This window comes from Sander lucioperca, chromosome 18 (assembly GCF_008315115.2).
Source record: "Sander lucioperca isolate FBNREF2018 chromosome 18, SLUC_FBN_1.2, whole genome shotgun sequence".
Taxonomy (NCBI): Eukaryota; Metazoa; Chordata; class Actinopteri; order Perciformes; family Percidae; genus Sander; species Sander lucioperca.
Window position 1 is genome coordinate 11,098,962 of NC_050190.1, and position 72,089 is coordinate 11,171,050.

The 72,089-nt window shown below is 41.6% G+C and overlaps 1 long non-coding RNA gene across 1 annotated transcript; it reads left to right on the top strand.

Moving 5' to 3' along the window:
- The first annotated feature begins 9,674 nt into the window (after positions 1–9,674).
- On the top strand, positions 9,675–59,447 carry LOC116035908. Its single transcript, XR_004101485.1, has 3 exons — positions 9,675–9,760; positions 57,967–58,043; positions 58,326–59,447. It is a non-coding gene; the product is annotated as an uncharacterized LOC116035908 (long non-coding RNA).
- The last annotated feature ends 12,642 nt before the right edge of the window (positions 59,448–72,089 follow it).

Here is a 72,089-nt window from a genome sequence, read left to right on the forward strand (position 1 = left end):
TTATATAGCTGGCAGCATATTACGCGTGAGGTGCAAATGGCCTTAGCCAAATGTGGATGACATCAAAATGATATGTATTGCAGCACAGAACGTAATGTGTTTATATGTGCAAATGTGCATGTCCATTCTCAGAGTTTTTCATTATATTCTGAGTGGTGAAGGTTGGATGGCTTTCTGTTTGTTTTCTGTTAGTCTGTTGCGTTGTTTTTCAATTCACATCACAAGACGTGCTATTTACCACTCTCTTCTTGGCATGCTATTGATTACCTGCTGAGGATTTCAAACGTGAAAATACACACTCTACAATTGTTATTTTATAAATGTTGAGCGGCATGTCAATCTTCTGCGAGGTTAAACAATATACATGCATGAAATCTATATAAGCAGTCTGTTTCACACAAAGAATCAAGTATTACAAGGCCTTCACTAACGTCTGTTGAGGAATATGGATGAACCCTAGACAAAGTGATTTGCTTGAACACAAGCATGTGGCTTCCTGTGAGCTACCTTCCATCGATCAGAGCAACACATAACAGCCTCTCCTTTCAGACTGCCGCAGAGCACATTCAACAGAACATTTTTGTCCTATGACCTCTAACCCCCCAGAGATCTGATGGCATTTCATTGATGGCCTGACCCTCGCGAGGCGAGTGAGAATAGAGGGATGGTGAGAAAGAGGGAGGAAGCAGAAAAGGAGGAGGGGAAGGAGGGTGATAGCCATGGTTGCTCAGTGACTTTGGAGGAGATTAGACGATTGAGTTCACCTTTAATGACGGTGGAGATAGTCTTTCAGTAGGGGGAAATGCCAGAGCTCAGCAGTTTGTTTTGTGTAGCTTTAAGAGCTTCCTGTGTCAGGTTCAGGTTGCCTGTCTCTCTCCCCAGCAGCGGCCCATTGTCTCCGAGCTACAAAAGGCAGCACAGTGTTGGGTGATCGACAGAGCGGCTCAGCCCGGTTCCTCTGCCACAGCAAACCTAACCTCCGCAGGGGATTCTTCTGTGCGACTTCAAGGAATCTCATGACAACACATTTGTGTGGGTGTGTCCCATTGCAAAATGAATCGCCATCACACAGGCACACACTTAGAACACACACTCATGCATAAATAGGAAAGGAGTTTAGCTCAAAGTGGATTGGATATGTTTTATTCTGTCAAGCCACATGAATTTTTTTTTTGGGATTGTGGGAACTCATACTCATGCCACACTCAACACACTATCTGTGGGTTGTTTATGCTTGTAGTAGTGGTAGTTGTAATGAAGTAGAGAACAGGTTAATACCTTACCTTATGTTTTTGGTTTGGTTTGTCCGTTTGTTTGTCCGTTTGTTTGTTTGTTTGTTTGTTTGTCTGTCAGCAGGATCACGTAAAAACTACTGGCCCGATTTTCATGAAACTTGGTAAAAGGGTGTAGCATGGGCCAAGGAAGAACTCACTCAATTTTGGAGTGGATCCGAATCACAGACGAATACTTCACATTCGTTAGCATTTTGAGAAAGGGCAATTGTGCTGCGTTCATGTGGTGTCGGAATAATCAGAAATAATTAGTTTCTGACTGGGAAAATTCACACTGCCTTAACGTTGTGCGATAGGGCATGCCTTGGCGGAGGTCTGTGCTTTCCGAGTGCCCTTCTAGTTTTTTGTAGTTTGCTTCTTAGAAATGGAACAATGTTTGTGTTTTTACTCCACCACACAGATAAAGTGTAGACATACTATATAAATGATTTAATAATATAAAAAGATGTATACGTGCACACACAAATACTAACATAGACTTGTACACATAGTTTATGCACATACACAGATGCACACACATACAATACACCAGTAACACTACACCTAGCATAATTGGGGCCAGGAGTCATCAACGTTTTTTTTGTCAGTGAGATGTCATCATCATCTTCCTACCGCTACTCGTAATAATAATGTGTTAATACCTAACACATCCTTGATCCAAATATGTCAATGATACAATGAAACAGATTCACTGTGTGCTGTAAAGTACATTGTTTATTTTTCAGGGCTTCAGTGTAGTTCGATTTTTGGCAAAGCTCACCCAATTTATGTTTTCAACTGTGATAGATTTTCTTTTGCTCAGAGAGGTCAGAGAGAGGATGAGGCATCGCCTTGTGGCAGCAGAGGGAAAAAGGTGTCTGCACACATGCTGTCCGTCTCTAAAGAGGCGTGGTTGATCCAGACAAAGGCCAAACAATCCCAAAGGCCTTTTGCTTTGCTGCCAAATTAAATTAAAACAAATTCACTCTGCTGCAAATGAAAAAAGGAAGCGCTCCAGTGAGTAAGGTTCAGATAGGGTCGAAGTCCTGCTGCTGACCAAAAGTGAGACAGCCCCCCCCCACTCTCTCTCTATGTTCAAACTGAGCAACACACAGACGCATAGATGTACACAAGCCTTTTCCTCCTTCTGCTTCACCCTCTCTCTCTCTTGCTCTTTTTCTCTCGCTCCCCCTGGTTCTGAACCTGACATTCCTGCTGGCTCTGTCTCTTTGAAGTGGCTTGTTGGTGTGGGCTCTCATTACAGGGGCCGGGCCTGGCGAAAGCCGATCTGTCTGGCTGAGGAGAACGGCCCTGGCCCAGGGGTTAATCAGCAGACCCAGTACACTGCCCACTCTGTCCACACAGCCACACACACACATACATAGAAATGCAAACACTGCCCACTCTGTCCCCACAGCGCAGCTGTAACAAGACCAGCCCGATTTGGAGGTTAAGAAAGACAGCCACAGCCCAACCGCTTTGAAGTTGACTGGCAGCCACCAGGATTTGGACTCTTAAAAAGAGAGCTGGCTGAAGTTCAAAAATATACAGGGTCATGCGGCGTAGAGGAGGGTGTGAGTGTGTGATTGTGTGCTTTGGGGCAGGGGACGGGAAGCTGACTAATCTCTTTTTTAACCCTCTGCTGAATTTGAGCTCAGGTTGTGAACACCAGTATAGCTCTATTCGAAAACATATATCTGAATGTTAATAGTGCAAATAACAACCCAAACCTCAGAAGAAGCTGAAGAGCACTTATGTTAGGAGCCATATACATTTTGAGTAAATAGGCATTTTAAATAAACATTAACCCTTTATTATGAAATAATGAAACCATTAGTTGGGTGCATTTAGCATAGCCATCATGCATGTTCATATTTAGATTGGTTTTTATCTTGACTTAATGCATCAGTGGTGTTATTGTGAGGGAGTCATTCCACAAAATAATCAGTTGGCAATAAACCCTGATAAAGCACAGCAAACAGCGACTAGACCATCCAATCAAAAAAATGGGTAAATTAACATATTTTCATTCCTTTTAAAACACTCATTATAAAGTCAAGTGCATCATTACTATAATAAAAGCGAGGACACACTGGAATCAATATGCACACCTGATTGTAATTTTCAGGTTTTTCATCAAACTGTATTACTGGTTTCTGATTATATAAAGCGCAACTTCTAGGGAAGGCAGCCTTAGACATGGCTTCTTAATGATGTAAAGGGAATCATTCCAGTTCCCATTTACTACAATCTCCATGAGCTAAGCATTCAAATAGGTAGCTAATGTTACATTTTCTGGCCTCTAAAAGCCATTGAAAACATTTGATACTGCCAGCAGTTTTGCTTTGTTTCCAAGAAACATGCCTTCAGACTTAGCCAAGTTGATGTCAGTGTAAAACAATCCATAATAAAAGAGGCTAAAAAGAACCCAAACCTAATCTAAATCACTTCACTTTAAAAGCCTATTTGTGTTCTACTATCCACAGATTCAGGGTGAATATATGGGATCCCTGACAAGCCTGTTCTGTACAATCCACTTATCTCTCTTGTAGCATCTGGGCATGGATATGATGGAGTGGACACCATCCAACATGGCACCATGACAAAGTCAACAATATAGTGTGCTCCACACAAGGACAATTGGCTTTGGTCGTTTCTCTCTCTCTCTCTCTCTCTCTCTCTCTCTCCACTAGGTCCATTAACTGTGGGAGCAGTGATGACCCTAATGCCACCGTAAACACAGACAATGACAAGTCGAGAGCACACAACCACAGGCAAGCAAATTTGACAGAAAAACCTGTTCTGTACATTTGCTCGTTCTGGTCATTTGTTGCAGGCGGAGATGATTGTTTTTCAGTCATGAAGATCAACGTTTGAAAGGAAAAGCCAGACTTCATTTTTTTTTTTTTGTTTGATAGAATTTGGAAAAATATTTGTGACAGAATTAGTCCAGACCTATTGAAAACTACAGACCAATTTGATAAATGATCTGCAGGTGTTGATAGCTTTCATAACCACCGCCAGTCATCTTGTGTGTAAGTGCATTACCAGACTTGACCCCAGACGCACATTACATTTTTCAGTATGTTCCGCTCTTTGTTTATCCAGTGTGTGTGTGTGTGTGTATGTGTTTGTTTGTGTGTGTGTGTGTGTGTGTGTGTGTGTGTGTGTGTGTGTGTGTGTGTGTGTGTGTGTGTGTGTGTGTGTGTGTATGTGTGCACAGTGTAATTGTGTAATGCCCAGAGACACATTATGTCCCAGAGTTGGATGTTTGGCGAGTGTTAAGATCATCAGTGTTCTGTCCTAGTCCTCAGGGGACCGTCTTCATTTGTGTCTTTTGTTTATCAAGATGTTTGAATATTAAAATGGGCCATTTTTCCTGGTCATAATGAAGCAGCATTGCATATCCACACATCTGCACATTTCCATACTGCTCTATGATTCTGACTCTTTCCTCTTTCTGTCTTAATTTCCTGCTCGATGCATGCCATGAGAACTACCATTTGCATATGCGTAAAAGGTCTTCAGTCTGGGGAACCTGTCCCCTTCTCCCTCTGAATTCAGATATTTGTTTGTTTACTCTTCATTTGCATTGGGTGTAAACAACATTAATGTGATGGTCTGTTGCTGTCGCGCTGGTTTAAATTTACATGTGTCGGATGACAAGTACCCGAAAACAAAGATGCTAATCGCTCCCACTAATCAGTATTCTTGCTCTTCAGTTTTGGCTGATGTCACCATTGGTATCTTTACAGCCCTGCTATTGCACTGTGAGCCTCTCATACGCCTCATCAACTATCCACCGCAGTCCCTGACAGGTGCTGGTGACGGTCGTGTTTATACTTTCGATCCCTCTGGCACAAAACTTTAATATTCATGTTAGCCGATAAAGGGAATTACTTCTTCATTGCTCAGAGGAACATTGATACATCTGGCAGATAGAGAAAGGCACTAGTTTGAGTTTCAGGTCATGTTTTTTTATTTATTTTCTTGCCTGGGCTGAACTTTCTCTGGGAGCAAAGTCTATTAGTAGCAGTAATTTCTTATCTCACTTGGCACACATTTGTTCCTCCACAAGCTCAAATGTATCTTACAATACGTATGACCTGTGGGGGATTTCAGAAATACAAGCTAATGCCACAAAAACACACACACTAGGCAGTTCATGGTGATGTGGATTCAATGGGGCCGTGCAAAAATAGTAGGTATGGCGTGCCACCTAATTTAACAAAGCTTTCTATTTATAATTTCCTCAAATCTAATTAACATACTGGGAAGATTAACAGTACACCCATTGTCAAAAATCTTCATACCACTTGCATTCCTTAGAGTGTCTGGTAAACTAATGCAGACAGACGTGCCATTTCCTTGATGTTGATTCCCTGACACTATATATAAACTAAATATTTCTGCATCATCCAAAAAAATAAAAGTTTGACATGAAGTGGTATCATGAATCTGCCTGTGCGACTGTCTGACTTGGACCTGCAGGGCCTTTTCTACTGACACTGGCATCTCTAGGTAAAGAATGACCCTCATTTCTGTGGACACGGCACTGTGTCCGCTCCCCCAGATCTGGGCGCCCATTCCATTTCATGGTGCATCGCCCCTGCGCGTGATTATGCCACGCTTTCAGGTGCAAAGGAGGAAATGTTTCGTGAAACTGATGTCCCTGTCAGCGCTCTGCGGCTCTCCCTTCTTTTGCAGAGCATGTCACTTCACTGATTGGTGAATTACCATACCAATGTGAAATGTGGCACCGCCCCTGTTCCTAGCTCACTGGCCCTGGCAGCAAATGAGCTGCATACGTTACAGAAGCGACGCTCTCCTGGCCTCATTTGCATTGGCTGAATGGAAATCAAACGGTTTAATGTTGAGGCAAAGCTGGTAAATAGTGGCGGTGTCAACACATTAAACACACACGCACGTATACCCACCACTAACTGCCATATGCCCAAAGGTTGACTGTGATGGAAGAGGATATATTTGCTACCACATAAATTAAGGAAGTGATGCTAGGGCATTTTGTTGTCTGTTGCTCCTTAAAAACCCAAAAATGATGACATCATTTTATTTCTGAGAATGTGCCTCCTTGATCTACAAGGAGAGAAGTTGTATGGCTGCCAAAGGGAATATGCATGGAAAGGAAAAGCAGATGATTTGATTTGGATATGTGTAGTAATTAATTAGTCATTAGTTGATTCTTTGGGCATAAGATGACAAAATCTAAATCAAAATCTTCTCAGCAGTTCTGTTAAATTAACACTAAAACTCTTGCCCACAGTTCCTCAGTCCAGATTTATTTTTAAACCCCAAATCCCAAAAGTATTACCTAAACATAAAGCCAATACTAAGCTGATGTTTGTGCAATTATTTGGAGCTTCTTTATACACTCATAGTCCCTCATTTATGTGTGATGTCATCACTGGCAAACATTTTTAATGTGATACAATCAGTTGCTGTTTGAGGATGTTTCATTCTAGTTATTTCAAGAGGACGGCTTTAATTGATTGACTCAAAACACAGACAGTGAGGAGTAAGCATGTGTATATTTGTGTGTGTGTGTGTGTGTGTGTGTGTGTGTGTGGTGGTGTTGTGTATTTGAGTATGTGTGCAGTTATGTGAGGCATGGTGGCTGAATATGTGCGTACTGTTTGTGTGTGCACTCTGTGGTGAATGTGTGTGTGTCTTGGCAGGACAGTGTGGAGCACTGGGATTCTCCTCTGGGTCTGTGTTGGTCTATTCTCGAACAGAGACGCTGGCTCAGTAGACTGGAATCCTTCAGGGCACCAGGGACATCTGATTCCCCCACTGCCTAAGCACTGAACTAAATGCTCCTGCATTATTCATGTGTATATCACTTTATTGCTGTGCAAGGTTTTCACTCAAAGTTTCTGCCGCACCATTTACTGTACCTAACCCCTAAACCTAAACATTAACTGACAAACTTTCCCCTTTCTCTCTCTGTCTCTCCCTTTTCCATGATGATGATAAGATATTGTCTGAACAAGTGGTTCCCAAATGGTTCAGCCTGGGTCCACACCTCCTAAATCACGGTCCACAAATTGGTTAACTTTACACCCATGCAATTTCATTTTCCAAACTTAACTAAAACAAAATAAATTCAGTGCAACTGGCCTTAAAATCCAATGAAATAATGACGTGTTACAACAAGAAAGTGCAATTAGGGCTTAAAAATAAATTACATTAAAAGTATTGTTGCAATTAGAACAAATCTAGACTGGGTTTTTCAACAGGGTAACATATTCATAAGCCAAATAATACTGTGAACAGGGCAATAAGACTGTAAATAATAAAGTAATAATAAAGATTAATTCGTCAGTCATTTTCAAAACCAGGTTCCAGGTGTAACACAAGGCTACTATCTGTATTTGTCTCTTTGCACAAAAATGTCTGTATTCAGATTTACAATTCACATGGGCAGATGACAAAACATACAACATACTGTAACATAATACTTGAACCATATACCTAAATTAATCAAAATTAAGTCAAAATGTTTTATTTTATCTAAAAAAGTAAGTCTAAACTGAGTTTAAATATGGTTATGGTCCAGGTGGAAATTAATAATGGAAATAGAATGGTAAGTTTCAATATTGGAAAAACACAAGTCCGAATTAGCTGTTTTTTTTCTTAAAATACTGGAGGTTGTGTGAATGACGGTATCAAGCCCCGATTTAAATAAAGTATGACAAAAATGAGAGAGCTGTTGCTAAAAAACAACAAAAAAAAAAACGTGCCATTGAGAAAATAAATGTGCCAATATAGCTCATTGGGCCATATTACATAATTTCAAACATGGTTTGAGAACATTATATACAAAAATCTGAAAAGCTCTCTCTGTCATTTTGTATATATCTTTTAACACAGTCCCTAACTCAAGTTTGTCATTTCCTAGGTGCCAAGGTTCAATTAGCACAATTAGAATTGTATTTATAGACAAAAAATAAGCAAATAGTCAGATTAATAAATGGTCTATCCTGACATTTCTGGTGAGAGCTATATGCAGTCAATCCCTGTGCTCTCGCGAGAACTCTGGATTTCCAGGGTATTTAATTGTATTGGTTGTAATCAAGGGGGTAAGCTTCGCTTCAGAGCTCGAATCTCCTATGGCGCCATTTTGATGCTACAAAGCAATCACCCCCCGTTAGCATTCCATTGACTGCCATTCATTTTGGCGTCACTTTGACAGCGAATAACTTTACATTTAAAGATTTTATTTGTCCGTTTATTTCTAAAGAAACACGACAATGTATAAAAGGCTCCATTACCTTGTACCTCACGTTATGGCTCCGTAGCAGACGTTTTTGTAAAAATAGGCTAACGATTGTGTCATAACTACGCGACTTACTGTCGCATAGTAGAGGAATTACCGTATAGTACAGGAGAAGCTCGCAGGAAGTTTAGACTTACATTAGCTGTTTAAGTTTAATTACTAATGTTAACTAGCATTTTAGTTAGCAATAATTAGCCTGTGTCCATGTTATCTCCTTACATATACCTACACTCTCCGTCTCTGCAAGATTGGGAATGATTGAGATTTCTCTTGGCACAGCTACCAGAAGACTTCCAACTTTCAGACACGTTGCTCACGTCACATTTACGTCGTCTCTCTCAGTTGGAGGCTGCGCAGTAACGCTCAGCGCTCACCGGAAAAGTGCTTCTAAAGGCCTTCACTGGTCTCCGTCCAGAGCAACAGGATCTGTTGGTCCATTCTTATATACAGTCTATGGTTGTAATAAACTTTCAGCCCAATCACCTGTCATTGTAAAGGTAGAGGGGCGTGTTGTAGAGGTTACACCGCAGGTTGACGTCCCCGGCTAGCGAAAATGATATTACGTGAATATGTCCATAACCTCGAGTAACGCAGTTACCACCAGGTGGAGGACAAATTGCAATCTGCAGAAGGTAAATTAATGTTAAAGTTACCAATTAAACTTTTTTTTTGAAAACGTTGTGATGCTAATCACAAATAGCGCGTTGGCATGCTGGCGACTTTAGCATGGCTCTAAATATAGTAACTGTTAGCAGCCTATGTTACAATATGTTGTGAGTGTGTATTCACGTTAGTGTTGTTAGCTAAGCTAAAACTAAAACGAACTGAGAGGGTAACGTTATGTGAGCTTTCGTTTAATTAAAGTGACTGAGAATATGGATATTTGTCATTAGACAGAGAGGACCATGGAACTCTCCTTGCTTGGACCGACCAGTGTGATGTCTCCTGCTACAGCTTCATTCCGACCTGTTGCAGCAAGTCAGAGCACCGTTTTCGACGCTCGATGGTGTTTTTTGCCTTCCAGGCAGCTAACCCTAACCTTAACCCTAAACATAACCATTGCCGCGCTGCCTGGGAGGAGACGTTGGGGGCAAAAAACACCAAAGACCGTTTTCGACTGTTGCAGCGTCCAACCTGAAATCCACTGACAGCCTATTCCTTACCATTGCTTCTGGTGACATTCCATGGATTTGTGAGTACTAACTTACATTACATGTGTGAAGGGGTTAAATTGGGATTTGTTATGTGGGGGGGCTCTCTCTAGGGTATGCCCCCCGGGAATTTCTTTTGAAAAATAAACCATTAAATGGCACTTTCTGGAGTTTTGTGCAAAGAAATGGAGAAATCGAGTCTTACATGATATGTGCAAAACTGCAAGGTTAAGAGCCTATACTTTGCATTGTTGTAGTATCAACAGGTATTGGGGCATTTAGCATTTACATTACTGTTAATAAGTCATCACTTGATTACACATTGTATTACCTTGTTATGATATAAGTGATCCATACAATGTGCCAAACATAATGTGCCACATGAAGAGACAGTGCAGCATATGACAGTAGCAACAGCTGAGAAGATTTGGGTCTGTGGTGGCCAGATCTCACACACGTACACACGCACACACGCACACGCACACACGTACACACACACACACACACACACACACACACACACACACACACACACACACACACACACACACACACACCTCAGAGCCCTGCCCTGAGGAGATGCGACGGCGAGGACTGGTTCAACGGCTTATAGGTGTTATATACTGAACGCATCCAAGCTGGCGCGCGCCATCGTGACGTCAAAATGATGTCATATCCTGCCGGCGCGTCCGATTTATAGCGCGCGCCAAGCTGTCGCGCACGGCTCTTTTTTTTTCAGCGGCGCGCGACAAAGCGGAAACGGGAGGCCGGGTTAAGATGAGTTATTTTATGGCGAATGAAAGGCTTGATCCGACGAAGTAGGTCATCCAATCAAATCGAAGCATTGACGGCAATGCTGCAGCCAGTTCTGCAGTAGTTTACCTTTTTCTTCTTCTTCTAGTCCGTAGAAAGAGCAACGTCGGTAGTCTTTGCTCATTAGCGCCACCGCTGTTCAGGAGAAGACTGCAACTAGTGTCGCGACCACCAGCGCAGGTATAAATGGTCATGGCGATCTCATGACGTCACATTTGGATGCGCCACGCGGGCTGCGGTTACTGTAAAACAGCCTTTAGCGGCCGTTGGAGCTTCCGAGCACCGGGCTTCCACCGCTGCGAAAGGGGTTTTTAGCTTTAGGAGAAGGAATTTTATCTGTTAATCCTACCGAGGTAGACACTAAAGGCGTTATGTAGTTGACCCGCAGTGGTGAATTGTCTGCAGTGCTGCGCGGGTTGTTGCCGTGTTCCGATTGTTCTCATCTCAGCTCCGCCGAGACAACATAGACATGCCATTTCAAAAATCTTTCATTTATTGTCAGAAATATCATGTTTTCAAAAGCATCACTTTCATCAAATTGTATGTGACATATTTCCAGTAGGCAACTGACTGCAAGCAGGCACATCCGGACACAAACGAGCAGGCTTATGTGCCGGGGCTGAGCCCCGGAGAGCCCCGGCCCAATTTAACCACTGCGTGTGTGTTTTAGTTTGGTGGCTTAACGTTACACTAGCAAAGAACCGGGGCATTTGTTTTATGCCACCATGCATCGCAGGTTTTTTTTCATATGATTTCTAAATGCACTTATGATCATTAGGGCTTTGACTTTTTCCCAAAAATCATATTCGAAGTTCGTTTGTTTATGAATATTAATATTCGAATATTTATTAATAATATTTTGACCATTAAATGCCTTCAGTAAGGCTTATATTGGTATCAAACTTCGTATATGTTCTGTCCACCAGAGGGCAGTGTATCAGTCAGTAGGCGTGCAATGATGTTGTTAGAAGAAAAACACACTGCCACCACTGTTTTTTTTTTTTTTTAAATTAAAAGTCAGACCCTGGATTAAACACAAACAATATGTTTTCAACAGGAAGGTCGGATATTTCACCGTAGCCTACGTAAGTGGTCTGATGTTCATACTTTTACGCTGGTGTGTGCCTCGAGCCGCGTGTGTGTGTGTGTGTGTGTGTGTGTGTGTGTGTGTGTGTGTGTGTGGAGTGTGTGTTAGAGTGAGAGAGTGACGGTGATTACCGGTAGCTTCAGAGCGAGTAGCGACTCTATAGTCATAGTGAGAGAAACAAAGTGTCTCCTCTGTTCTTTCTGACCACGGTGGGAAATCTGGAGCAGGAAAAGTTAACCCTCTCCTTGATTTTACGTTGTTTATGGAGAAAGAGAACCAGGAAATGAGTCGGGGGGGAAATGCGCTACCAAGCCACGGCCGAGCGCCGTGCGTCGCCGTGACGTGTTTACATTTTGAAATGCGTGAAAAAGCCTCGGAATCTGAATTGAAAACAAGGTTTACAAGCAAACACATTAACAAAAAAATAATGCCCGTAACAGGTTCGAAATTCGAATATTAAGGGCTGCCTAATATTCGTTCGAATATCAATATTTTTTATAATATTCGAATTATATTCGAATATCGAAGTTCGGCGTCAAAGCCCTAATGATCATCAATACTTGATGGACATGGGAGATTCTGCTGCCACTGGCAAGAGTGAGTTCATTATAGCAGTTTGATTTGACTGAGTTATGACTCTAAGAAGAAGTGGTGTGACTTTATGGTAAATTGTGACAATTAGGTGACAGGAGGAAAACAAATCTGTATACCGCTACAAAAATGTGGATGCGTTTTTTATCAGAGCCCATGATCTGCTCATATCCAAATGATGTGTTGTAGTTGTTGACATCCCTACACACTGAAATGTATTTCCTAGCTTGCCCTCACCTTAAGTAAAAGTATAGTCTGTGTTAGTGCTGGCTGGTATACCGGATGAACTGGTACACTGGTTGTAATTGTCTGTATGATAGGAATTTTTCATATCCTGCCATACCAGTGCATAGCTGAAACAGTTGCTGTAACTCTTCAATAAACACAGGGCGAAACACCTTGGCAAAATCGGTGTTGGCGCTCGAGCCCTATGTAAGTAAGTAAGTCAAGTTAATTTGTATAGCGCTTATCACAGACAGAGTCACAGTGCTTCACAGGCAAAATAAATACATACATTAAAACAGATCAATAGTAATAAAAAGCACAATAAATCGTAGTAAAACACAAAAGCTTAAATACAAAATAATACAGTCAGCAATGTGGCTAAATGAACGCTTTTTAAAGATCTGAACAGATGCAGTCACTCTTAAAACGTGGCAAAGCGTTCCACAGTCTAGAAGCGATTGTTTCAAAAGCACTGTCAACAAAAGGTGTGTGTATGTGTGTAAGGATGTGTGAACTGTTAAAAGATGCAATCGGCTCGCCGATACATCGCAGTTATCACAATTTGGCATGGTGTGTGTGTATGTGTGTGTGTGTGTGTGTGTGTGTGTGTTTACGTGGTCGCAGCTATCGTGAATTTTCGCTTGTTCTTTGTTTTATCTCTGCAAATCAGTGGACCAACAACATGCAGCGGTTGTTTCTGTCTCACACATGGTATTATATCATCTCTCGTGTCACTTCTCGCCTGTGTTTTAATGACAAAACGTACTTTGGAGACCAAACATACTCATCGGGAATTCCTCCTGGTGAAAGATCTTGCAGTGTGTGACCCCCTGTCGCCAGTCAGTTGTGTAGCACGAACAGTACAGCGATCTGATGACTTTGAAAGTCGTATAGTGTGAACTTAGCCTTCGGGTCCAGTACAACTTGCAAGGGTTTTTTTCATGACCAGCAAAGGCAGCTGAAGAAGCTACTTTTTGTGAGCCTTGCTAATAAGACTACTTGTACTGTGAAGCTTGTATGCACTTGATAACACTTCCAGTTTTTCTGCAGTGGAGAACGGTACTTCAAAATAATGCTGTGCCAGAAATGTGCTACACAAGGCAGTTAGGACCAACTGACAGGAGCCCTGATTGATATGGGTTGGATTGCAGTATGTTGAATGGATATAGGGACCTGTGTGGAGAGTAATTAGAGTGAATGCTCTTCCTGTTTGAGCCTTACAATATAAGGCCATTCCATAGATCAGGAGATCTACTTAATCCGCTCTTCGGTTCCCCCTGGTGCAAAACAATGAGCGTGGAGATTTTCCAGTCCTGGCAACAGATAAACATCCAGGGAAGCAGAGAAAGAGCAGAGCTGACTGGAGAGCCGGGCTGTTGCCGTGGAGCAGTGTTGAAGATAATGTGGTATGACATGCCGTTTTGATCTGGACTGCTTTAACACAAGACGCTTTAAGCCATACACAGGGAAAATGCAAGTCTGTGCTAATTGAGAGAGAGAGAGAGAGAGAGAGAGAGAGAGAGAGAGAGAGAGAGAGACCAGCAAACATCTACACCTTCTGACCTGCATTACCGCCAAGCTGCTGGCGTTCTCCCTGGTCAACACTGGCCTGCCCTCATTGTGTTGTTGCTCCAATCTGACATGTTTGGTCGCAGTTCAGCTTTGATATGACAACACTCATTTAGTCATCCTGATCCACTCTCCTGTATGTTTCATTTTGTTCCCTCAGTCCTCAGACTCCTCGCTTTCATTTTGATCTGAGTGGGAAAAGAAGGAAAGTCCCAATGGGGACGTTTCTGAGTCATCTAAGTTGTCTGAAGAATTGCTGTACATGGCTAGCAAGCTAATTGGACTCTTACCAAACCAGAGCCTTCATCCATTCCATGGTGTGTTTCAGATTAACCACTGACAAGGTATGACAATGAGGCCTTTAAAATATCATAGCTAGCTATGAGCACAATGCTTAGCCCACATTATCAGAAACACAGCAATGTGAAATTACCCCTGATAAATATAATGAACAAGATTCCCTACTTTGCAGAGCTACATCTAATCCTGCTCACTGTCTCGGCTGGGTGCGAAGGTCACAGCTCAATTTGCCCCAGTCAAGACATCTATGCTCTTTGTGTGCAACAATAAAGGGTGAAAAATAGAAAGGACAGCTTTTCTAAAAATGTCAGACGGTTGGGCTCCCGCTGAAATTTCTCCCCTCTCTCTCTGTGTCTATCTTGATCGATGAAGTTACCTTTGACAATGCTGCATGTTGTCACCATGACATTTGGTCACCCTTCTTTTTTCCCTCACCTGGCTCTCTGCTGAATAGGAAAATAACAATGAGATTTAATACAGGATCAATAGCTACACTCCAATGATACATTCACTCGCATAAAGAATACTGATGGATGAAAACAAATACCTGCATGGGGAATTTGTATTCTGGACAATGTGTCTGTAATCGCCGTGCCGATGATGTTTCATTACGGTTTTTCGGCCTGTGTGTTTTTCTCTCTATCCGTACAATCAAATAAAGGATATACACAGGATTTAATCAAGGCTATGGCAGTAACATCAACCAAACCTCTTGTGTATTTATGAAGAGTGCTGTGTGTGTGCTTGCATCTATGTGATGTGATCTCATGCCCATGAATATCATGCCATTGTTTGCATTTCATTCACCAGATATAGGCTTAGTGCAATATGTATAATAAATACTGAAAATGAATTGATCTTTACCACATGTCCTTGTGTGTATATTGAGTTATGTTCCTGGGGTGTACATTCATAGTGTTTGAACTGCATGCAAGGATTTGTGACTGGAATATACGCGTGTGGTTAATCTGTATTTTTGCATTGAGCCCATATACATGAATTGTTTACTGCACATGTTGAGTGCACTGTAATAGTATGTTTATACTATGCATATGAGTCTGAATGCATAACGGTGTATATTGCCACATTTCCACTGCATGGTACAGCACAACTCTACTCGACTCGCTTTAAACCATTCCTTTTTGGTTTTCTGTTAGCAAAAGTTGTGGATGGACAATGCAGTGGAAATGAGGCATATGGATATGTGTGTGTGTGTGTGTGTGTGTGTGTGTGTGTGTGTGTGTGTCAGTTCTTGCTGAATGAATTAACATCTATTAATTGGATGTGTGTGTGCCTGACTCGGTGCATAACTTCCTGCATTTCTGTGAGTGCCAATCTAAAACACACTGGGTATCCTCCAGCCGGCTGTTGTTTGATAGTCAGCTCGGTGCATTGTCGTGTTTGGTGTTTGGGCTTTGGGCCCTGTGTCTGGGCCCCTGCGTGACTGACGCCTTGAACGCCCACTGTTTAAACATCTCTTCACGTGTTTCCCTTTTGATCAGCGTCTGCCATTTTTACTGATTTTCCAAATCACTGATGCTTGTCAAAGAATTAATTACCTGGATCGTTGCTCCGCTGACTCCGGCACCAGCTGCGGGGTTCACTAGAGAGACCTCGGCATTCTCCCAGCATTCCCGGCTAATCACCCACAATCCATTTCAAAGTCAACCTGATTGGCCCACTACCCAGAGAATAATGTGGAATTAGACTGCATCCTGACAGTAACAGTTTCATATTTGCATACAGTATACGGCAGATTAGCTTGCAGGAGGCCGCCAGTGGGAGGTGAATCTCGGCATCAGCGCCCGTGCTAATGGCAGTTGCCTCCTACAGTTTATTAGATAAGTAATGGTGTAACGCACAGTGCTAAGCGCACATCCTCACTGTTATTAGCTGATGTGTAGCACAATGTGTTCATTAACCGTGAGAGCTGAACATTCCAACATGCACACCTTTTCAGAAGGTATGAAAGAGGGAATGATTTACCTGAAGTGATCACAGAACATCAATGCCCGATGCTGTATATGCATTTTTACAGCGTACACCACTTAAATGCTTGCACTTGTAGAATGCAGACTTGTGGATCCCACATATTAAACCCAACCTGTTCAGTGCCTTCACGGCGTATCTGGCCATTCAGTTTGTTGTGAGGATGCATAGACGAAGAGGCTATAAATACACCCAGTCTGCTCGTTGGTTTGTCTGTCGGCCTGTCTGTCTGCCGGCCTGCTGGTGTGTCTGCGGGGTTGCAGCAGCATGACGTCAGCCAGGCTCGGAGAACTCACTGACCTCTGTCACAGTGAGAGGAGTGCAGTGTGCTCCAGACAGCCATATAACAGTGTAGACGATGCAGGCAGTGCATAAACACTGAGACCTGAGTGCAAAGGGAGATGCGTTACAACATGTTGCAGTACAGCCAGGGATGGACTATCAGAGGGAAGTGCAGACAGGCTGGCTGGTGGAGAGCAGGGTTCTCAAAGAGCCATGCTGACAGGTTATACAAAAATGGAAATCAGTAAGTGAAGAGGAATAATATTCAGAGACGGAGACATAAGGAAATTAACTCGGAGTGTGTCTGTTTTATACACACACAGCACACACACATAGCCACATTCAATCACAGGCACACTGCTTAATACAAACTTCCTGTATGAAGTAAAGAGAGGACACTTAATAAAGCAGGTTTTAATTGTGTTGTTTTGGTGACTCTAAACAGGACTCGCTGTTACAATTAGACCAGTGAGCTCTGGAGACCAGCCACAGCCATTGTGTGTCAGTGTCAGTTGTGTGTGTGTGTGTGCGCTCACGTGTGTATATGTCTGTGTGCGATCATTGTAGACATTACCTAGTTTCCATTCCTAGCCTGAAGTATGAAATGGCAGTCTTTCATTCTGACAAGTTGTCATTCAGGTAGTTCCACCCCCCCCCCCCCCCCAAAAGGCTGTCAGACTTTGCTTTCATAATACCTCAGAGGTTTCTGTCAAGTTTTGTGGTTGACAGCAGATCGAGCTTGCATGTGAATAGGAAGTTAGGTTGTTACATTTGTGTTTATGAATAAACATTATCCACCTCTAAAGGACTCTCAGAACAACACAAAGTACATGTGTTCACTCTTAATAAAGGACACTGTTCATATCTTCTGTGGCTTTATAATTTAACACGAGATGAGGAAGTAATTTTAACTTGCGGCAATGTATGACCTTATACTGGTTTTGAAGAGGGTTTTGACACAATTTTCAGCAAATAAGTTCTGTCAGGCTTTCGAGCCATCTTCTTTTAGCTTTTCATAATTTTAGCTTGCACATTTTATTCAATGTCTCGTTCCATTATTCAATCTCTCATTCCATAGCAGGCTCATGAATTCAGCAGGTGTCCTTAGGCTTATTTTGCACTCCAATCCTATTTCACAGAGACACTGTGTTAAAAGCAAGTGCATTTTCTGGCTCACAAATACCCTATTTTTATTTACAGTATCCCAAATAAGGAATGCGTTTTGCCATATTTACCTGTGGTTGCCTCAGCACTCTGAATTCATTATCTGTAAATTTGGGCAACAGAGAGCATTTTCTCATCCAAATAAACTCACAGATGGAAGACATCCATAGAGCCTTAGGGCCAAAAGATAGGCCCAGAGTATGACGTTTATTTGGATGCTGCAAGGGTTTGACCTCCAGTTTTGGAAGGCCATTTTAATCTGCTGTCCTAATATTTGGTCATAGAGATCATGGCTGTGTCAAATGTTGCACTTAATTTGTACTTTTAACTATTGTGTATTGTATCATTTTTGCTTTCAGTTGGCTGCCGAGATAAATAGATCGATGGTCTTAATTTTGTGCCATATTAGTCTGTATTCTACAAATGACCCATTTTGTTGTAAAAATAATCTTACAGTACAGCTCTTTATATAGGAGTCATTTTTGGTGTGGTATACACTGTATGATCCAAAAAAAGAGTGCCTTTGAGGAGCCAAATCTATTTTGTTATGTTTTTTTTTTTGTCAATACCATCCTCTATCTATGAAGTGGTTTTATTAGACTAAATGTTTTGTTCCATCCATCACTTTATTGTTCAATTTGGATATCTAATTATTGACCTTTATCATTTATTTTGTTTTAGCATTTCAGAGCATCGTCTACCATGGCATGAAAGCAATCAGGTGAAAACACATTGCTTCTGCCCTGGGCATTGCTGTTCACAAACCTCATCTCAAGTCAGAGATATGGTATAACACATTTTGGATCCATGAAAAAGCACCTTGCACTGAAGTGAGAAATTGGCTATGAGTCATTATGCACAAACACCAAATGCCTTGGCATTTTCTGCCCCTGCCAAACAATCATTTTCCTCTCCTCTGTCTATTTGCAATTAATGATTGAATTTCAGTCCACCAAAAATCCCATTTCTGCTCTGTGTATGTATCCCCAATACACACAGCTGCTACCAGTACACACGGCAGCATGCACAGCAAAGCTTATCTCCAGCTTTTAGATGGAGGCCTATGGAAACAGTCTTGATTATTTCCCTGCTTCTCCAAAGCACTGCTGTGTGCTTTGGGATTAGAGGCTTTCTGTGGCGGCTGCACATGCACACTCACTGGCTGCAGGCGAGAGAAAGAGAGAGAGAGGAGAGAGCAAGAGAGAGAGTTCTTCTGCTCAATAAACCCCCCTCTTCCTCCCTCTTCTCCCTCTCTACTCACTCAGTACTCAGCCTACCCACCCCTTCCTCCTCCTCCCTAGTTCCCTCCCCATGCCCGACACACTAGCCAGTCCTAGGAGTATTACATCACCCTGATGTAATGTCTAACCAATCACAACACAGCAGCGCTAAACCTTCCAGGATTATGGAAGTCCGTAGCTCAGACTGGGTAATGAGAGAGCGAGAGAGACAGACAGAGAGACTATCACCATCACTCATACATATTTTCAAGAATACTCTCTAGATCAAATGTGCCCCTGTTCCCTCTTATTCTTGAGGAACAGAAATAAAAATACACACTGTCAAGGTGCCTTCTAGACTTGTACTTGAGAGTTGGAGAAGCTTAAATGTGCACCACCAATGCTCTTAAAAAGTCAGCCAGATAATGACTTACAGGACAGTGCATGGTTTTCAGGATGATTTTCCGCTGTATCTCATTAGGCACGTTTGTTAAAAACTCTGTTAATTTAATACAGGGTAATGTATTCAGACTGACACACTGTAACGGACTAACTGGATAAACATACAGTAATTCATTGGTAGTGTTAATTATAATGATGACCATGATGTTGATACAGTAGTAGTGGTGACATCAATGCTGACAGTTGGTTGGGCCTTTGTGTGTAAGAAGCAGAATGGATTCCCAGGGTTGCTTGTGAGGTTTTAGATTAATTTATGATGCATGGCTTTGTTGCATTTTATTTATTTTGTCATATTATGGCTTGCTCATCACTCAATCTTTCCACACAGGGGTGTTGGATACGTAGTAGTTAGATACTCCCTTGGAAGTTTAATTACCTTAGATATGATTATTATTTCAGTGTTAACAGGAGGAGGGAGGGAGGGAGAACCTGTATAAGGCAGAGGCATGGGGGGGAGGGGACTGAAGTAAGTGACTTTCAATTTGAATAAATAATTATATATTGTCATTCTGTTAATGTCTTTTCATTTATGACAGGCTGTCTTAAGTTGCGTTAAATTGTCTTTTCTGTTTTGTTTTTTTAAGTTTGCAATTGGGCCACCAAAAATGTACTTTGGCCACCAAATTTAGGGGCTTGGTGGCCCCAGTGCTTAAAAATATTAGCGTCTATCCTTGTAGTCAGTAGACTTTTGACACAGGACATCACTGTTCATTTCCCATGTTAATGTTGGTGTTGTTTAATTTGGAGGCCTCACTGTGATTTTGGAATATAAGTTGTAATCATATACATTAACTTTGCATGCTGCAATGTTGAGATATAGTGTTTACATACGCATGTTTACTATAGTCCCTTGTTTTTCTCTGCATCCAGTTCATAAAAGCGTTTTGACAGATTTTCTGTTTATTCGTTTTTAAAGAATATTTCACATCACTTGCACAATATGCCCCAACAGTGAGGAGTAATATGAGTAGAATTAGCCAATTATCTTGTCCTAATAATGTGTGTGTGTGTGTGTCTACTTCTGGATGTCAGGGTTAGAAGGCGTCTTTAGTGTCCTCTGAGCCATGTCTGCCTATTAACTCTGTTCTTTGTTGTCCTCTGTCTCTACGGAAGATGAAGAGTGTCTATCATGGTGATTGGCACTGCATAGTATCACTTTTTTCCTCAACACTTACACACACTAGACACCTACACGCCCTCCCCCTCCAACCGTCACCTCCATTTCACCACTCAGACACACATACACACTCACCCCTACATACACCCTGCAGGCACAGACGGCATCAGTCAGTGTAGCAGCAACAGCATCAGCAGCTTGCCGTTTGCTGTGGCGTGTATGACTGCCACACCAGTACACAGTGTGCCATACTGCTGCTCTGGGCGCCGGAGGGGGAAACTCTCACGTCTGTGTGGTGAATATATGTAGCTGCAATTGGAACACTACAGGGAAATTACTGCATTGTGTAGGACAGCACGGGAATGCTCAGTTCTGCCAGGAAAGTCTCGATCTGGGAGTGATGAAGCACTGATGGGATAGCAGTAGGCAGCATGCTGCAGAGAAATGCTCACTTCCAGAATCAATGTTCCATACCACCCATGCTTATGTGCACTTAGGTTGTTTCACAGTGCAGTGGTAAAATTGCAACTGTTTCAGTGTTTCCACTATTTCTGGTATACTGTATGTAAGTGGAAGGTTCATTCCAAAGTCGTCAAGGTAAAACGGTTTTGATCGGTATCGAGAGGCCTGACACTTTCCAATTTTTGAACCCATTCCAAAGTCAAAAGCATACATAGCAGTTTTGCCCTGGCTGACATCAGGTTTCATATTTAGCATTGTGTGTGTGTGTGTGTGTGTGTGTGTGTGTGTGTGTAAGCACAACTGAGGTAATTCTAACACCCTCATACTCAAAGCCCTGTGTGCATTTGTGTGTTAGAGAGAGAGCTGGTAGCGTCAGTGGTGTCAGGTTTGCTTTTGCTTCAGGTCTTAGTGGGGGCGGACATTGAGAAAACTGCAGCTAGTTTACCTGACACACTCCTAATTCCCCCCACCTCCTGGGAGCATCCACTCCCCGGCTTTTTTGTTTTGCTTTCTCATTTGAACCTCTGCCAAATGGGACGAGGCCAGAGGAGGCTGCCACATTCTTGCCTGAACGCCTGCTTCTCTGCTACTGCTGCTACAGCTGGAGCCAGTACCTCGTGCTCTCTCATTCACTAACTTGTTCTTGCTTTCATTCTCATTCTCTCTGTCTTTTCACTTTCAGATCAAACAACCTACCCCCCACTCCCACTCCCTCCCCTTTGTCTCATTCCCTCCTCTCATAAGCACACTATCACATTCGCTGTGCAATATATGCAACTTTGGATTGCAAAACGGGTAGAAAAATGAGACATTCTGTAGCGCAGGCGTCTCATTAGAAATAAATATTCAAGTCATTCCGAGCACAGCTTTCATATTTCACATACAGAGACGGGGAGGAGAGAGGAAGAGAGCGAGAGAGAGACAGACAGACAGAGAGAGGAAAGATTAATGTAAATCTCAAAATAAGGAAGGCATTAATATTTCATTAGTGCCTCTTTTTTTCTCTGAGTGACAGAGGAGAGGAGATAGTGGCTGATTTAATGATTTTAGAGTCTCTTTTTTTCTCTCTCTCTCTCTCTCTCTCTCTCTCTCTCTCTCTCTCTCTCTCTCCAGTGTCGCCTCCCCCAGTTTCCCAGTCAGCAGATGGGCTTAGCCTAATTTTTTTTTATGAATTCCTCACAGACCCAGCTGCACATAATTACAGTCAATTCTGCCTTATCTCTCAAATTAAAAAGATTAGATTATTTGTGAAAGAAATGTATGCAGCTCCTCTCAACTGATAGTGGGCACTAGACTACATAGCCAGGTTATATGGTTTATACCCCCCTCAAACCCTTCACACGCACGCACGCACACACACACACACACACACACACACACACACACACACACACACACACACACACCACCACAGTGTGCAGATATCAACTTCATTTCAATACAGATACTATGTAAGTGTTATAGATATTTGTCTGTATCAAAGAATATAGAGTCCGCTATGAATCAGCACTGAAAAAGCCTAACTTTGAACCTTTTGTGGGACTGATGCCATATCAGTATTGTAGATTGCCTCTTGCTTTGCTCAGATAAGATACAGCAAGGTATTCTGATACACTATTCAGCACAGCTGTGGTACTTTTGTACTGCATAGTGCATATTTCTTCTAGCTTGTATTAACATTTTGTGCAAAATTAAGGAAAGCACAAGACGTAAACATACACTATCTTATATATTTGACCATTTCATTTAATGTTTCGGTACAAATAAAACATTGATTTCAAGTTTAGGTAAAGGTATGAATGAGCTAAAATAGGCTGGGATGTGAAACAATATGTCAATTTGTCTGTCTATTGATCTTCTACAGTAATGTTGTTTGATTAGTCTGCTCCAGCAGAAATGGTCATTGCTGGGAATGCAATAAAATCCAGATTTCCCTCGAGCCCCCCAAGGGATTAGTTTACTCCCTATCACCCCCAGCATTACCAATTGATTGGCTGATTGAGAGCACATTTATTCCAGGTCATGTACTGTATTCAGCCTACAAGCAGTGGAAATGTTTCTCAAATCTGCATAGATTCAACTGACACTACTGGTATTGGCTGTTTCTTTCAAATACATATTTGATTCATTATTGATGTTACTGAGTTGCACATCTCAATCTATGTTGTGTCTTTGAAGGACAAATCCTCCCTTAAAGGTGCAGTAAGTGATGCTACGCAAAGATTGTTGATATTTGAACTCAACTGCCAAACAAATACAACCCTCCCTTCAGAAACCCTGCCCCCCCGATTCACGGACAGATAATTCTGCTGCCTCCCCCATCCCCACCCCACCATCAACTGTCGCCTCTGTTACCGAGTATTGTTTTGTGGCTCTTGCACTCCTTTCTGTTTGTTTTCCATTTACACAGCCAGGGCTGTGTATTAACACCAGATTTTTTTTCAGCGCACACAAAAATTGAGAGCTAGGTGACCGTGAGGTGATAATTGCTGAATTTGACAAAAAGTGTATTGGATTAACATCACTTGCTATACCTTTTTTTAAACACTGTGGTCTGATATGCTTTACATATCTGATGGAGTCATTTGTAAGTTAAAATAGGGGTGCTTGACGTCCTATAGAAAGGTGTTCCGCACAGTCACAGTGTAGCTTAATAGGAATGATCCTCTAACTTTTGGTGTCACCCCTGCATGTTACGTTCTTGCTATACTTACTATTTTGCACCAATGTTCAACAATAATTTAGGGAGAATTACAGCATAGATTTCTCCACCAACAGTAGTGTCAGTATTCCACAAAGCAATGAAGGAGGCCTTGGCAAAACAACAAAATAGGGTAGTAGGGCAAAAAAGTTCCTCACTCTACCTCTGCTGTAGATCTGACTGCATTGGCCAACCTACTATCCATGTATGTGCACAGTCCAGGTGGAATAATTTCAGTTTACCTTACAAGTAGTCTTGCCTTGCCAGACCTTCCTCCACAGCGCTGCGGGGGAGGGTCTGGTTAGTCCACACAGCATTCCGGAATGGGAGAAAAACGTGCTCTGGTTTATTGGCATTTCTTTAAACCAATCACAATTGTCATGGGCAACACTAAGCGCCCAACAGAGCCAAGGTGCCGCTGCAAAATAGTCTCGGAAAGACACTTGTTTTGGTGGAACATACGGACGTTCAAAAGTTGTTTTAGTCGTTCAACAGAAACTCAGATTGGACAGATAGTCTAGCTAGCTGTCTGGATTTACCCTGCAGAGATCTGAGGAGCAGTTAACCATAGTCCTCATAAATTGACTGGAGTTTAAAATTCCAACACAAAGAAAGCAGAAGGTAACGGACATCTGGGCGAAAAGAGCGTGATTTGGCGGAATTTCCGGCAGCACCAGAGCAATCCCGGAAGTGGAACGTCGTGGATATAGACTACCTTACAAGCATAAAGGCAGAGGAGAAAGTTATTGCGCAATACCAAAAATGACATTAATGGCATCTAGTCATCTCTTATCCAAAGGAACTTAACCAATGCTGCTCAGTAATCATGATTGAGACGCCACGATCACATCAAGTGAAGAGAGACACTTGGCAGCAATCAGATCTTCCCAGTGATTAGCTGACCATCAGTGCAAGAGGTGCTACAGTGAGTAGACTTGTTTGATGAACTAACAAGCCTCAATTCATTCTCTAAATTAAATAGTACATGAGAGGAAGTCATATTTTACTAATGTAGAATGTGATATGAGAATATAATTGTAAAAAATGCAGGGCAATAATACTTCCCTGTAACTTAGTATCAGAGGTTGAGATTTTCCTTTAGCAGGCTACAGTCTAGCTGGTGTTTATTGACATAATAGGACTCACCATCAGAAGCAAGATAATATTTTCCTCAGATATTCTGTGACCAGAGATGGTCTGAATGACGGAGCTTATGGTTCAGGATGCTTCCGGCTGTGCTTCTGTCAGCCTTAATCACAGCATGTGATTGGACAAAGACACTCAATAAGTAAAGCGATGTAAAAACACATGTTTGTCCTTGTCCTTCAAATACACATCCTTGATCGATCAGCATCATTACGCACCGATTAAATCGCCGTCTAAGTGCTCTTGGAGATATTTGATTGAACTCTTTAATGGTTGTGTTAGTGGATTGTTGATTACGGCTGTGTTACTTTTGAGGTGTTTTACATTTAAGATATACTTTGCCCTGTTTTATTAAAGTATTTTGCCATTCTAGAGACATTGTATTGTTATTGATCATTAGTCAGTTTCACGAGGGAAAGGGCCATCAATAGAGGTGACTTTGGCACTTAAACTGTCACTGGGGAAGTATAATGAAATTAGCTCTTTAATGGTTGAGGCATCGCTGAGGTCCATGTGATGAGGAGCACTCGGTTGCGTAGGATATACAGCTTGTCGAGGAGTGGAATATTTCAAAATGACACCTTTCATTCCATTCTAACACCAGCCATTATACAATGACTATAAAGTGGACTTTTTCCACCGCACATAATAATAATCATCATCATCATCATCATCATTATTGTGTAATTAAAAATCAGTTGCTGTAATGTTGCACATAAAACCTGGGCTGTTGTACATGGTACAATGAGTTCAAGGATCTCAGATGGAAGTGTTTTACCCATAGTGGTTTCATATAGATAGAATGGCACAGTCAAGGTTTCTTACTGGCTGATGTCTGCGAAGACAGTCATGCTGTGCTGTGTTTAGTCTAAGCAGACATTCATGTGGAGTTGGGGAGGATTTCCCTATTCAGGCAGGGAACAGTGAGTACACTTTTGTGTCTGTGTGTGTGTCTGTGTGTGTTTGTGTGAGAGATATGTTTTAACTCAAATGACTAGAATCTCTTGCCAATTAAAGTGAAGCCCTAAACTCTCTGTGCTCCATGGAGGTCTACAGAACAGCATTTCCATTGGTCCCACATTTCCCACTCCAAACCTACACACACACACACACACACACACACACACACACACACACACACACACACACACACACACTTTTAACATGCTCTGTACTGTCTGTCTTGCCATCAGCTAAACAGATGTGCTCGGTCACAAGATTTCACAGTTAGCTCCCTCAAAGGGAAATGTATCATTGATTATAAAAAATCAAAGAAATAAACACATCCCAGGAAGGAGGAAATAGGCAAAATAGAGCATTTATGAAAATCATTTTCTTTAGTGAAGCAGGACGTTTGAGTTTTGTAGGAGCCAATCGGTTGTTGTGATGAGACTGTCAGCCGAAAGCTATGAAAACATAGGAAAAGATACTTCCCATGTGCACAAAACATACAATACATGTTATTATTGTGTGTGATTAGGAGAGTTTGGACATTGCATTGGAAAAACAATGACATCAGTTCTTCAAATCTCCAACTTAATCAATAGAGGCTGTGATAGAAATTCTGTATTAAAAATTATTTTCACAGCTTCAAAACAGTATGCACTGCTGCTAAAATATAGTTAATAAACCATTCTGTTTGAGAGTAAGGATTAATTAACATCACAGCATGTCTGTAACCTATTGTTAATGTGTTTAATATGAAATTCCAAACAGCCCTCTTCCTCAACATTGCATATTCTTGAATGCAGGAAAGAGGCTTTTCAACAAGTCACATTTGTCGCCCTCTACAAAGGGCTGCTATAATGTTTGGACAGTGGCGTTCATCACATTCCCATGAATTATGGGAAGTGAAGTAAATAGAAAAGTCTTTTAATCGAATGTTTATTTCCGTTAATGAAATGTCTTCCCCATTATCTGGCCCCCTTATGATCCATATGTTAATGTCCAATATGGAACTATTTATCTGTTCAATTTGCCCTCTCTCTCTGCCTCTCCCCTTCTCTCTTATCTAAAATTGTGCTGTAAATTTGGCACTGTGAATGATTATGCTTATCACCCTGCCCGTAGACCTCATATTAAAATTTTGTGGCATGATTAGCCTATTTATCTATATAATTGGATTGGAGTGTGTGCTTAAGTGTGTGCATGTGTGAAAGCTGCTGATTTAAAGGACCAAAAGAAATAAATACCAGGAAATATGGCCAACACAATTGTGTCTTAGATTAATACCATTAGCATACAATCAATAGTTCCACCCTTGGAATTTTTTAGAGTCTAATCAAGTTATACTTGCCTACGAGATTATTGAAAAGAAAACAACCTCGGGCATGGTGTAAAATGAGACAACATAGAATTTACTATGCTAGGGATTAGTGTCATGAGACCAGGGAGATTTGCGCAGGCAAAATGTGAACACTGCAACACAATGCGTTACAATAGTTTCCGGCATGGTGTAATTCATGCAAACATCCCTAGGCTATTTATACCACTCCACTAGAATCTAATTGTGTCCAATATATAATCCAACTAAGAGTTACAGTGGCAGGGGTTCAAGTCCTGTCTAACATGAATATTTAAGACATGCGGTGTTGAGGACGTGTGTGACAATTTGTGTGTGCCACTGTTTCACTGACTGCCACTGCAGAGGTTTGAATTGAAACAGTAGAGCAAGTATTATCATGTTGGGTTAATTTGTGTTTTGCAATACAGAGAAAATATGTTGAACTGTTTAGAAAAATAAATTCATACTAAATAAATTACTGTGTGTGTGTGGTGGGAGACCTCTGCACCCCATTAGGGTGTGGTCTGAGAGGCATGCCTAACATGAAATTATGTACTCAGCTTTTGAGTAGCACAAACACACACATGCATATGTATGCGCTCTCACACACACACACACACACACACACACACACACACACACACATACTCATACTGTTTTGGTACACGAAGTAAAGGAATTTCATTACCTCTCCAAAATTGATTGGGTAGTGTTTTTCTGAAATCAATAGCGCCTCACTCAGTTTGCTAATTGGATTACTTGTTTTTGCTCGAGGATGTGCAAATACCAAGGTAATGTGAATTGTTTATGAAATTATTACCTTGAAAGTAGAGGCTGATGTCAGTGAGTAATGCACCCATATTTATTCATCTCTCGCACACACAAGACTCTTTCACAAAACACTTGCAATAATAATATAGGTCGAGCTACTGCTGGGTGTGATTGCCAGTAACGGTGATATTAATAGTCTTAATACTGATCATTAATGAAGCTGTCCTTATTGAGGCTGCTATGAGGACACGCTTGCCGAGTGTTTATTAATCAGGGAATAATAAGTAATCCGTGAACATTAATGGAAATGGATGAGACTAATGGATGACGCCTGCTCTCTCCCACACTTAAGCCCCAGACTTCATTACTGACTGGCAGATTAGTGGGAAGGAGAAAGAGCATAGTAGACTCCACCTGTGAACGTGCGTGCAAAAACGCACACACTCTTTCTCTCCCTCTTGTGACAACATGATGGAACACTGTCAAGCTCATTTGCTCTTCAATAGACTATATGTAACAGTTTCCTCTCAGAGAAGCTGCTGAGAATAAAGTGAATAGACATGAAATTATCTGGCAAGGTTGGCCATCAGTCATTTTTTCACCAATGCCCTCTCTGCCTCAGAAGCAACTCTGAATGTCTTTTTGTGTGTGTGTCCGCTGTGTGGTTGGTGCATAGCTTTTTTTATTTTCATCTTCTTTCACTAACCATGACGGCTGTAGTCATTCACTTCGCAGTAGCTGTTGCAGCACAAAGTTAATTTCACCCAGACCCTGAAATGTCCTTTTTAACCAAGCTCCAAGAGCACATACCCAAGTCTCATCATATACATCATCTGCATCTGTTGTAGATGGGGAAATGTTATAGTATATCCCAAACTATTCAGGTTGCATATCGCTATCACATCAACCAAAGGGTTAAGCACTTAGGAGAGACATGACAATACAAAGTTCCCCCTGCTACACTATAACATGCTCTGTGAAAGTGATAAGAGTGTCTGATCGTGCATCCCAGCATTCTATATCAGTCTCTCTATAATGGATCCCCCCCAATGACTCCTTGTGGCTGCATTATTTAGATGGAATAAAATGCCGGAAGGAAGGGAGGAAGGAAGCTGGGATTCAGTGTTTCATCAACCAGTGAGTGTGCTCGTCTAAATGTTGACTGGAGCCTGTAACAATGACTATAGCTGCATTTGTACACTACCCAGGGGGTTATTAGAGTGAAAGACATCCAGGTTATTTTTTGTTGTTGCTATGGTATGTGTGTGGTGAGTGTGGACAAAGGGCGAAGAGAAAAGAGCGGAAGAGGTGACAAACAAGGCAAAGTCTGGTTTCGCTTTGTTAAGAGTCGTGTGCTGGACTGTTCCTTGGCCCTTTGGCTAAACTAACCGGCTGCTGGCAGTTTTACCTTACAGACGTGAGTGGTTTCAATCTTGTCACATAACTCCTGGAGTGAAAGTGAATAACTGTATTTCCTATTCCAAATTTCCATACCAAACGTGTTAAAGGAACTATTCCATATCACAACATTTGGTAAAACCCTGTATCACACTGAAAATTTGAGCTATTTGTGTTTGTTTGTCCGTAAAATGTCAGAAAAGACATCCACACATTGCTTGTTTTGTCTGAGCAGCAATCCAAAATTCAAAGGTATTCAATGAATCATTATATAACATAGAGACAAGCAGGAAATCCCCAAGTTTAAGATGCTAGAACCGGCCAATGCTTATCACTTTTGCTTGATAAATGACCTAATGACTTGCACGATTAATCAATTTTCAAAAAAAGCTGTGGACTGACTAATCGATTAGTTAACCAATCATTTCAGCTGTAGCTGCAGCTACACTTGCCCATGCAAAACACAGACAGAAGTAGTTAGCTTTGTTTTTGCCCATAAGCTGCAGAGACAGCAGAGGCCTATACAGCCTGCAGGTATGACAAACCACAGCGTCACCTGATGTGACACACTTACAGTAGAAGTGACGTCCTACGTATCCCCGTCATCCAGTTGCTGTAAACTCACGACAATATTGTAAAACAAAGAAAAACATACTGAATGCAATACAAAACAATTGTTTTTGGGTTTAAAAAAAGAAGATGCTGAAATCACATGACAGTGTGTCAGTGAGCTGATGTGAATGTGCCCAAACTGAGAGAAACCCAGGCCAGGAAATTTTAGTCTGAACATAGGGACCTAATTTCTTTGTCAGTGAAGCATGGGCAACAGGGCACAGACTGAGGGATCTCCAAGCCGTGTGAAAAATGCCACTGATCATCATGCTCAAGCATTTTTTCTTTCTGTCATGGCTGTCGCCGGCGAGCAAAGCAGAGCCCAGAAGTCTCCATCATCAGCCCCGGACCCCGGGGACAGGAGAAATCACATTATATCTGCTGTCACACAAAGTCACTGTCAAGGTGTGGTGGAGAGAGCACACAGCAGCTCTGGTGTGATGCTGGAGACCCAGAAATACATCAGACGCCTCATCTCAGCCCCCGGCTAGAACCAAGCTGCAATTCTAAGTGAGACACATTTCGCAGTGATTTAAGGTAGAGAAACATCTCGCTCATCTCGTTTGTATTTACAAAAACCCTGTGTCTTAAAATTCTGAGGTGATAGTGGAGTGTAAAAATTTCAACAGAAGGGATATGCAATTTAGTTAACCTTGTGTTCACTTCAGGCACTTCATCACAATTTTATAAAGAGGGTTTCATTTTAACATTGGCTCGGCCCCTCCAGGTTTTCTAATAAGAGGAACTGCCTATCAAACCTGTGCTATGGATGATGAAATTGCAGTGCAATAGTGAACGGAAAGGCGTAGAGCAGAGCTATGTGTATCAGTGTGCTTGTTCAGCACACACAAGCACGCACTTCCTCACGCACACACGCACACATTCTGCTCTGCTGACCATGTTGTGTTGATGGACTTCCATAGGGGCAGTGTAAGGCTGCTGCCCAATGCAAGACCAAAAAAACTAGGATTGTGCTGCCATGCTGGAAACGGAATTAAACGCACGCACGCACACGCACACACACACACACACACACACACACACACACTATCGCACAAAGCTCTGGAGGAATGTGGTGTCACTTCACTCATTCAGCCATGTCTGTGAATCAATTTATCACTTTTTTTATCAGTCACTTCAAGCTGCCTTATGTGTAATCTCTATTCAGTTGGTGTGGATTCGAATAATGCTTGCTTTTTCTCTTTTTTTCTGTAGCGGGTGCAGCGAGAGAGAAAAACAAGAGGGAAAGAGAGAAAAATAGAATTGAGAAAAAAAGAGCATTGTTGTTGGTTGACTGTGGTCTAGTTACTTTTTCCCCCAAACTAAAGAACATCCAGTAGTTAGGATAAGTTTGTCATTGTTTAAGGCCCTTTAGGGATTGTATCTCATAAACCTTTCATAGTGTTTCCAGCGAGTGTGAGGCATTTTTTAATTCCAAAGTCTTTGATTCTCTGGAGAAAACCAAGACAGTGGAACTTGCCACGGTGTGCTTATACTGTATCTATGCCCGCCATCTGAATTCCCTGGGAACTTAAAAACACATGCTTTGTTATTAATAATCACTGTAAGTTTCCATGGGTTGTTTGCCTTTCTCATCCAATTTATGTATTCAAGTCGTTAGTCATTCAGCACGGCGTTCTGGTTACAGATGTTAATGACAGATCGGTTTAGATTGTTATTCAGTACATTAACATCCAACAGTGACTGGCGGCTCGACACGCCCTGGACCTCTGGCTCCCTCAGCAGCGCCAGCCCACCCCTCCAGCCCACCTTGCACTCTCTCACCACCAGAGTGGAATCAGCAAAACAGACCCCCAATCCCTCAGAGAGGCCAACTCTATTTCATGTCAAGAATAGCAAATGGGCTGTGTATGGTAAAAAGTTTGGTATGCACTTTTCTTCCCCTTTTAAAGAACTAGGCTCCATTTTATACTGTTCACCACAGCTGGTGATGAATACAATCCGTGTATGGCTTTTGTTCAGCATGTTATAAAGCACAGGGACTTGTTTTCTATGTCTAATAGCAAATATATACCCATTAACTAGGAAAAAAACGATTTGTGCTTCCATGCATTTGTTCTGCTTCAGTTCCTGGAATGCATTTACATGCTGAAATATTATTATTAGAACCAGGACATGCATACAGTAATTGCAAGGTGATAGATTATCACCCAGGATAAAGAAGATGTAGCTTATTCGCTGTGTTAATATGAGGCTGCATCGCATTATCCATCTAAGTTAAGTTAATTTCATCAGGGGCCACCATGCTTTAACATACTCTTTAGTCACACGTGTAAACATGTATGTGGCAGCCACTTGCATATTCACCATAGGATGCCATTTGTAAAATTGAGCATTCACAAGTGAGTACTGTTGTGTATATAATAGTGGATGGCGCTGTGGAGACATTTTGCTGTGCATGTGATGCTTTTCACATCTTTGAGTAAATGGATGAGGTTGATTAGCTGCTGCTCATTATGACCTGGATGGTGGAGTGAGTTGAGCCTTGCAGATCTGGCCTCAATTCCCTTCATGTTGCCACAAATTAAATGGATCCCATGTAGCGCTGAAAGCTCAAAGCTCGGCCTTGGTCTTCATCTGATGAAATGGTACATCTGTTAAGGGAAATAGGATGTGTGTGGTATGTGTTAGAGAGAGGACGCAATGGACTGAGAGGGAGACCGAAAATAAAGAGAGGGAAAGGGGGAAAGAGGAGTCAAATGGATTCATATGCCCCACTTCACCATGGACCTACTGACATAATAAGTGAGAGAGAAGGTGAGAAATGATAAGATCATGTGAATTCTTCTTCTTCTCTGCCAGGTGCACCGTGTTTCTCTGCATGGTGAAGAGACCGGGAACGGCCGTAGATCATGGGATCAGTCCTGACGACAGGACATTAATATCGTGATCCATTTCTGCACATTCTAGAGGAAGCAGGATCTCTTAGCTGCAACACCAGGAGCCGAGTACCTCTGGGTTCCACAGGGGCAGATGATGTATGAAGTGGCTGCTCTGTTTATGGGTGAACAGTAACAGAAGAGAGGAACAAAGAGAGAGAAGTGGAAAGGGCAGAGAGAGCAAAGAAGGGGAAAAAAATTGAAGAAGTGGTCTTATGGCTATGCGCATGAACAAAGTGAGGTGTTTATTTTCAGCCACTACACAGTGGTCGCAACAGCCCATATGGGGCATTTTTCACACTGCATGTACAGCACTGTCAACGCTGTCACCTCTCAGATGATGCAAATCCTATTTTGGACACGTAGTTTGGTGACAAGGTTCTCCTGTTCCACCCTGTTTGTGCTGAACAGGCTTTTCGGAGACGCTGATTCTTTATCTCACGTGTTGTGAAAAGAGCAGCCAACCCACCGCTCTCAACAGAGGTGAGCTTATGTAGCACAATTACATGAAAAGACAATGACAGACATTTATCAAGTGGAGTATTGAGTTTCACAGGGGAAGTGCTGATATGGGATCACTGACAATGTCCTCTTCAGATCCTCATTCATAATAAAGAAGGCAAATGTTTCTACCTCAGCACTTTCACTTTCACTAGAGGCCCCCACATTTTTATTTCCATATGAAATCATCCTATTGCTATGTTTGCATTGATTTATCGGGCCCTATCTTGCACCCGGCGCAGCGCAAAGCCCGACGCAAGTGTCTTTGCTAGTTTAAGACCGACGCAGTTGTCAATTTCCCGTCCAGCGCCCGCGTCGTTTAAATAGCAAATGCACCTGCGCCCATCTTTGCGCCCATGGGCGTGCTGGTCTTTCAGGGAGGTGTGTTCGGGTGAATTATTGGCGTATTGCTATCTTGAGGCAGCGGGAAGTGATCGTTGACCAACAAAAACCTGGTCTAAAGTCAATAGCGCAGCATTTCATTGTTATTTTAACAGTGAATTAGTAAAATGCGCCTAGGCTTATGTACAGCATTCGCACACTATGCTTGTTACACACACACACACAGGGAAGCACAGCCGCACACAAACATGGAAAAGATTACAAATAAAAATATTACAGAGCAAATCCGCCATCATAACAGCAATGCGCCAAGGTACAAACGTGCCTGGCTTTTAAAGGGAATGGGAGATGACACTCTGATTGGTTTATTGCATGTTACGCCCAAAATACAGCTATGAATTAATGAAGACACTAAGTACAACCCTTTTGAACCATGCGCCTGGCGCCCGGACCCTTTTTTCCACCGTCAAACTAGCAAAAATGGATTTGGACACACCCTAAACGCACCTGCGCCATGCGCTTAGATCGTTAAAATAGGGCCCATCTTATTTTATTGACATTGAATTCAGTGTTCATTTTGGCACCTGATTTTGATTTAGTGTCTTTTCATAAAATATACATAGTTTTAGACACATTTTAGTCATTTGATTTTTGTTTTGTTTCAGTCTAGTTTTAGTCAGTGAAATTTGAGTCTCAATTTTGTAATGCATTTTTTTATTTATTTTTATGTCTTCTAAGCATTTTAAGGCTACACCTCTCGCCATCTTTGTTCTTTGTTCTGTACAGTTACCGTGGTTACAGGTGTTGTTCTAGTCTATTGTGAGGTTAGTGGACAAAAGGTACTGTTTACTTGTTCACACATACAGTGTCCACATCACTCTGCTCTGCAGTAATACAAAAGACTGTCCCTCCTCAGTAAATCCAGTTATCATTTCCAAACTCTGGCTGTTTGAACAGAGCCACTGTATCTTGGTTGCTCCTGCTCACGTAGCATTACGACAGCTAACTGTGCTCTCCACTGCAGGGCAGCGAATCAGAAGCTGGCTTCACTACAATACTGTTCACTGTCTGGGTTTAGCTTGAGAGAAAAAGCTAATACATTGGATAGTAACATTCCTTTGGCAAACACAGCTACAGGAAGATTTAGATGATTGACTGCCGACATCAATCCTGGAACTTTCTCATTCCTTCCGATAGCAACACAAAAGATAGTTGACTGAAAGTAACGTTACATCCACATCCACAGCACTTGATAATGTTACGTTGGCTCACCTTTTTATAAATGGCGTGCTGGCCCGCATGTTTTCATAGCTTGTCCCAGATGTTTTGCTGCCCCTTCTTGTCTAATTCTCAGTGGACTGTAGATTAATTTAGTTGTTCAATAAGATTTTGCATTAAAATAGTAATTAGTTACTTTGTCTATTTGAACGTCTTTCACAAGTATTTTTCTTTAATTTTCTTTAATTGTTTTGGTATTTTAGGCCTTTGATAAGAGAGCATATACATGAAAGGGCAGAGAGAGGGGGAATGCAATTAACTCTGAGAAAAGAAGAAATGTTTTTGGTGAAAGTCAATGTATTCAGACTTGACTAACTGACTAGCATGCTAATAATAGCACACATTAGCATGAATTTCTGAGTATGCGCATGAGCTTAATTGACATACTCAACTGCTACACAATGCGTTGCGGCTCTCCAGACTGTCCAATGGGAGACTGTGAGTCAGACGGTTTAAATAATTAACCTTTGGATAAAATAATTCCGAATTATGACGAGTGGCGTTAAGGTACAGTCAAGAGGAAAATTGTGGAAGTGTGAAGTTGCATAAACTGTATAATGTAATGTAAAATATTTAATACTAAAATATTTAATTTTAATTTGCTTTAAAATAATACTGGAACATATTAAATTGAGTGGAAGAGGTAATGTTGATTTACATTGGTGATAATAATTTTTTGTTCAATGGTAGCTCGGACCAGTAATGTGATCGATCCAGTCATGTGATGCAGAGAAGAAGTATTTCTTGAATTTACTTTGGTGTAAACAGTGCTGGTAATAGCATACTTAATTGTTAATTCAAGGCAGTATGCAGTGCATACAGATTGAGTCTATAGTAAGCACTATGTTAGTTACTATGGGGCGAGGAGAGATCTGGATTGAACTCCATTAGCACTGAACCGAAAGAACACCCAGCATGACTCTCACCTGCTTGCTTTGAGACCCCACAAATAGGCCCACATTTCCTGTTCCCTGATAAACATGCATACACACACTTATGCAGGAAAACACACACCGATACAGTAACCCTCAACTCTGACCTGACTAAGCTAACAGGGTGTGTTGTGCATCTATAAACATGAATTCCATCTACAGAGAATAAACAGATACACATGAAAATGCATGCACAACGCAGGGTGTAGCTTTGCATGTTATGTTCAAATGCTATCCTCTCAATCATGGCATTCAGGCCACGGATGAAGTGTTTTTACCCAAATGGGTAGGAAATGAAAATAAATTTGTTTTGAAACTGGAGAGTTTCACTCAGTTCCTTTGTTAAAATGTGGTGCATTAATGAACGTCAGTGCAGCATCGCTATGTACAACTTACTGCCATTGTCATTACAGAGAGAGAGGGATGGAGAATGTGAGACGGAGTGATGAAGACGAGACAGTTATGTGTGCCGTGTTATGCACAACTGAAAGAACTAAATCAAGCAGCAAACCGAATGAGTGGTAGCGGTCTTCTGGGAGAGCCAGTCATTTGCATGGCATTTAGTGGAAAGGCAACATGACAGCTATCTGCTCCAGAACATGCTGTCAGACTACCGAGCCTGCATAAAACCTGCTTATTAACAGCATTTAAACTTTTGTTGTGGAATTTCTAATACTGTCTTATCATTGGTACGGAGCACTCTTTGCTGTCGTGAACTTATTACAAAGTGTGACCTGAAATGGTTGTAAATCATCTTTTAGAAAACTAAAAAGTTTTGTGCAACACCAACATGGCCACCGTGATACTGCTACGTTTAAAACCATAATTTCAACCTCAGCTTCGTGAGACATGTTAAACTATAGTACTATTACATAATGAGTAATTTGCCGTTTGGTACTCCACATTATCGTTGCTTCCATGTTAATAACACATACTGTCACTCCAGGAGCCTACAGGCTCAATTCCCATTGCTTCCTGTATGTCTCATCAGGCTGTTGGCAGTGATAAAGATCACCATCATAAAGAGTATCACTCAGCCCCCTCATCTCGAGTTCATCATCTTCTAATGCTTTGAATAAATCCAAAGTCTCAAAGTCAGGAGGAGCATGGGACTCCATTTTGTAAGTTATTCAATTTACTAATGAGAAACATTGTCTCGTTAATAACTGATCGAGGATCGTCATTAAAGCATAATGTAACAGCTACGTTACTCCCACTCCTCCTGTTCCCCTCAAACTGATCATTATAGACCAAGTGGCACAGTCATTGTGGTATAGTGGCTTCCGAAGTGTTTCATCAAGAATTTTCATCCGACGCGAGATCAAATTGGAAGATTGTGATTGATGTCATGGAGCAGAGAACAATCAAGGATCCCCGACTTATTACAAACCTCAGTAAAGCCGTTTTAAAAGTGTGCTTAATGATGTATACCCCTTTTTGTTTTGCATATTTATTTGATATTCATGAAGTGTCCAAGCACAGTGACTTGACATGCGTCTCCATGGTGATAAATTATTGAGAGGTCTTTTCAGTCAGGCAGTTAAAAAGCAACTCCATTAATAATGAAGAAGTCTGTGTACTCTTATAATTGTGTTATTTTCCCTGGAAAGTTGTGTGCACCAGCTTTCAATCTCGCTTTTGTTGGGTAGCTTTGATATGTGGACGCTGGCCAGCACTTGTTCTTTAAATGGGGCCATTTGGTGTAACTTTCAGACGTGATGGGGATTTATCAAGTTGCTCTTGTCGGTGTTTAGCACAGTGATTGTATAAACTAACACACTTTGCTTGAACAGATTTGGTTGTTTGTCAGTGGCATGTTGGCCCCCTTTTAGTCATCTCTTTGGATGTGCTTATATTCCAGACAAAAGGATGGGAAATTCTTTCTTGTCGCTGTTCAGAAATTCTGGTCTTTTCTTCCCAACGAGATTACCCCCTTCGATCATATGCCAACCCTTGCCCTATTGTGAGGGTAAGCCCTAATGTTAAACCCTTGGAATAATTCTGTTGCTGAGAGACTTTGGATCACATTAATAGTCTTTTGCCAGGCTGCACCACACCATGAAATACCGGTAGTTTCATCAGTCAGAAGTGTAGGCCTGTTTTCGACAGGGTAGCTCCAGTGCTGGTCCTGTGAGGGGATTGGAGAGGACATGTGTAATGTGTGTGAAAGGATGTCCTGTTGAGTGAGAGCCAGCCTCATCTGTGCCAGCTCTCTACCTCTCCCCCCACCCCCCTTCTCTCAGTTTTCGCCACTCTGTTCTTCCTTCTCTCCCTTTCGCTCTCTCATGTCTTTTTGTCTCTGTAATATCTCTTTTTGTTTTTTACACACAGATGAAGCAGCTAAAACACACACTCGGTGCCCGATGTCACACTCAAGTGCACGCACGCACGCACGCACACATGCACACACGCACACACGCACACACGCACACAATCTGTCTCCCTGCTTCTCTCTCTTTTTCCCTCCTTTTTCCCCTTTTCTCTCATCCTCAGTCAATTATACAGATGTCTAATGCTTTCTCCCTGTTGTAGGAAGCGGACAGAGCATCTATCATCCTCTGGGGGATGGTGGTGATGGTGGGGGGTGCGAGCCCCACGCTTTGCTCTGCAGCAGAACACTCGTTCCTCTGGGCTGGAAGGACGCCAGTCGACTGGGGATCAAACCTTGGCCCTCGGCCCTGCAGCAGGCTTCCACAACTCCCTCCCTTCACCACCAGATCTGGGCCACTTCCATGTGGGCCAACAGCAGGCAGCTTTTTTGCTGGTATCTAATCTGCTGTCTGTTCTTGCAAGTGTGCTGTTGATGAGCAGAGAAGGATGTTGGGGAGGAAACAGAGGGGAGAAACATGCCGGTATCAGAAATACCAGCAGAGTCAGTGGCCTTAAGGTGATGTTTGCCAATCAGATTTCTGTGGATTGAATCAGTAGGATAAGACGTACAGGCCACAAAGTACGGTGGGGGCATGCATGTTGTTGTTGGTTGAGTTTAGCCAGCTAACGAGACTGGAAAGCTCTTTTCAAACGACGTCCAATTTCTTTGCTGAAAACCAAAAATACAGCAGACAAGCAAAATGTGAATAAAAGGAATCTCACCTCATCAATATCTCAGCCAGGTCACAGGAGGGTAATAGAGGTAAGGGTGAGTTCATAATCAAAACAGACTCAATATTTTATCACTTTGCAGATACATTTCTGCCTCGCTTGGCCAATTTTGCTGACTGGAAATTCAAGGTTTAAAAGTTTTGACGGTAACATTCAGAAGCAAGACTCTTTAAGTCAAAACACTGGTGGCCTCTTGGGGCTTGTGATGCTTTGCCTCAATGTTTTTTTTAAATTGTACAGCCTGCCTGGACTCAGATACACTGGAAAAAACTCATTAACAAATAAATAATGCAGCAAAAAAAGCTTTGTGGGATTTATTAACTGTCAAAACATATGTTCACATCCACCAGCAAATTTACTAAATATTGTACATTATGTAAAACATCCATAAAGCAACTTCACCTTCCTACTAAGACACAGAAGTGCATAATAACCTATTGTACAGTATAATGCCTGATATCTTCGTATAGTACAACAGCGATATATTGAGTAGTCCACATTCCAAAAGGTCAAGGGTTAACAAGTGAAACTGGATGCTGCGCCTGCGTCTGTGTGGGTGAATATAGGCGTGTGTAATCAATACACGCACGCAGTTACCATGGCCTGTTGGAAACATTCCTGCCTTAGGGTGAGTAAGAAAGCAAAACTTCACAGTGTAAAGGTGGGGAACGGGGTGTGTGGTCGATTGTGATAGTGGTGGTGGGGTTGAGAAGGAGGGGGCTGGAGGTGGACACAACCCTGAAATGAGAGTGAAGTAATGATCCTGGCATCCCCTGCAGTTCAGTTACACCATAACCTCTGCCTACATGCACTCAGCCTATGTCTGTGTGCTCACAGGCACTGCAGCAACACTGAAAGAGCAGGGGGAAATGGCAATTCCCAGCTGTCAGCCTGACCTGCAGGTTAGCCGCTGTACTTCTGCCTGACCGGCTGTAAAATTAGGAGCAAACAAGGTGCTCTTAAAAAACAAGGGCTAGCATCCAGCGCCGTGTCTCTCTGGGGTAAATAATTCATATTAAAAACATCACTCACAAAAGCACTAAAAATATGCCCAGGGCTCTGAAGACGATGATGTGCCAAGCCGAGGCAGGCTCGTATAAAATGCACACGTTGTGAAGGGGGAAACACTGAATCCTCTCACTTGGAGGTTTGTTGGTATAAGCAGATCATGAAGCTTAAACCGATCCTCCTGTAGAAATAAGTGCACATAGTAATGGAGTTGAGTTCCCCATGTTGTATTCTTTTTTTATCATTTGAGATTGAATATACTCTTGATATTTCCTTAACTAAAGCGGGTCACTGAGCTCGGAGTGACTCTTATTACTCAATGAGTCGCACACAAAAAAAATATTCACAGCAGCGTGCCTTTTCAATCTCATTTTAAACAGATGCCATGGGCTTTGCCGTGCACACAAGAAAATAAAGCAGCTCTTATTTTCCCTCTGAAGAACAAACTCGGAGTAATAGTAGACAGAGGGAAAATGTTGATCTCACAACAATCCCTTCTTGTGTATAATACAGCTTTACTACTCACAAAATGGATGAGGTTTGAATCAGCATGATGTGCAGAGAACAATTGCAGTAAGGTAATGGGGCTTTGGTAAGTCCAAATATGAATCATGCATAAAGACAGACAATACACTTCAGCCATTTATTCTGGTTAAAGGACATGAGTTAGTGTTATACTTTACAAATGCTATATGTAGCTTTCAGTGCCCCAGTAAAATAGGTCAATAGATTGTGTGTGTGCATCTAATCTCTGATCAGATGGTGTTCTCATCCAGGGCTATTAATGTGCTGATCCACTAATTGGGAGAGCTTGCTCTCTTAATGCAATGGCCTTCTAAATGTGTCCGTCCCAGTAATTTAATAATGGCCATTTCATGCTACTCTGACTTTTCAAACGGCTTGCTCGGGGCAGATACAGGGACTGGTTATTGATTGAAACTCCTAGGCTGGCTGGGCTAGGCTGTGGGTGAGAGAGGCTGATCAGCCTGCTTCCCAGAGTCCAGATGCAACCCCACCCCCTCCCCCCCTTCTCTCCACATGCTACTCATAAACACACAAACACGAAGCATAGACGCACACGAAGAGACAAGTGCATACTCACTCACACATTTGCAGATTCCTTTAAGATCCTCTGCAGAATTTACTGCTTTATATGGAAAAAAAAACACTAGTCACACAATTCTGAAATGAAGACATGGGGTCTTCATTTCAGAATTGTGTGACTAGTGTTTTTTTCAACAGCTCTCTTATTCTCCTACCTCCATATGCAGCTCTGTGTATGGTCACTAGGGCCCAGTGCCTGTGTCTGAGGAGTAATAAGGAGAAGAGATAAGAGGAAGAGTGATGGGGGTCAGGCTGCAGCGTTGCTGGCAGCCCTCACGGACCTCACACACCACCCTCCTCCCCTTTCGACAGGCTGTCCAGGACACCATTTGTTTGCACAAGGTGATAAATAATTTGGCCTGAGCTGACATGGATTAATGTGGCCCTTAGCCCCCTTTTCCTCCCTCTGCGTTCGGTCACAGATATGTTTGGCCCCTCAAGCTGGCTCTCCCTTAATGGCCAAAATGCATGAAATTCTTATCAGCTTTCAAAGCCAGGGACCAAGAAGTGACCCTGCTGTTACTGAGAGGCTATCATGGAACTTAAGGATGCTTTCTTATATTTAAAGCAGTGCCCTGGACATGTTCCCCTGAGGCATTTACAAGAATTCTAACACAGTTATGTTGCTCCCATGCAGTGTGCACTTTGAAATGTTTTCTTCACCAATTAGGAACGCTTGGAATACTTAGTTTGGAGTTTTTTTCAACAGCAATAGAAGTAATTGAAATGAAAAAAAAAATAAACAAGGGAGAAAAGAATACTCTATTAGAAACCCACAAAGGAATACTGATTCATGTGATGAACATAAACTAGGGCTTTATAGCATGTAGCAATTTATAGTGAAAAACACAAACAAATTGCACATTATGTCCACAATGTGCACAGAGTTGACAATATGTTCCTGCCCACAACACACAATCTACCACAATGGTCATACCACAACGTGAGTGTGATTAAATCTTTAATGCACTAGCATCGTAATCCTACACCCTTAAACTAGTGATGACAAACCCGAGGGACAGCGGGACTGAGAGTTGCCTTGTGACTGCTAATCACGCTTGGTAATTATAAGTACTTGAAATAATTCAACTGTGCACTAGAGGCCATATTGACATTGTTTTTCATGCAATAAATTTGGCTCATTTGGCCTCGTTGGTTGAAAGTTATCGCTTACTTTGGGGCAAAAATGACAACTGCTCCACACTGTAAAAGACCAACACACTCATCTTCTGAACAAACTATCTCCCACTTTTCAGCAAATTAAAAGGTGTTTTCTTGTCTTCTCTCCAGTTTTTGTCTTCAGTGTGGTGTTTCTTTTCAAACTACATTATTAGAGGCTCTTAAAAATATCTAAGATGTTTCTGGTTTCAATAATTAAACAGTGTACAGCTAAGGGCTCTCTTTATAACTCTTAATGTGCATGCCCTATGGCCTTTATCTTTGATCTTTCATGCTACTCGGTGTGCTTTTGCATAATTTCAACTATAACGAGAAACACTTGAGCTGCCATATCCTTCCTCCCTCTCTCTTACTCTCTCGTACATTACATTGGAATGTTTCACTGTTCAGTTGTTGCAAATGTTATGTGCAGTGAGCTCATGTATGATGCACAACGAAGGACTGAAACATTGACTCTGTGTGTGTGTGTGTGTGTAAATGGATCATACTGGATTTGGATACTCAAGTGGCTTAAGTAGAAAGGTGTCTGTGACTGTTAAGGACAGTTTGCTCTTGTGTTTTTTTTTAAACGCGTTGTTTAAATGTGTCGAGTACAGTGTGTGTCTGTGTGCATTTGTTTTCTTGGGGGTTCCAGCTTTGACCCTGCAGAGCTCCATCATCCTTAGCCCAGGCCCCTGCAGGCAAGGGCCACAGCTCCCCACACTATGAAATACTCTTCAGTCTGGCTCCCCCAGATGCCCAACCCAGATTCTACACACACACACACACACACACACACACACACACACACACACACACACACACACACACACACACACACACATTTTAATCAAGCGTTTTAAATAAATATCACGGTACCATTGGGGAGTGACAAAAGACAGCAAAGAGAGACTGCCGTTTCGCTGAATGTGCCATATTAAGGTCCTTCAGCATCGTCACAGCAGCCATCATGCATGTACGCGCAACCAGCGGTAGCTTTTTATAGCGCCTATTGTGTCTTTAATACATTAATTCATTACACATTCACCTGTAAACCATCACAAGCAGTCATATCAACATTCAGAGAGGTAATCAGAAATTATTTAGTTTATAGCACCCATATCAAAACGGAGCTGCAAAGTGCATCACAATGAAGGATCAAATGAAAAGAACATAAACACATGGAAACAAGATGATCAAGCAATGAAAAACAATAAAGCAGGCTACATTAAAATTATCATAACATTGAGTACACAAAGCCAATTAAAGGACATTTATGTTTATATATAATTTCAATTATTTGCCTTAATTACTTTATTACACACTAGGTAGCCATGTGTCTGAAGTATGACCACGTTCTTACCGCACTTCCTTTGTGTAAATGCCTGTTTTTATAATATTGCATGGGAAGTTATGTGTGCTTGTTTTGTGCTTGTTTGTATGAATTATTATATCTGAAATATTTGTGCAGTAAGTTGTAATTGGACAACTTGTTTTGCTGTTCAATACACAAGGAACGTGTAATTTTTCTCTAATATCAGGTGTTGTTTTACAGCATTAGCTACAGTGCCCCATGACATCATTGTTAGCTTCCAGGATTAAGCACACTGTAATTAACATTAAGTAGCCCCCCCGTCTTCACCTTTTTCCCTTAACCCCTGCTTCTGTCTGCCGGTGTCTGTATCTCTGTGTCTGTCCTTCTCCATCTCTTTCAATCTCTGTATATTGACTACGAACCGGCTGTATCTCCGAACAGCAGGCCCACACAGACTAAAGCACCAGCGATGGTGGATTAGTCTATTGAATTATTCAAAGCCGAATTCCCCATTGAAATGTGTAAAAGGTCCCTTGCTGGGTTTAAAAACAGAGTACAGTTGGAGCTGACAACAAAAGGTTCAACTTCAAATAAAAGGCCCCCATCACTTCGCCTCATTTGCATAGCAAGTTATTCATTTTAACATTAGACTTTTGTTCTGACTTTGTGGCCAAATGTTTTAATCATGTTTAAAAAAAGCACTGCTTTTCTGGGTTGCTTGTGTTGTTGACTGGTTTGACACACAAGGCAAAACAATTAAGACCACAGGGTGCATAGAAAAGTCTATTTTTGTTCATGTTTTCTCCAAGTTTCTAACAAGATGCTGATGGTAAAATCTTGTTAAAGTAAATGTGCAAGGCCTTGCCATGTTTCATGTTGTGATGTAACACTAAGCCAATATTTCCTAAATAATTGTGCACTCAGACAGTATTTACACAGCACAACAAAGCAGGCGGAAAATACTTTGTCCGTCGGTTGTTAAGGTACTTGAATGGAATAGTAGTATGCAGAGCAGTGACATGAGGATAATAAGTGTCCTGAGATGATGTGAATGCTCACACGCCCTAAACTTGCGAGCTGTTACATTGTGGGAAAAGTTGAGTAGTCTGAAATAGGTTTTTATACTATTTTATTATTTTCTATTACCATTAATACAGCATATAGACTTTTACATAGAATTAACAATATCATGAGCAGTGAATAAGTGAATGAAACACCAGTGCCCGAGAGTAAATAATCGGCTTTGAACGCTTTATGTTACATGGACACTGCAGAGGGCTCTATCTTCCATTATGAAGGGACAGTGCAGCACCTGCAAACACACATCCCCATAGGAAAATTAAATCCACTAGACCAACAGCACCACACAACTACAGTATGAAATACTCTGTACCCCAGAGAGGCGTGCGCGTGCATGTGTGCGTGCGTGCGTGCGTGCGTGCGTGTGTGTGTGCTATAGGGGTGCAGGGAAGGTGGTGTACTTTGATGAAGGAGAAGAGATGAAAGCAGTACTTTAAAGCAAACACAATGAGCAATGCTATTTATATGTGTATCAATATATGTTGAGTTTCCCCATTGAGCTTTTTGTTAAAACACTGTACCTGCCCACTGGCCTATACATTTGTCTCCCACCATCTCTTTCTGGTGTATATCATAGAGTTTGGGAGAGACAAATATAGTATATAAACACATTTTAGCCTTTCTTTCTTAGGCAGGTACATAAAAGAAAACTGAACTTACGTGAGTGCACTTCAGGTGCCTCCTGCATACCTTGGAGACCGTGGGGCCCTTTGAACAGATCTGTGCCATGTAAATAAACTGTACGTCCTATTATGCCCTAAGTATGGCAGACATTGCAAATCATTTGTTAGCATGGAAATATGTAAAGGTGGTAAATATGGATTTATGGTGAGGAGCGGCCGCACCATCAAAGCATCACACTCTGATGCCAGTGGTGGAGTTCAATAAGCTGGAGAGATGAAAGCTAATGAAAGGCAAACATGAGGGTGTTGGTGGGGCACGGGAGGAGGTATGGAAGGAGGGAATGGATGGGTGGGTGAGGGAGGGTGCGATTGAGCAGGAAAAGAAATAGAGATGATGTAAGATATTGTCTGGTGTGGTCCAGTCAAGCCACAGGATATAACAGTAGTCAATATGGGAGGACCGTGTGTGTGTGTGTGTGTGTGTGTGTGTGTGTGTGTGTGTGTGTGTGTGTGTGTGTGTGTGTGTGTGTGTCTGTGTGTGTGCGTGCATCAACAAGTAAGTGATTGCCAATGTGTTATGTGTTTGTGCCAAGCTGGCCCAAGCATTTCTATACTATAGCTGTAAATATGTAGCCAGGAACACATGCCGTCCTGGCTGGTGCACATTATAGATGTTTCCTGCAGAGTCCCATGGGCACAGTACACTATGTTCCAATCAAGCCGCCTTAGATCATACCTGTCTACTGTACTGTGTGTGTGGCATGACTATGTTTGCAAATCAGCCAGACATGAGGGAACACAGTGAATGAACAGACTCATATAAGCAATTTGATTAGCATATTGCCATTACATCTCTGTCCTTATTGAAGGTAGCATTCTGCGTGATTGCACACCTTCTTCAGAGACTTTCATCCTGTGTATCAAACCGACAGCACAGTATGAGTCATGGGCTGGTGCTGATAAGGACAGGCCTGGGATATAAAGTAGTTTGCTGTGGTGTTTTTGTGAGTGAATAATGCATGTATTTTAGTCTTGGCTTAGCTAATGGCACACAGGCACTCATTAGCTATTTCTGGCTAAGTTTCAGGCTTTCGCCCGTAAGCCCTTAAGTGTACATGTCATTGATGAGACAAATTCAGCCTGCAGTCCACTGTTGAAAGAACCCCACGCCCTTTAGATGCATACACACGAAATGTACAAATAAATGGCACATAAACCATCACTACTACACTCTTTTTTTCCCCCGTATGTCTCTGCTTAGTGTATCCTGAAGCCCAGTGAATGAAAATGTGGATCATATGTTGCATGTCTTTAAGCCTGCATTTCTCACACACAAATGAGGTAACTCTCCATACATCCTTTTTACTACGCCTACACTGTAGTAAACTGCTGACTGTGTAAAACTTGTTCTGGGCATAGGGGACTTTGGTTAAGACAACACCTGTAGAGAAACAATGGTGGCATTGTTTAAAAAAGAAAACTAATTTTAACTCTAAATCATTTTTTGTTGATTCTCATTCTCCTGTCAGGTGCACTCTGGCTCTGTGCTGCATGGCATACACTTGGGAGAGCTGTATGGTCATTTTCACACTCCAGTGCTGACCTGTGAGGTACATGGGCTGGGTAATTGTTTTTCACAGAGCGGACCGTTTGTAGAGAGATGACCAGGCAAGCATATGTTTGATTTGGAAAATGTTGCAAAAAAACTCGCGCACACTGTCTAACTTGCAAAAAATAACGTTTCGGTACTAGACCATATTCAGGCCAAACAAATGTGGTTTGTAATGGTTTGGAAAACCTAAAAGTTTAATTAGTGCGTTAGTTGATTTGTTTTTCCGTTTGTGTTAGGGCCCATTCATACTAGAAAAAGCGATCCGGCAATACACCGCAGGGGAGTGTCACTTAAATGACCCATTTGTGTGAAGTCCTGTTGTGTTATTTAATCCCCCAATGTAGCACTTTAGTTAGTAGACTTTATATTTCACAATCATTATTTTTAGAGATGCACCGATTGTCCGGCTGGTGACCGGAATTGGCCGATTTTCACGTGATTGGCCATGACTGGCGACTGACCGGTCAGTCTGACATATGCCGATTTTATGCCAGTCAAATGCTGTAAACAAATAACATTGTAAAGGCTACCATACACAATGCATAGGAATTATATATAGGCTAGCAAATTATAACAATTATCGTAATGCAATGTATCTACTGTAGCATGTAAATAATGCACATAAAATACAAACGTGAGCAAGGGCGTTCAACAGTCGCCATTATATCGAATCAACAGTCAACAATCATCTTTGTTTGGATCCTCTCAAAAATCACACTATAATCATTTTTATAATTTCTTTCAATGTTAATAATTTTCAATGAAAATGAGAATAATGATACAAAAACGATCATTCCCTCCAATATCGTGAATCATATCGCAATCGCAATATCAGTCAAAATAATCGCAATTAGATATTTTCCTCATATCATGCAGCCCTAGACGAGGGACTGTGCTTTGTTGTTGCAGGAAACAGTCAGCACAAACTCCAGGGCAGTTCAGTGCTTGTGCTCGTGCTTCGTGCTTTTTACCCTCATAGTGTTTGAAAACGTTCTTGTGGCAGCGATAGAGGCCGTGATGTTTCCTGTTTACTGTACTCACACCGCCTCAAAATGGACTGACAAGTCTGATCACCGCAGGGTGACATTGTCTTGCGTTTGTCCAAAATTTGAATCCGTCTCAACTTTTTTCGGATCCCCCCTGCGGCCCCAACCACTGCAGCCTAAACACACAGCCCCCATTCAAAACGAATGGGAAGACCTGCATTTTCGCCGGACCGTCTGACGACCGACACAGTGAGTGTGAACACAGCCTTTTTTACTTTGCTGTAAAATATCATGCAATATGTCAGTGCACATTAATTGAACGATAGGCTCTAAATGTAGAATAGTGGACTAAAAGTGAATGAAGTATATGACTATACAAGTTCAGATCAGGTTGACTTGGTTGGTTCAGTTAGCGGGAAAGAAATTGACAATTGAGTCCCTGTGAGTCATAGCACTGTCGTTCCCTAATTGGGGCGATTAGATCATCTCTGCGTATTAATGTATAACTAATTACCTGACTAGAGGTATTACTGCTACAAGTTTGCAGGTAAGCTACAGCATGCTGCCAGGGTCACTGCCTCTGCACAACTCTTTTTTTCTTATCCACTCATTACTGCGGTAATGAAGTTAAGCTTTCTTTTCTTCTATCTCATGTCCTGCTTGTCTGGAGCTGGGTCAGTGTGCTGCTGTGCAGTTCTGTGAAATGTCTCTGCTTCTAATGGATTTTAGTATGTAAACTTTTGCTTGCTTGAAATGACTCATGCCATTGTATAGTGTATTATGCACACTCTAAAGACATTAGACTTTTCTCCGTTACTCAAGAAAAAAACAACTTTAAAGTGGCTATTTGTAACTGTCAGTTTGTGTTGATTCTAGCGGCCACTTTGGACAAAAGCGGTAGTGTTTATACCACACCTGCTGTCGGAAAGGTCTTTTCTTCACGGTGCTGTATTGCCCTTTGTATTACTGAGTTAGCATTACCGGGAGGTCATATTGATGCGATGAATGTTTTGCTCAGATAGAAAATCATTCATTTACTGTGTTGCATACGTTAAAAAAAACGCCTAACCCTAACGCCATTAAAAACCGGGCGCTAAATGGAAGGGGGACGTAATTTAACGTAGGCTACTGATGTACAACCACATCGCATATTTTAAAGTTATTTTATGAATGAAATAGACATATTACATACTTGAGGGCCAATTCCGGTCAGTTTTGAATCCTTTACAATCCCGTAATTGTCTCCATCTGTGGAAAGCCTGACTGAGATTGACTCTGGTTTTCGCTCGTTGTCTGTCTCTCTCTCTTTTAGCTAATACAGGCTTTTCCGGTGTTAGACCGAAATCTGCGACCCATCAGAATGTGTGACTGTAGAGCTGGTCTACCTGCTGTAAATCATTTTGTGACTTCCCAGGAAAAATCGGACCCGGGCATTAATAAAAACTATTTAAAAAAGCGTTCTTTTCACTGTTAGTCTCGTTTGCTGTTACAGGTCATTTCTGATCATCATGATCATCATCATCATTACACAGTTTCAGAAACATTAAAAAGTTACATATAGTAACTTAAAAAACAAAAACCAATGTGCACTTTAAATATAAAAAACTTGATACCCCCCCCCCCCCCCCCCCATTGCCTTGGGCATAGCAAAGTATCTTACTTATTTCATGAGTCTGGAAGGCGGATGACTCGGTTACATTGTAAAAGGGTGGATCATTGACAACAAGGCTCGTCAAAGAAAGCCACATAATTTACAGACAACGACAGGCCTATGACATCATTTACACGGCAGTAACAGTTATTAGACTAAATGTTCATGGCAACACAGATTGCCCATTAACAGAAGAATAGTGTGCTTTATTGTTATGTTGCAGCATGTGTGAGCATTTGTGAGTTTGTTGGCTTGGGGCCAGGGAACCTGTTATTTGGGCAGCCTCCCTCTCTCTCTTTCTCTCTCTCTCTCTCCCTCAGCCGCCAGGCATTTGAGAACTGGGGTACTTTTACACATAGTTAAACTCTGAACAGTCCAAAACTCTGCCTGCAGGCGCGCAGGCTCACACCATTGGATCAGGATAACAGGACTGCCATCTGCTGGCCACGCAGGGGAATGTGTTTTGCACAGGAGCAAGGAAGTGGGGAGGAGGGGTGATCTCACTTTACAAAATTTAAAGTCATCATTGCTGAGATTGGTGTCAGGGTCCGAAACCTTCTTGTCAATCAGCCAAACACTTTGTTCATCAAATTAGAAGCCTGTATCATTTGAATATCACAAGGCTTCTTCACTTTCTTCACAAAAATCCTCAGAATCATAAGTAACAAAGTTATCTCCCCCACTAAACAGACTCAAAGAAATCGCCTGTATTTTTATACCTGCATGTCTGTCCATCTGTTGTCTTTCTTTCGACATTTTTAAAATCTGTCTTCAAGTGTTGAAAGGTTAAATATTATAAAGAATCTGATCTGGAAGACCAAGCACGCCTGTCCTTTTTTTCATCATTACCCCAAGAAAAAAGTTTCTCCACCATTTCTAAAACAAGAAAGCAGTGCACCCAGGGGTACAAAAGCCCAAGGGCAGAGGCTAGATGTTCCTCTCAGCTGAATATGCAACACTCCTCTGGCATTGTTAAACACCACTGGACCAAGACTGAGTCTTTGCCCTCTTCACTACCAACAAAACCGGCATCTTTGCCTCTTTGCTTTTCCTTATTCAAGACTAACCAAAGGAAGGGTGGTGACTGAGAGGACGGAAGGAGAGAGAGCAATGGAGAGAGAGAATTGGGATGAGATGAGGGAGGTGGGTGGGGGCGCAGCTTTTGGACCCTCATTTACCCTGTCAGCCCTCCTAGCAGGGGATAGTGTTCAGGATCTATTGATCACAACTCAGTGGAGCAGTAATCCTCCAGACTTGATTGATTCCGACTGTTGCCTAGGCCTCACTGCACTGCCCAATCCTCCCTCCGTGCCTTTGCTGCCTTAGTACTCCCAATCCTTCGTTCCCTCCCCTCCATCTCTTATAAAGCATTGATATGCATGACGGCCGAGGGGCCCCATGAAGGAGGGATGCAGGGAGGATTGGAGGGACGGGAGTTGGGGCATTAAGTGTGTGTACACTACAACAGGAAATAGCTGGCTAGGTGACGGGTGCCTTGACACAAGACGGGGCCCCGAGGTGTCTATGAGCTTCCTGCACCCTGATTGCTCTCTCGCTTTTTGTCTCACCAAAACGGATGAGTCAACAACTTTACACTTGCTCTCTTCTGGCTGGTCAGCGGGGGAGAAGTTTTTATCATCACAAACTAGGATAAGGAGGGGCTGAATGATTTTACAACTTGTTTTTCTTGGCAGCGTTTCTTTTCTGTAAACTTGTTTTCAGTAAGATAAGAATAAGAATACTGAATTATTGCATATAACCTGAATAATTATAATACTGGACCATTAAATATACACACCAGTGATACGCCAACCACATTATGTATAGTGCAAAATGTACTGTATCCTATCAAATCAAAATACTAAATGAACAACTGGCAAAAAAGGTGTTGTGTGGGACTGTATTTTGTATGGCCTCTATTATAGATGATATTATTCTATATTTCAGCAAACCTTGAATGAGTATAAAGCTGGATTTAAGGGGATAACAGGAGTCCCGCTGTTGATATCTACTGCATAGGTTTTGATGTATAGTTCAGTGTCGGATTACACCCTTTGATAACTCCACCACAACACTAGATGGATGTATCGTACATGCTCAGGCTTAAATGATACCCCCCACAGTAACTGTGTTTACATTCTTTCATTCACTTTGTTAGAGAGCAGTGATCGCAGTGAGCAGATGATTTGAAGTAACTTATCTTTTGCTAGATGAGTGTTACTGATAAGGAGAGAACTACTCAGGCTTGCTTCAACTTCCTTAATGCTGTCAATCTTTGCCGAAAACCCACAAGCAGCCAATCACAGTGGTATCTCCGCAGCTGACATGGAAACTAACTTTTTTCCCCCACAAATTCAAGCTTTGGTCCATTTGTTTATTTATTTATAAATGTATTTATATCAATACCATGAAACAAACAGGCAATATACAATAATATTATATTGCATACGTTATTGACATTAGGCATAGGACAATACAAGAACATGAGATAGTAACATTATTATTAACAACTTATATTAAGTACCTATCATCGAGCTGTGTGTACATTCTGGGTCAGTAAAGAATAATGTATAGGTGACTTATAGGAGGTTACCCTACCAGTTGGATTATAAGCTAATAAGAATATTAAAACGTATGTTTATGCGAGTATTGGATATTGGTGTGACTTCTTTGTGTAATAGATGAGATAGATTGAAGGTGCAGTATCAGCAGGCATGAGGGCACACTTGATGAATGGGAGGATCGGGTGTATTGAAGCACATTATTATAAGTCTGCCCTGTTATATTATGCAGAGGGAAATCAGCCTGCATTAATTTTATTTAGTGTGCTTTGCACCTCAATAACAATGTGTCCTTATTTATCTGTGTTTGCGTAATGGCGGCCACAGGGCTGCCGTCATGCAGCCCACAAGTGTTTCGGGACCCCTCTGAAGGTTTTCCGGGACCACTTTTCAGAGAGCCTGAAAGCTGCAGAGGGAGCTGGCTCAATCCTGCTATTCTCCCTGGCAGTAGCCCGTGCCAGGATTGAGGCTGGCTCGGCTGAGCTCTGCAACACACTACAGAGAGGGCACTAGCAATGGGAACTCATCCTCACACCAGAACGTACACAGAAACACAGACAAACATGGGCAGAGAAACAGGATACATACACAATATACAGAAAACAGATTCACAAGATTTAAATTCCATATAGGCAGACGAGGCTGTAAAGATTTGACGGTTAAAAAAAGGTTATGAAAAATACCTAGAATAGAAGAATAAAATGGTAGTATTAAACCTAAAAAGGCTTAATCATTCCATAGACATATAATTCATATGGTTTAGTTAATGGTTCCATATGCTATAATGTTCAGTTTTTGTGACATGGTTTCTGGATGTAATGACATTCAATTAAAAAGGCATATGCAATGACATCCTTGAATCATTAAGGTCTTTTTGACATTTGAGCACCCTTTTCTCCTTACCCTGTAATGTGTCAGTGATGTGTTTTAATTCAAGTCTTAATCACATTCTCCTTTTTTTACTTAATGAGTTAGTTGGATCATAGAGTCATTAAACATCATGGAGACATACCCTGTGACTCTGTTTATGTTTGCAAACAGTGGTAATATTTTTACTTCTGTTTTACTACATAGGGATCGATCCCCATCTGAAGACGGTGTATGTGGTTTTCGGCCCTTTACTCTCCACCTGACAGCTCAGTCCACAGACTCTTGCTCAGGTTGGTTCTGAGAACTGACAATATTGACAGCTAGGCTCAGTTACTAAATCCTCAAAAATCTGTTATGTTTCTCCTGCTTCTTCCTGCCTATATACATTTCCCTGTATGGTTTCCTCTAGGCAGCTCTCTTTTCTTCCTCAATCCCACTGTTTTTACTCTCCTTACAACCATTCAGTTTTGCTCTCCCCCTTCCAGCCCTCTCAGAGGTTCTGGTATTAGGGGAATTCCTGAGGGGGATTTTCCCTGCTTTAGACTGTCAGTATGGCCCTTAAAACTGTCTACTGCAAAAATCACTAGTGCAGTGTATACAGGCTAACACATGTTATGCCGTATAAGAACTTTATAGTAAATACACCAGTTCAAACGTCCCTGTTTCTGTTGATCTGACTACACTTTAAGTACAGTATTAGACATGCCTGCACTACTAGATTTTCCTCATACTTCTTTAGGCTTCTTTTCTCAGCATGAGACATTCATGTATGATGCCCCCACTCTTCCTTTCTCTGAAAATTGCATCCCTCATTAGTTACTGTCAAAGCAACAATCTATGACAATTACATTTAAGTAAATGTCTGTTTTGTTGCTTTAAATGTTCAATTGACAAAAAAAACGTCTCTTTTATTTCTGGCAGAGACAGCAATAGTTAACTAAACATAAACAGCTATTCTGGATGGATTGAATGACACTAATAGCCACCATAGAGGAGCAGGCAAAGAAAATAAACATTGTGGTGAATTCACCATGTGAATTTGTGAACTGTAGCGGCTCTATACACACACATGAAGAAATATCTATTGAACAAAATGGTCTTTTATATTATAAATCTTCTCATCTGCTCTCAGAGAATCCTAATTTATAAATAAAAATCTAGAAAAAAGAACTATGCCCATAAAACAGTAATTAACTTGATCCTGAAAGCAGAGAACCCTAAGCAAAAGATTTAATAAGATCCGTGAAAATACAAAACCTTATACTTTTCACTTCACTACACATCACATGTTCTTAGGTTGTTATGAATTATGTCCGTTACATTCATTCAGCTATGCAAGCTATGCTTCCTAAATGCAATTAGTATGTAAGCATTATTTCCAGAGTGTCCTGCATTTAAAAGCTTCTCTACAACCAGTATTGCTCTGGATGCCTCTGGCTCTTTACAACTTGCCCATCTGGAAGAACATAAAGCAGCATTGCATACTACTGTACTGCTGTAGTTTGGAATCTGCCCAGATCTGTTCCACCATGACTGCAACCAATAGAGGACAACACGTTTTTGCTTATCCTCCGTCCCAATTTCTTCACTATAAATGGAACTATAGTGCTGTGAGATCAAATGGCAAGAAGAGTGAAAACTGCACTTGTTCTCGTTGCATCCCAAATTCTGAAATAACTGAAGATTTGTCTTCATCAATAAAATCCACGCTGCCACACTCAGTGATAACGGATTTATCATTCTGCTGCATCACAGCTCACTTTGTAACCCAGCCTTTCATTATTCATTATTCTACCACCACCCTTAAAACAATCCTCTACAAACATATACAGAGCAATGCTTCAAATCTCCACTCAGGAAGCACATTTAGACTTTGACCAACACCTGCTGTAAAAATAGGCGTCCACACTTTGGCGGATAATGGGATCCATCGTCACCATTGTCAGCTATGTTAGGCGTTTGATTGTTAGTCTATTAACCCAAATATTTGCAAGTGAATACAGACGCTGAGAGAAAAGACAGTAGAATAAAAGACAGGCCTCGGGCAGCTGATTTTTATGGTGGACAGCTGATGGTCACTCGCTGGTAAATGTGCTAACGAGGTGATAGAATTCTCCACAAAAGCAAAATAGCACTTCAGCCTTCCTCCAACACAATAGCTGACTCCTCTCTTTCCTTTACAACACACTCCACAGATGGATAAGCAACAGTTTCGCAATTACTGACAACCGGGTGTGGAAGGTTTGGATTGGCGTTCATAACAATGTCTTTCACAGACGTAGTGTAGAAGTGCTGATTTATTGGATTTTGGCATCTGCTCCATTTGCATGGGGTTAATCTCAAACAGTTAAAGAAGAGAACTCAACTCCCCTGTGGCCTGAAAAACAAGGTTTGATATGCAAACAACATCCCCTTATCTTTCACAAATTCAAAACTCTCTCCGCTCCTCAATAAGGTAATTGTTACTGTTGCTGAAGCATGTAAAAATATATTTATATAAAAAAGGAAAGATAGTAAATGAGGGTGGGATGAGTCTTGCTGGTGTGGTAATTTTTTTAAAGGCTGCACAAGGAAACAAAAAAAAAAGTAGACATTCTTCAGTTCAGTAGTCTCACTCTTTTTGAACAACAACCGGAGCATTGTGCTTTTTTAATGCTGTCTCAGTGGACTTAATACTTGTTATTTTCTCCCTCTCCTTTCTCTCTCACTCTCTCCTTCCACCTCATATTCCCAATGCGCTGTCTTTGCGCTTGCATCTGTAATCACAACGTTACCTCATTGGGGGCTGCCTTTGTAGCCTGTGTGTGTGTGTGTGTGTGTGTGTGTGTGTGTGTGTGTGTGTGTGTGTGTGTGTAGATACACGTGTGGTAATGGTGTGTGTGCATTTTGAGGTTCTGCTGGGGGCTGTGAGTGGGCTTAGCAGCACACTGGGTTTCAATGGGAGCCCACACCACTGCTCTGCCAGTTCTTATCTACCCCCATGCAGGAGAGCAGTGGCATCAAGCCGGTGGCTTATTAGCGAGGCAGGGAACGTATCCCAAATACACCCCCCCCCCTCCCCTGCACCCACCCCTCCACACACTCACAGTGAGACACACAGCGGTGTGTGGACCTATGGTTCTATCTGGGCATGTGGCAGGGCCCATGAGGGGAAAGTATGTCTAGGCGCACAGTGAGTGTTTATCGCTTTTTCTTTTGTGTTGATGATGCAAAAATAAATTGTGGTTTGGAGAATGAACAGCAGCAGGAGAAAGAAGCCCCGCTACTTTATGCTGGCAATGGAAGCACTCTGTTGTGCTTTAGGGTTGTACTTATAGTGATCAAGCAGAGAGAAAAAGAGTGGGGGCAAGCGAGACAGAGTAATAAGAAATACATTGTTTTTATATTGTTTTCTCTGACAGACGAGATGGCATTAGCTGTGATTTTGCCGTTATTGCCGCTGCTGTGGGGTGAGTTGAAGCATTATGTGGGAGATAAATGAGTGGAATCTGGACATTACAGTTGTTACTCTATTCTGCTGTTGGTAATGCTTTCATTACGTAGCTGTACCTTGGCCATTATGCCTTGGCAGTAGAATTTGAATTACAGAATAAAAGGCCAGCAGGTTCTTTCAAAAGCAACATCAAAGGCCCTGAACACAAACATCTACCATTTACCTGCAATTAAACACAATCTTACTTTAGCTATTTCTGCTTCACCCTTCACCCCTCACCCCTCAAGATAATTGTGGATGCCTTTTTATTCCAATCTGGAACTCTCTCAAGAGAAGATGAATTTATTTTTATTTCATCATTGAACACCACTGGGTGGAAGGCACTTTGTTTGTGAAACTGTGTGTGTATTTAAGGCGAGAAGCGACAAATGTGGGGCCTTGAAACGTGTATTTAATGTAGATTTGACTTTGTGTGTGTGTGTGTGTGTGTGTTCTTTAACTATATTCATGGGGTCCAAAAACCAGGAATACAGTATACTTGTGGGGTCCGGACAGCTTTGTGGGGCCAAAATGCTGGACCCCACAACTTTAAAGGGCTGTTTGAGGGTTAAGACTTAGTTTTAGGATTAGGGTTAGAATTAGGTTATGGTTAGGGTGAGGGTAAGGGTTAAGGTTAGGCATTTAGTTGTGATGGTTAAGGTTAGGGTAAGGGGCTAGGGAGTGCATTATGTCAATGACGGGTCCCCACAAAGATAGTGAAACACACTGTGTGTGTGTGTGTGTGTGTGTGTGTGTGTGTGTGTGTGTGTGTGTGTGTGTGTGTGTGTGTGTGTGTGTGTGTGCAAATGCGGGAAGATAATATTATGCATTTGCATGCAGTGCTTCAATGTAGAGAACGTCATTGATTTATAACCGTGATGAAAGGTCAGTTCACCTTATTAAACAACACAGGTATACTGCTGCATAGTATCGGATAACCATTAGAAGCCAATCTGTTCATTCCCACTGTGACTGGTGGAGGCATTAAGGCCTCAGCTAAAAACTGCATATAAATCAGATTTAAATGAGTTTGTTTGAGAAAACATACACCCGCATTATTTCGTAAACTTGCCTAACGTAGTTTATATTCTGATCTTTTTCTTCTTTTTCCTGGTTTTGTCCTCTTGTGCAAGCTTATTTCCTAGAATTTATGTAACAACCTTCTGTGTTAATTGCACAAACCAGGCACTGTGTTTTTAAAAGTGTGTGAGATATTTACACAGTTTATCCACAGAGTCGCTTTCAGAGATGTCTTCCATGCCCACTTATTAACCTCATTATGTGAAGACAACCAGTGATAAGTGGACTGAAGGGTCATCTGAGACTGCCTGTCAGTAAGCGTAGATTCAGCATTAGTCCAATCATCTGTCTGATGTGGGCTCACACACAACTCTTCACTCTCCATCTACCAATCCACCCATTTCTCACTCCCGCCGTGTCCCTCTCAGTTATTTTGTCTGATTACGCATTGTTTAAAGTAAAACCCTGCGGGCTGATTGCACATGCATTCTGGCTTCAAGAGAGCACCATCTCCTAATTATTGGCTTTGTTGTCTTCAGGCATTAGCATGTGTGTGGAACATTCTGAGGCCCACTTCTAATCGAGTGAATGGAGACAGACCTCACACAGCTCCGATGTGAGTGTTGAGGATAGCTTGTGTGGGTGGGACTGTGTGAGAGACCAGATACAATACGTGTGTACAGTGTGTCTACAGGATGTGTGTGGGAGTGTTTCTCTATATCTTAACAGCAGGTGTTTGTTATGGTTAAACATGCATATATGTTTGTATTTTGCATATGTGCACATGTGATAATTGTGGTTGTACATCTGTGTGGCATGCATGCATACATGCTTGCCACCCCCGCCTCTCTCTGTATGTTTAAAGCTAGTTGTACTTCCACCTGCGCCGTCCCGACAGGTGCAAGCCAATGTTCAGAGCAGAAAACAGATGCAAAAGAAGCAAGACTTGGCAGATGACAGACAAACAGACGGACAGACCAATATAAAAGAAAACCATCTGGTCCTGCAGTTTCTTCCCTTCAGCCTTTAGAATGCTTTAGAACACTGCCTGTGCCAGTCGCTGCTGGGGTGTGGCCTGGACAGAGAAGATGGCACAGAGTGGATGATGAGATGGGGGATTCAGGCCCCAGCCTGGAGCTGCTCTGCAAGGGGAGTAGAAGAAGAAGAGGCACCAGCAGGCCCTAGAGGTGATCCAACAGGCACTCTCATCCTCTCAACTGTTGCAAAAGGATTGGTGGTTAGTGGGATAATCCAGCGGTGTGGACGCTTCAGATAGCTGCCTCCACATGTGAGGAAGGAAGAGAAAAGAATAGTATACCCGACCAGCACAATGAGAATCTTAGGCAGCGTATGTACAGTTGCTTAAAGAAAAGGCAGAGCTCTGCCAAAATGATGTAAACAATTACAGCACAAGGCATGGTTTTGAATATTTTGTGTGTGGGTTATGTTATTTTTGATTGAGTGGGTCATGTCCTGTTGCAAGCTGTCATTACATGCAGATCACTTCTAACCTACATATAATTTACCATAGTACAAAGACCTACAGTATATTCCTCTTCAGTCAAATAGTACTACTGTCTTTCTGAAAATTAATATTTTCACCTGTCCCTAACACCTGCTTGTGAAAATATTTTCAAAATGCTGCTTTTATAGCTCAGTTAAGCAATGATTTCAAATTAACATTGAAATTAACATTTTCACTAAACTATGGTAGTTGTAGCCTTGAACTCTAACAAAGCTGTTGAATGAATTCCTTAGCTTATTAAACATTTGCAAAGCTGATTTCTTTAATACTGAAAGACAAGCATCTTTTACATGCATGTTTGCTTGCTTCTTATTCACTGTCTTTGTTGCCGCATTGCTGCGTTTGTTGGCTCATTACTGTCACCAACTGTTGATCATTCAAAAAGCGTGAAAGTGTGAATCTTTGTGTGTTTGCCCGAAACAAAAACAATGAGGGACCCACCCATTAAAACATTGCTCCATAGTGCTACTAGTGGTCAAAGATGCCAGCGGGCCCCATTAAAAGGCAGACAAGGCTTGTGTGAGGTTGTTTTTGAGTTTCTCTGACCCCTATTGGTCAAATAGCTTGTTGCAGCTTTAATGAATGATGTTCATTAAAAACCTTGTATCCATCTATTCAGACATGTTGTCCTTGGCTAGAGTGTTTTAATCTCTCTGTTTATCCCTATCCTTGGTCACAGAGTTAGTTTGATCTCATTTCTGTTCAAGGGCATCACAAGATAATGCTCTTCACCCTGTACGCAGCAGATGGGAAAGATCCAGGGTGGCACCACGCCCGTTTCCACAGGGTCATCCCGACTATTAGACCACCAACGTCAGGTGAATGCTGATAGGTGATCTCCACCAAGTGTTCAAGGAATGCAGGAATGAGCCAAGACACTGCAGTGTGCCAGCTCACTGGAATTGGCAGCAGAGGTGTTTAGAGAATTACTTAAGATGACGGATAGCTTTGAAAGAACAGAAACACATTATAGATCTTTAACAAATCATTGAATAAAATGTCACCTGCAGTAAATGTAATCTCATCATTAATGTTATTATTAACGTTACACCTGAGTATGAAGAATCCAATGCATTACACTAGGCAATGTAATACAAAAGGTGAAAGTGTAGTACCTCGTACGAATTGTGAAAACATGACCCTATTATTACCACACATTTTCATAAAATATTAACCCATCAAAAAATAATCTGTAGTCTGTACTGATAATACCCAATTATTGAGAAAATATAACCCTCTAACCCGCTTATTGTGCACGGTGCGATTATCCATTACTCTGCCATTATTGTTTTATTCTGCCCCATTACCTTATTACCTCGAGATTTTTTCACCATGCTTTTTTGTTTAATTGTCCTTTCGCACATGACCTAGCACCTTACTCCATTTAAGCACAGCTTAATAACTATAATAAACCCCGGTAACCCACCATGTGTATCTTTTTACTGTGCATGTAAAGTGTGTTTCAGTTTGCCAAAATCCAGAAATTCACAGAAAATGTACAGACGACAGCTCAGTGGTTTCAGTGGCAGCCAAGGCCCTGATCAGGTTGCAGATAATCAGTTAAATAAGTTGGGCAACATGTAAAAAAAAAAACGGATGGCTTAGTAGCTGTTGACTGTGGCATGTTATATAGCGTTCATACGTCATTTACGGCTCAGTTGCACATTTTTTCCGCAAAATATGTATGTCCTAAATAGATATGCCAATTACCCTAATGGGAACCAGGAAACATGGCCATTTCAATTAGCAGGCCTGTTCCTATTTCATTTTTTTCCTGTAACACCTCACAGAGTCTGGTGATGAAACACAATGTGTTGTGGCGGTTATATGTTGCCCATTCTACAGCTGGAAATTGAATGTTCCTTTTGCCTCAAACTGATCTGACTATATACGACAGGATGATGTTATCAAACAACGCATCCACTCCAGAGGCATCAAATTACAACACAGACTGTTTGCAAATGCATGGTTCTTCTGTGTATCTCAAACATGTTGGTGCTGGTGTAATTGGAATCAACACCATGTGAATGAAACGCCCTATCAACCAGGGCTCCGCCTCAGTAAAAGTGGTCACAGTCTGGTGACTCGATATATAGTATCTAAGTTTCTGTTGTGTGTGATTGTGTGCTTGTGTGATACAGTATACAAACATGTACACACAGACATACTAATAAGCACAACTATGGCTTTTCTACACATGTATTCATTGGCAGTCAAAGTTAACACCACAAGAGAGAATATGGCTGCAATTTAAAAATGCAGCCATATATGAGGAATGTGCATTTACCTTAGATTTTCAGCAGCAGTTTACTCATGCATGCACCTATATGGTCCACTAGTATTTTTCTTCCCTCCAACAAGCCCCAGTTATCCTCTTTCCCTCTCTCTCTCTCTCTCTCTCTCTCTCTCTCTCTCTCTCTCTCTCTCTCTCTCTCTCTCTCTCTCTCTCTCTCTCTCTCTCTCTCTCTTTTTCTCTCTCTCTCTCTCTCTCTCTCTCTCTCTTTCTCTCTCTCTCTCTCTCTGTCTCTCGATCTCTCTTGATCTCCTTGTCCACGTAGCTAATTTACGATCTTGTTAGTAGGGAGGCTCCCGCACCTCAAACTATTTCACTTAGGGCAACCAAAACATATTTCTATTTTTTTCTTTAACTCTGGATATGTAGCAATTATGGACAGGAAGAGCTCCCAGTTTTTTCCATATTATGAGCTGTGCTAAACTGAAGTCAGCTGGTCTGCCGCTCTTGGCTTTATTTTGTAGGCTGTGTTTTTGTGAGGAAACTAGATTTGGCTCCTTGCCTGTTTCCATTCTCCTCTTTCTGCGAGTCGACCAGCTATTATGACTGTCAGTCATTTTCAAACATAAAGGGCCTCATTTGAAAAGGCTCAATGCAAATCTCATATCTTACATGAAACAGTCTTGATTTATTTTCCCTGAGCTTTTCTTCCTAAGTCTTCAAACAAGCTCCCAACGCACACCCCACCCTGGTTGGAATCATGCCTTTCAACATGCAGTCAAAGGAACGGGGAGGTGCTCTGTGGACGGTTGCCATGATCCTCCAGCACCTACCCCCCATCCCCCTCCCCCAAACCCACCCCTTTCCCTCCAGTCGATATCTGCCCACAGCAGGTGCCGTGCAGAGCCCAAAGATAGCAGTGATATTAAAAGAGTAGTATTGGGAACTTCATTTATACTCAGCTCACATAACTGTCATTCGTCTTATTCTGGGCAAAGCTGGATGATGCACCTTATTATCTGTGGCTGTTCTGTTGGTGTTGCCTATTTCTCTTTTCGGTGGATGTCTGAAAGATCTAAATCTATCACTCTACAAACACTGAGACTGAATAAACAGATCCAGTCTTCCAATGTGTCTGTATAGCCGATGTGTAGGATAGATCTCTATGCTGCGAGTCCAGTTCTTCACCTTTGCTTGTAATCCTTCCCCCTACTGGCACAGAATAACCCCCTCAGTAGTATGACTGTGTGCTGGGTTGATGACATGTGCTAACACGCTGTCTGAAACTGCCATCACAAGGAAGTTGGGATGCTTTGCCTCTTGCCGGATGGCAGCGGAGGACACACACTGCATCGGTGCCAGACGAGGCAGTAGGAGCCACCAATGAGGCAGCTGTGACCTTGCAAACAGAAGCTCAGAGTCGGAGCCAAAAACCTCACCCTCCTTCCCCATGGTGAGGTCCAGTGTGCCAGCAACGCCAGGTGCCCCTCCAGAAGTGTTTGTGGAGGCCAGGATGGAGCTGTGGGCTGCCATCCTGGGGCTGTTTTACATTAGAATTGAGAGCACAGGAAAGACAATATTGACTGATTTTCTGGTTGATAGTTCAGTGATTTGCAAATTTTTGGTAGACGTCTGTTCACTCAACAATTCTTCTGGCAAATGACACTTGGCTCTAATGATAAAGTGTGCATATTAGACATTCTGTTTAGATATTTAAATGTCAAAAGCAGATTTATTTCCTTCTTGTTAAACAATCTTCTGTATTCTGTGAGCCACTTATCCAATAGTTTATAGTGTTGTTGTCCAGCATTCAACAACTGAGTCCAACTTTTACAAACTTTACACCAGTGCATCAAATAAAGAACTTTACATCATTATGTAACTTAAAATCTGAACTTTTTTTCCCAAGTCACTTGGCAATTCTACAGTGGCAGGATGATGCTTATTTGGTAGCTTATATCCCACAGCTTCAGCCTTGAGATCTCCATAATCACCAAACCTCCCACTGTGAAAAGATTATCAAAGAACGCATGTAGCAAGTCATCTCTCACCACAAAGTCCTCGGGGCTAAGAGGGAAAACATGCATACATCAAGTAAAACATTGCCGAACATAATTAGCTACCTTATCCCAGTGGTTGCTGGACCCTTAAAATCAATGGTAACATTAGTTAAACAACAGAGAACACACAGCACCAGTGCCTTAGTGCATGCTTATGAAAAAACAGGTCTTGAACCGAAAGTGATTGTTGATTTGATTCTAGCATATTCTCTTGAATTATAAATCAAGCTATGGTTGCTGTAAATAAAAGCTGGACATATTGTTAATGTGGATCTGCAGCTACTCTATTTGAAATTATTTTTTTTCCAGACAGGGAGGCAAACTTGGTCCCCAAGCTGCAATTGTGGTTTCAGAGGTAATGCTGTACAGGCTCCCAGCCAATAAAATTTGGTTTCAGAAAACTTTGGAACGTAGAGTAAGCACTCGCATGTTTATCACATGATTTATGCAGCATGGTAGGCTTCTCTGTTTCTAACTTTTCTAGCTCGTCAGCATCACTCCTTTTGCACAATGTTACAATTAGCTTTGGTTAAATGCTATGCGAGAGAATGTGAAAGAGTAACTGAGGAGACATGTAGAGGTTGATAAATACACTAAGTGATCTTGAGGTCTTTTTGCTCTGTTTTCAATTTCCTTTTCCACATTCTCCCACATGAAATGGAATAACCTTCACTGCTTATATAACCTTCTGCATTTGATTACCATATTAAGGTCCTTAACAGCATGAAGCTAATTTGTGAGCTATGGATGTCTTTGGAGAAGGTCACATTAATGAAGTGTACACCAAGAACATGATTTCAGCTTCACTTATTAAACATTTGCTAATTGTTTATGTTTGCGTGATTAGAAATTTTAATAAGAAAAGAATACTTTGGACGTAATGTGCTACACCTGTGGCTGTCGTCTCTTCTTTTTGTTAGCCATCCCACCCCTCTTTCCACCGCCGGTGTTTCTAATTATCTCCTGTGACACACGATACTCTGGCAATTTCACCTTGTTATATTTAAGAGATGGTTGGATGGCAGAACAATGTTTTGTGGGGTGGTACTCTGCTAATGGTCTGGCTAACTGCCTGAACGGGAGATGTCTATACTGAGGTAGTCTAGGAAAACCAACACAGACTTTTTTGGGGGGGTATTTGTTCATACATTTACAGTATATTCATCTGTCAGGAGAGATTTGTTCAGTGGGAATCATTTGAGAAATGTCTTACTTTCCAATAAGTGCTACCGTACCATCTAAAAAAAAACTGTAAGCCTAAGCTGTACTACTTTCTCTGTGTTTCCTCAGACTGCAGTCTAATACAACAGCCCTGCAATAAATCCTAAGGTTATATCTCCACTTTTAGTTGAAACTGGTTTAGTTTTTAAATCAACTTTATGGTCATTTTGACGACTTTAATTTGTGGTACTGTTGAAATTGTATTGTCAGAAGTGTTTATAATGTTTAGTCTACCCTCATTGATATAAATGGTGTTGACAAAATCCTCTCCGAATAATGCAATACAATTTAATAGCACAAATTCTCCAAAATGGGAGTGCATTTGTTTTAGTTGCTGGGTGTACCATATAAACTGGCAACTAAATCTAAAATAGTCATACTAATGTTATAAAATGTTCCCGTCAATACTAATGTCTGACCTCTTTATTACCAAAATGGTAACATATTCACTGTAAAATGAAAATATGGCTAAATGCAGCAATACTGCATAATCTCTAATCAGCTGTTATATTAACCAAGTGAGATCACACACACACGTTGATTTAACAAGCTTAAGAATGCCAGTGCACATAGACAGAGATGATGCAATCAAGCCTTAATGGATTTTAACAAGAGGCAGGAAATGCAGACTAATTACTAATGCAGATTAATTACTGAGTCTCTCCACTTACTGTTGTGGTACCAGTGGAAAAGAAAGACCAGAGAATCATGTGCTACAGAGTGCATGTGAGCTCATTTTTCAAAAAAGATAAATAACGGAGAGAGACATACTATGTCACCAAGTGAGACGCGAGCAGAATGTGAGCTAAGGAGACAGAGGGGACAAGAAAGAGGATGTCCTTAAAGAGTGTTTTCTTTTTAAACTAAATACATCTTGAAAAAGGAAACCCCACAATGTCTTGGTGAAGCCACCTGCACACAGAGGGCAGGCTGCCACTGTTTCAATGGGCGCTGCATGCACACCCCAGCGGGCTTCCAGATAGCGGCTAAAGAGCTTATTTCCCAAATCTCTTTATCCTTTCTAGAACTGTGAGACATTGACAGAAAGTCAGTTAACTCTAGCCAGTGGCAGCTGCATGGGTTTTGCATAATTAATTATTTATACGGAGCCAGACATAGTAATTACCATCCAGATGAATATGATATTCTAATCAGGCAGGCTTTAATTTTAATTGCCCTCCAGCATCTAACTGTCAGTGCTGGCCTGGCTTGATAAAGTGGAGAGTCTCTAAACACCATTAGACATCTGCTCTGAGAGCATTGCCTCCACTACCCAGCAGCCCCACCATCCACCATAAAAATCAATACAGGACCAGGGTGTGTGCATGGTGTGATCGTGCTCATTTTTCTATGGAAAGCCATTTTTCGTCAATGACAAAACCAGAGCAGGGCTTTAAGCTATGGAGCCCCCTCCCTGATGATTGATGAGGCCTCTAGGATTTTGTGTTTCTTTTCTTTCTTTTATTTTTTTTTATGATTTTGAAGACTCATCTCAATATATTGTATGGAGAAGCTTATCATGCTTTTTTTTCTGTCCTCTTCTAAATAAACAGTTTTGTGACAGGTGCACTGGAAAGACGGAAGGAGTGATTTACAATAGTTGTTTCCAGGCAAATCATCTCTTGTATACAGCAGCAGCATAGTTACAATACAATTATGATTTAGTGTCATGATTAGTGTGACTGTTAAAACAAATGTTTAATTATTTTCTTTATGGTGGATTCGTGTTTAGAAGATTTGCTGAATGTCTAACAGTTATATGATGATTTACATTTGTGGCTCACCAATCTTTCCGATATTCTGTGAATTTCACATCTATTGATGCCCAGTTCTCAGAGCTGACAGATCTTAGTACAGCAGGCACCATAATCCCAACAGCTGTTTCCATGGCAAGGTTTTTTCTGTACAGTTTCCAACCACAATTCCAATAGAAAAATATTATCACACATTTCACACAGGTCTTACAGTTAGAGCCTTTGGGCCAGCTGTAGCGATTGCATACTCTAATTGTAAATGTTTAGTGTATGCGATGGAATATTAATTTAATATGATTGGATGTTACTAAAAATGTAAAGGAATCTTTTGCAGTATATCAGTGATTAACAGCACACTCTTAACAGCACACTCTTAACCTTGTGACATAAATATATTTTCCTTCATTAGAAATGAGTGTCTTAACTCAGCATGGTGTGCTTTTTTTCTGCCATATGGCTTTTTTCTGCATCTCCAGTAATCAGTTATAGGCAGACAGATATGTATATGTGTACATGAACAGCTGATTGGGGAAATAGCACTATTTTGAGATATGGATTTCTTACACACTGCACACTAAGCTGCGCGTGCCTTGTGCCGAGTAAAGCCTGCAGTGTTACACAGAGATGAACTGTGTGGAAATGAAAACACTTAAACTTCTTTGACACAATCTGGAAAAGGCGAGGAAGCATATGGAATGCACAGTTATTATGGCTCTACACCTCAAGTAAGAAGATGGATGGCTTCAGAGATGTGCCTGACAGACTGATAAACCCTGTGGCCTCAGCCAGTTTGGTACTTTTTCCAGCACACTAAATGAAAATGAGAAATGTTAACTTATATTACGTGCGATTACTTATTTTATCCTCTTTGTATCTTCAGTTAGTTGAACTTTTCCTAGCCTAACTGTTCATAGTTTTCAGCTTACTGGCTGCCATCAGCAAGAGAAAAATGGAACGGTAATTGACAGCACTTGCAAGAATATTTGAGTCCTTCAAAAACCCTTGGTTCTCACCTAAGCCTCCCATTGTTTCTCATCATCATTGTGCATTCACAGAGTGGAGCAACATTCCTCTATGCAGCTTGGCTCAAGGTTTTTTTGATCTCAACACATTGTGACTGAGGTGTGGGGAAGTAGGGTCCTCAGATGTCTATGGCTCCTCATGCCCAAAGTTTATTAAAGACCCTCTCTGCTCCCTCAGCTACCAGGAACAAAGCCTGAACCGGACTCAAAGGTAATCCTGCCTGCGAGGCGCTGGTGTCAAAGGTCACTCGTCGCCAGCAGATGAATCCTGTGGTTGGGGTGGCGGAGGCTATGATGGAGAGGAGAAGAAGACAGAGGAGCTCTTTTTCTCAGGTTATCCAGGGAGAATCTAATGAGGAGGATTGGAGGAGAGAGAAGCCATATTGCTGCTTGGGTGGAGGCAGGAGGCGAGCTGCGGGAAAACTTCAATACAGAAAGCAACTGAGAGGAAGATGAGTTGAGAGGGAGAAAAGTCTAATGCGTAACATGAAAAAGAAAAAAAAAAAAGTCAGAGTGAGACATAAGGCACAATCACAGGTTGCATTCTGTGGTGTTGCGTGAGAGCCATATAGTGCCTGAGGACAAGCCCACGGCTAATAAAGCTGAAAGTTGGTAGACGCTCTGACCTTGCTTTGGAAAGAAAAGCCCTAATAAGGACACTGTCTAAAGAGAGAGAAAAACTTTGCTGTTTCTCTCCAGAGCAAACAATCTCTCCACCCCTATTTCATACACTCTCCTTTCATTATAGCACAGAGACGAAGAGAGGAACCTATAGGCACCATAATGAAGGGGCCGTTGGATCGGATACATTAAAAGGAGGGATTAGACAGTGTCTGACATGGAAACTGACTTTGAACATATTCGTAGTGCATGATTAGTGATAGACTGTGAAATTTCTAACTCAATTATAAGAGGCTTTCATAGTAATAGGATTTTAGAATGTGAGAGCATCAGTAATTTTAGTTTTGTCTGTCAAACGCTGCTTTGGAGCATGTTACATTAGTTATATGGTAAAAGAAGAATTTAAACGTGTAATGTTTAAGTGGTTTCATGACTTCTATTCTGACTTTTACACTGATGTCTCCTTTTAAACAGTGAAAGCACTACAAAAGACTTTAGATCCACAAAGGTTTTTAGAGTTTTGGTTTGGTACGACTGGTTTAAACAAGTAGATCAGATGTAGACCTAGCATGTTTGGATTAACTGCTATATCTTGTCGTCTCCTTTGCTTTGATTTTGCATAAAGTGTTTGATAAATATATGGACAGTGACTACAAGGGCCGTTTCTTACAAATGGAGCTAATGCAGTTCATCCCAAGTTACCAGTTATCTCTCTATACATTAATTGACTGAAACCTAATATGCCTTATTTATCGGAAAGTAGGAAAATCCCACAAGAGAGAATAAATGACATCCACATATTGGAGTCTTGATAATGCCGAGGGAGGAATTTAACAAGTAGTCCACCAAATGAGGGAATATCCATTCATTTTTCATACAAAGCTGAGCCAAAATTGTTTGATTTCATATTTGCGATGTGACTTCTGCCCATTTTGCTTGATCCTTTTCAGTCATCTGTGGCAGGAAAAGCTTTTCTCCATGCTGTATTGGTTCCTCAGAGCAGAAGGTGGATGATAAGGTAGAGGTGTTTGCATCAAGGCAGCCGGCGTAGAGCAGGCTGCGCTAAGGAACTTTGACAAGTAGTCAATGTGAGTCCTCCCAGGGTGTTTGTTTTTCTACTCCGGCTCAGTCAGTCAGAGCACTTTGTGGACCCCTGGAGATTAAAAGAACTTCCACCATGCCCTAATACTGTAGATCCTTTGTGCCATGATGTTTTTATAACGAGGCAAAGGATTAGGGTTCCGTTCAAGTTTTCTTTCATGAATTCAAGATTAGCAACAGTGTCTGTCTGCACCCCCAATTTAAAAGAGGAGAGATTTTGAACCTGCTAGATGCATCTGAGGATAATATTGAGTCCAATATTGAAGTATTATTAGAGGGACAGAGAGGGAGAGAGAAAGTCAAACCAGTAACCACTAGGCTGTTCATGGAAGTGAATCCAGTTGTATAACCATTACATGCGTTTGTTTCTCCAAGACCTTTAACACAGCCTACTGAACATGCCAGAGCAAATCCCTGTGAATTGGCCCAGCGCTCCAACATTAATCTGAGACAGGGGTGACCATCCACAGTCTAAATTGAGCCCTCAGAGACCATTCACCCAGAGAGAAAGTGTTGTTACAGAGCTGCAGGAACCAGGAAGGTACAGTGTGCCCCCAGTCCAACAGCTTGTGCTGCTGGAGATGAGATTAGGGCGATCAGCTGCCTGGCTCCACTGAGAGGAACTGCTGCATTTTGATGCTAAGAGCAGCAGCCGTCGACAGACCTAAAAACGAGCTCAGGAAGGTATTAAAGGCCATTGTGGAGCCAATATAAGTGGAATGCCAATAGAAAGATGCATGCCACTGATGCAGTCATCTATGCCAAAAAATACCCATTGTCTTACAGTCCCTGTTGTAGAGATAGTTTATCACTGTAGTTACTTCTGTTGGATTCACAGTAAGTGATGTTTTCAGCTGTTCTGCATTGTGTTAGGCTTGGCTCCCTTTTGTTCCGATTCACCTAACAAGTTATAAATCAGCAGGAATACTAACATTAGCATTTGATTGACTGTACCTCCTAGTTAAAAACATAACTAATTTCTCTCCAGTAGTTAACATTATTGTTTCGACCTCAGTAACTTTCTTTATTTGCCGCTGTTGCTTTCAGGGGAACCAGTGATTGCTAATCATTTGCATTTGCATATGAAGATAAGTCTAATATGGTTGCTGGCTAATCCCCTCCCTATAAGTGCAGGATAACAGACCATTTTTAGCTTTTAATCCATTAATGAAATTTGTTTGCTCATTGACTTGAATCATCACCATAATTATAGGGATGAATTTATCATTCCGAGCTATTTGAAATGATGGGTATTGTACGTGGCATTTGCATATATGAATTAATGACAGTGATGTGTCATTAATTGATATGATTTTTCATAGTCATTAAAGTGCAAACCACACACTCATGGGTGCCTTAATGAGAAGGGAAGAGTTAAGGTGAAAATTCCAACTATGTAAAAGTCAACTAATATTTGCATGCAAGTTTTCATAACTTTTACATTCATGCAATATAGAATATTTCAGATTGTGAGCATTTTAAGAAAGTATGTATATACTGTACTCAGTGGTTTGCATGTAATATAAAATGGAGAGCTATCTCATAATTTATGTATATGGTGACCCATTACTCCAACATGAATGCGTCTCACGGAGGAAAGGCAAAGGAGCATGTGTGTAACCATTACAAATTACAGTGCCTAGACCTTCATCTGACAGTCTTAAATGCATGCAATTTTACTGGTCAGCACTTTGAAATCATTAACTATTGTTTAGTGTCTAATGCACGTATTAATTATGCATGCTAGTTAAGATGTACGCATCTCGCTGTAGCCCTTTAAATCTCCTCGTACATGTTTTTAGCTGCTATCATTGATTTCTCACAGCTTTTCCACTACGTTCGCCGCTGACAATTTGCTGTTGCAACATTTTGGAAGCTTGCGTGTTACAGCACACTGTCCTCTGTGTCTTGATTTATAGAAAGTACTGGCTGTGTGATTCAGAAAGATCTTTTGGCTCATGTTGTCAGCGGTGGATGCTGGGGTTTTGTGAAGACGGCTGCCCAGTAGCTGCGGATCACAAACACAGAAGTAGTCATTGCACACAAACCACTGTCAGTTCTTATCACTCCCAAAGACCCTGAGGGCTGGAGTGTGCATGTGAGTGAGGTGCTTACTTTGTGTTCCTCAGTCCTGATAGCCACCCTTGAGGCTCCTTTCATCGGGAGATGTGCTCTCTGCTATTTTCAGCCCCGCTATATGTGAGAGCGGTGGAACCATCAAGAAGCACTAGATTGGAAAACCTGAGAGTGGCATCAAATAAATCTAAGGTTCCACAAGCATTCCCCCCCACCTATTACAGAGCTCCAACTGACCAGCCAACACAGCATCTAGCTAATAAATAGTTTCCACTGTGATGACTCCTGGGAAAAAAGGCAGGGAATACAAAATGTCTCATCCTGTTCCACAGTCTGCATTTAGATTATGTCAGAACTACAGAGAAAAGGAAAATACAGTTTTTGCTGTATATCTGATGAGAGCAAAATATGTAGTGTTATTTTTTAGGCTAATATTTTCTCAAAATAATCCGTTCAATTGTACAGGACGTGTTTACTGAAGCCACTATCTCTTTATGCAGTCACCAGTGCTATGATTTTGTTTCTTTCCTTCCATCATTCACCCACTGGGATGATAATCCTGCTGAATGATTAACATTCTGAGCCCCTGTGTACGAGTTCAAAGCTATCAGGTGTTGCTAATGTGTTTCCAATTTCCTCCCATCCTCTTAGTGCAACCTGCTGAAAAACAGCATCAATATTACAGCGAGCGGTGCTTTTTTGCCACAATGCTGCCTGTAAGCGTACAAGACAGCTTTCACATCTGATTATGACCCCTCATAAGCAGCGACTGGAGCATATCCTGCCCCTAAACATCGCTTAGGGCTACAGAGGCGTTCATATGGCCCCAATCTCTCCATGTCAGAGTGGCAGAAAGGGTAATCGCTGGTGACAGAACTGCCCGTCTGAGTAGCCTTCTCCTCTGTGCGTGTGTATGCATTTTTGTGTGCGCTATACCCTGTCTATCTGAGTGGCCACTGTGGCAGATGTGGATATTTCTCCATCTCCACAATAGGCCTCAGGTCTATTGCCTCCACTCCATCCTCCTCATCATGGTGTGACCCCCCCCC